General features: G+C 37.3%; 5 protein-coding genes across 5 annotated transcripts; 3 read left to right on the plus strand and 2 right to left on the minus strand.

Moving 5' to 3' along the window:
* The first annotated feature begins 20,698 nt into the window (after positions 1-20,698).
* On the plus strand, positions 20,699-22,201 carry LOC110918925 (putative oxidoreductase C1F5.03c). The gene is made up of 2 exons (XM_022163205.2): positions 20,699-21,559; positions 21,692-22,201. The coding sequence occupies exons 1-2, from the start codon at positions 20,797-20,799 to the stop codon at positions 22,054-22,056; spliced, it is 1,128 nt and encodes a 375-aa protein (XP_022018897.1). The 5' UTR covers positions 20,699-20,796; the 3' UTR covers positions 22,057-22,201.
* Positions 22,202-27,048: 4,847 nt separating this feature from the next.
* LOC110918907 (heat shock cognate 70 kDa protein) lies at positions 27,049-29,511 on the plus strand. Its single transcript, XM_022163188.2, has 2 exons — positions 27,049-27,348; positions 27,705-29,511. Exons 1-2 carry the CDS (start codon positions 27,132-27,134, stop codon positions 29,333-29,335), a joined length of 1,848 nt encoding a protein of 615 aa, XP_022018880.1. The 5' UTR covers positions 27,049-27,131; the 3' UTR covers positions 29,336-29,511.
* Positions 29,512-32,681: 3,170 nt separating this feature from the next.
* LOC110918898 (asparagine--tRNA ligase, cytoplasmic 1) lies at positions 32,682-37,410 on the minus strand. Its single transcript, XM_022163180.2, has 6 exons — positions 36,795-37,410; positions 35,604-36,194; positions 34,932-35,188; positions 34,206-34,335; positions 34,027-34,085; positions 32,682-33,075 (listed from the first exon to the last, which is right to left on the minus strand). The coding sequence occupies exons 1-6, from the start codon at positions 37,275-37,277 to the stop codon at positions 32,892-32,894; spliced, it is 1,704 nt and encodes a 567-aa protein (XP_022018872.1). The 5' UTR covers positions 37,278-37,410; the 3' UTR covers positions 32,682-32,891.
* A 2,697-nt stretch (positions 37,411-40,107) lies between these two features.
* Positions 40,108-42,050, plus strand: LOC110918889 (microtubule-associated protein RP/EB family member 1C). Its single transcript, XM_022163169.1, has 6 exons — positions 40,108-40,299; positions 40,395-40,550; positions 40,865-40,971; positions 41,062-41,260; positions 41,523-41,636; positions 41,710-42,050. The coding sequence occupies exons 1-6, from the start codon at positions 40,192-40,194 to the stop codon at positions 41,926-41,928; spliced, it is 903 nt and encodes a 300-aa protein (XP_022018861.1). The 5' UTR covers positions 40,108-40,191; the 3' UTR covers positions 41,929-42,050.
* A 3,670-nt stretch (positions 42,051-45,720) lies between these two features.
* LOC110918886 (UPF0481 protein At3g47200) lies at positions 45,721-47,679 on the minus strand. Its single transcript, XM_022163164.2, has one exon. The coding sequence runs from the start codon at positions 47,500-47,502 to the stop codon at positions 45,946-45,948; it is 1,557 nt and encodes a 518-aa protein (XP_022018856.1). The 5' UTR covers positions 47,503-47,679; the 3' UTR covers positions 45,721-45,945.
* Positions 47,680-72,089: the final 24,410 nt, after the last annotated feature.

Raw genomic sequence — 72,089 nt, forward strand, 5'->3', positions numbered from 1 at the left:
ACTCTTATGATACGTGGTGTCAAATATGTGGTGGCTCTCATAAAGAATTAGATTGCTATTTTCTAAATTATAAGCCCCACGATATAGACCCATTGTTTTCTTGTAGCCTTAAGAGGGGCGAAAGTAAAAATAATCCCTATCTCTCCCTCGAATGCTCTCAACCGGACCTTCTAGGAGAAATGCTTCTTGATGAATTATTTCAATTAGAAGATCTAATTCTTAATTGGTTAAAAGAACTTAAGATGGATATCATTGATTCATCTCAAGACGATACCCAAAAAGAATTGTTGGGACCACATTCGAATAAAAACAACTTCGTTGTTCCCGAAACTACCTTTAACTCTAGCGAAGACTTGGGCGATAGTTGTCCCTATGCCGATTGTGCCGTGAAGGACTGTCCATCGACTTCGTTCGGTGCATACATAGACCTGAGCAATTCAGCATACACCTTCTTTAACGAGAGCCCAGGAAAGGGTTGGACTTGTCCACCTACATTTAGCATATGAATCACCCTCACCGACAACCTCTTGCGTTCTCGTCTTAATCTAGAACAAATAAGGTATCTTAGGCACTTTGGGGTTGTTCCATCCAGTAAGGAGCCGCCCGATCCAGATAAGTTCCTTAGAAATAGACGAAACTTCATAAACAGCCTCTAGACACGGGGCCGTGCCCAGGTCAACACGCCCCCGTGTCCACCAAAAGATTCCTTTCTGACTTTTTGTCAGAATACGGGCAAAATGTGTTAGGATCTTGCCTGCACACGGGGCCGTGTCCAGCTGACACGGGGCCGTGTCCAGCGTGCTGTCGTTTTCTATAAATGCAGCCAAGAATCCTGCACATTTGGACCATCCAGGGACAGAGATTTGAGAGGATCTTCTCACCTACCATCCTAGGTATTTTCTAAAAGAAGGTTCTAACAACCATCTTGTCCTTTCCTCTTTTATCCATAGCCTTCTTCTTCATCTTTCTTGCCTCAACACCTCCATTGAAGCTTGAGATCACCATGATTCCAAGCTTTATTGTGATGTTTGTTAGGTTTTTGTTCAAGGAATCTTGTTAAAAAATAAGTTATACAACATTGTTTTGAGTTATTTCTGCTAAAAAATGCTTCATAAGTTGAAAAAATAATTTGAAACTCCAAGATTCCTTGCTCCAAAAATCTGCAGAAAGGTGAACACGGGGCCGTGCTCATTGAGCACGGAGCCGTGTCCGAGGGTACTGTTTCATTAAAATAAACTTTTTCCATTTATTTTCGTAGAATGTCGAGCCAAAACAGTGGAACCTCTTCTGCGCACTCCAGAAACAGTCAAAGGGAAAGAAGGTCTTCAATTGAAGCAACTCTCGTACGTTCCATGATGGCATTACGAGAGGCGTTTGATGAGATAACATCGGTAGAGGAGGTCCTTATAGACCGTATAAATTATCTTACGGTGGGGCTGGAAAATAGTTTTCAAGAAATTAACCTCTTGCACCAGAGGTTAAACATTCTTTTAACACCTCCCATGGAACCAATCCTCCCTCAAGAGGATTGGAACCTAGCACTTGGAATCAACAATCCTACCGGGTGGGATGACATTCCAGCGGAGCCTCCTCTAGAAGATCTACAAGAAGTCCCGGTGGAGGTTGCACCCCCTCAACCCGATGCCAATGAGCCCGCTTTTCTTCTCCCAAGGGAGATAGAGGAGTGGATCGCCGACGTGTGAGGGACCCATGCCCGGAGGAAGAAGTTCTTCAAGCCGCATCCAACCGAGAGAATTATCTTTTCAGAAATTTCGCAAATAAAATAAATTTTAGGCTAGAATTTCTTTGTTTGAACTTCTTGTGCTAATTTATCTAGAACTTTAACTTATTCGGAATATTATGTAATTCTCTATGACTTAATTGGAATGATGGTTTTAATTAATTTGGTGTTTGGATGATGCTGTGATGAATAAAACACAAACGGGATGGTGAAGGATAACAAGGGAAACTTGAACCAGCACCCCATGCACAAAAACAGAGCCATCCGACAAATTTTCTTCATTACAGCAAGTTCAGCACGGGCCATGCCCGCCCAACACGGCCCCGTGCTGCACAATCTGCAAGAAATGCCCAGTTCAGGTAACTGGACACAGGGCGTGCTCACTGAACACGCCCCCGTGCCCAGGCTTCTGTTTCTTTATACAAACTTTTGTTACTGGCGATTTGAACACGGGGCCGTGCCCGGACACCACGGGGCCGTGTCCAGACACCCAGTAACATAAAATTTTGCTTTTTCACACCTTTTTACACATTCAATCAACCTAAAAACTTATTTTTGGGACACATTGAGGACAATGTGTATTTTAAGTGTGGGGGGATGCTAAAACTTTTAATCTTGCAAGTCCTAATTACAAGCCTTGCACAAAACTCTATTGGAACCGCTAATCACCCCAAATTTTTTTCAAAAAAAAAATTCAATTTTTTTTCTTACTTGTCTAGGTTTAAATTGGGAATTTTTCAAGTTCTAAAAGAAAGGTTATATTTTTACAAATTTATAACCGATAGCGTCGTGATAAAAAGAACCAACATAAGAAAATTATGAAACGGCATGACAAGTTTAGTTAAAATTTAATTATATATATACTTGATCACATAAAAACTCATTCCCACAAAAAGTGAGTTTTGAGCCTTTATTGAGCATACAAATACATATCTTTAAACTAAATGCTCATTTTTCGTTTCTTGTGTGAATAGCCGCTTGGTTCTTACGACTCTAGAACTTACCACGACGATACATTCCCGGTCCTTACCAACTTAAACCCGAGTAAGTAAATGATGGAGGCATTAGGACTAACCCTTTTTATTTCTACACCATTATTTTTCTTTTTTTACCACCTACCCAAAATCCCCCTAGTTAACCCCTTTGAGCCTAAATCTTTTCATTTCTTAACCCAAAACAAAAAACCCTTTTACCCACCAAAACCCTTTTTCATTTTAACCCCTTTATTTTAGTAACAAGGATCGGTTCTTCCTATGACTTGCTTATATATAAAATATATATATATATATATATATATTGATGATGAAGCGAAAGAAATAAGCAGACAAGTTTATCGAAAAGAACTTTGTCTAGAAGAAATGTTTCATTAAAAATAAAAAGTTACAAAATAATAACAAGTCTTACGAAAACCGACGCTTTTTACGCCTTTCACCTTTTTTACTAACCACTAACCCAACCACCCACCTTTAGCCCAAGCTTAACCCTTCACCCCAAAAAAGTCCTCTTGATATTTACAAAGGTGTATAGTTAAAAAGGAGGAGGATTGATGGCTTGGCAAGCTTATGGTAGGAGAAAGTTCCATGCCGCTCTCGAGTGATTCACTAAAAATACATCTTTGGCTGAGTGTTGAGTGATCCCCCGTGAGGTATGTGAACTTGTATATAAATGGAATTTTAAAAAGGCATGTTATACCCTAATAAATAATTTATCTTATGTAATGTTTTAAATAAATCATGACGAATAGGATTGTAAATAAATAAAAATAAAACTTAATAAAGAATCTTGGAAATCCCAACACTCTATGACAAGCCCAAAAACCTTCTCTTCTACCTGTTCCATTTGGGAGTGAAAAGCCACATTATAAAGAGTTTTGCTTGAGGACAAGCAAAGATTCAAGTGTGGCGGTATTTGATGTGCACAAAATGCAACATATAAATTACATCAATTGTGGCATAAAACTAACCATTTTTTAGTACTAATGTTGGAAAAAGTATGTTTTTGTCTTCCTTTTGTATTTTCAGGATTAAATGAGCTCAAATGAACAAAAGAAGCAAAAAGGTAGCTAAATCTAACATAAATACAAGAAAAGGAACAAACGTGGCATGCCCGAACCCCCGACAGCATCTTCCCAAGCAAAAACAAGAGAACAGAAGGTTGAACACGCCTCGTGCTCAATGAGCACGGGGGCGTGCCCAAGTGTCAACAGAAAAGACAAAGTTGTAGAAGCTTCTATCGCCCACACGGGGTCGTGCTCAGCGGACACGGGGCCGTGGTCAACTATAAGATTCGCAGAATCCAGGGAAATCTTGATAGTACAGATACGCTTCTGCACACGGGGTCGTGCTCAGCGGACACGGGGGCGTGGTCAACTAATGCAGACAAACTGCAATTAATGAAGAAAGAGAAGGAGGATGGACACGGGGCCGTGCCCAATGGACACGGGGTCGTGCCCGAGCTGCTGTTCAGGCTATAAATAGGGGTGCTTGGCTCATTTGCAAACCATCACTTGGCACACCACCTCTCTCATACTTCACCCACCACCCACCACCATCACAACACCATCATCCACCACCATCATCCATTGTCCATCATAGACTGTGTGAGTCGTCTCGGGATCCAAGATTGATCGTAAGAGTTCTTGACAATCAAAGGCCATGTTTGCCTAAGTCTCTTACATCACTTGGTGAAGACAAGTGTTTAGTGTAATACATTTTAGAGTTAATTACATAGTTAGTCCCTATGGTTTGCACAAAATAACATACTTAGGTACTAATAATTTAAAATCGCCTTCTAGGGTATTAACTTTTCATTTTGTAATGTTTGGAGGTATTAACTTCTAGGGTATTAACATAGTTAGTCCCTATGGTTTGCACAAAATAACATACTTAGGTACTAATAGAATGTGATTTTAAAGCTACAAATAACGTTAATACCTTCAAACGTTATAAAATGAAAAGTTAATACCCTAGAATGTGATTTTAAACTATTAGTACCTGAGTATGTTATTTTGTGCAAACCACAAGGACTAACTATGTAATTAACTCTACTTTTTATTTTTAATCTTTTCGCACTTTTTATTTGGTTATGTATTAGTGACTTTAATAACTAGTTTCTTATGTTGAAGGTGATTCTTCCTTATCGTTTGTCTGTGGTGTCTTGGCATTATTTTGCTGTCTATATAAAATAAAAGATTTTCACCATTCATATCTCCACGGTCTATATGGAGATATGTTGGCTACCTGGTCGGGGGTTAAGGGAACGGTTTGGTAAGAGTCTTTCCATTGTTCAGTGTATAGATCCTGTAAAGGACCTGGGTCCAATTTAGTAGGACCTCCTTCAATACCCACCGGTATTGGATGGCGGGGGTCCAAACTCTTTGATCCCCTCATAAGTAAGCTACTATTAAAACTTTAACCCGGCTACTTAGGACTGTATCCCTGCTGACTCAGACTACTTAGCCGAGGGTAACGTCACCTTCAAAAGAGGGGCCTACCACATTATGCATTAATAACTTAATTAATTATCTTTCAATAATCCGACCCTTTAGGATTGTATCCTTGCTGACTCAAACTACTGGGTTGAGGGTAACGTCACCTTCAAAAGAGGGACCTACTACAATAACTAAGATAATCTCTTAAAAAGTGCAAAAGTGCGAAAATAATCAAAGGTTACACTACACACGAGTCGGATCCAAGTGATTCATCTTGTCTATCTGTTTTTATTTTTATTTTATTTTTCAGCATTTTAGTTAGTTTTACTTTTCTACTTTAAAAACCATTTTTCTAACTTTTGATTTGATTAGACGTTGAGGATAAACCGGTACTAAAAGCTCTTGTGTCCTTGGACAACCTCGGTATCTTACCAACACTATACTACGCTCACGATGGGTGCACTTGCCCATATATGTGTTTAGTGTTGGTAAATATCGTGTTTTATAAATTTAAAACTTGGCTAAAAGGTGTAAAAGAGCTTAAAATAAACATTAAAAATATATTACACTACACGCACATCAGCACCCTATACGTCACATGATCTATTGTATCATTCCTTAGTTTTTGAAATCAACATACCATAGTACATGTATTTTCCCCAAGTTTAGAAAACAAGTAAAAAGTTTAAAGTGGGGACATGAACTCACAATTTTGCGTTTCATGCGTCGTAAACTTCACCGGGTTTGCTTAGGGCGTCGTATCACTACCTACACACGTACTATGTTTTATTAGACGTTTAGGTCGTGTAACGACTATTAGTCTTAGTTGCTTATTAAGAATTATTTTGGAATCCTTGGTATATTTTGAGTTACATCCTTGATGTATTATATAATTTCAAGGTATAATTTTTAGTTAATATATTAATATTTTAACTTAAATTATATTTATCCAATTATTTGGAATATTGTTAAAGTAATATATTTTCAACTTGGGTTATTATATATAATCTACACATATATTTTCCCAAGCATAGGAATACTTGTATTTGCGTATATTCATACTTGTGTATTTTGCCAAGAATTGGTGGTGTATTCCGGTATGTATTTGTACGTATGAAGGTACGTATTTTCTTGTGTTTATGAAGTATTTTATACTTAAACTTGTGATTATTTTTCCAGAACATTACTTTTAGACCACTAAAAATCACCACTTTATATTCTCAAATTATACATATTTTGAGAGGATTTTTATAGAAAAATATCTATAAATTTATTTGGCAAAAATAAGTATATTTCCATACAAATCTCAAAAATAATATATATTTTTAAGATTAGTCTTTGAAAATATATTTTTCTAGTCTTCACCCTAAAATAATATATTTTTATCTTGTTAAGAAAATATATATATTTTTCTCCATCAAAATAATATATTTTCTGTTTGACAAAAATATAATATATTTTTGTAATACTTGTAAAAATTCATATCTTGCCGTTTCCTTGGTTTCAAAAAAATACCGTTCGTCACATTTGTTAAGTTACGGATTTATTTCCGGAATATATTACTTATAGTCCATAAGTCCGTTCGTCCGATTGTCCGATATTCGGGTATAATTCATATATGTGTTTTCTTAGAATTTTGGTAGTATTTTGTATTCCAAATTTTGGTATATTTGTGTGTTATGTTATTTTCAAATTCCTAAATAATATAACTACTACACTTAATATACAAGTAACACACATATTGTGACATCGAAATATATTTTCCTAAGTATATACTTAGTCACTTTTATTTATCCAAAATCAACCTCCAATGTTTGTAATTTTTGTAATAAAAATTATGGCAAACTTTTATATGAAAACCATGTTCAAAATTTACTTATAAACACTTGTTTAAAAATATTTTTCTAAGTGTTTAATTTCTACAAAAATTTTGCCATAGTTCCCCCTTAAAAATGGAGGTTTCCATGCTCTCAAAGCATAATCTTTTCTTTTAAAATCATCATCAATCATCAACAACTCAATCAAGACTTACCATAAGCCAAGATCATGTAAATTACACTACATCATGAACTTGAAATTTTGTAAAAACTTGTAGTAACTTACCATGTTATTTAGTAGGTTTAGTTACCCTTTAAAACATGGTTATTTGTTTGTAAATCACTTTCTTGAAAGATCTAATCATTTACAACTTGTAAGATGATTTTTCCAATAATAATTCTTTTGTATTTTTCTTGTTACAAACATGTTTCTTGTCTTGATTTAACACTAAAAATATGATTAGTTTACTTAGAAACCATGACTTTGTAAATCTTGTAAATAAACTTGGTTTCTTGAGAAAATTATTTTTGAAATCATCTATTTACAAGACTTTTAACATGTTTCAATCATCATCATACTCTTAAACAACTTCCTTTTCAAGTTCATGATTCACATAAAGGATGATCACTATGATTTCTTTAAGATCCATCCTTAGCAAGTTTATTCATCGTCTTTCATGATTCACATAAACAACTTTTAACATGTTTCAATCATTATCTTTAAGATCCATCCTTGCTAGATCATGTGTTTAATCATCATCTAGCAAGTTTATTATGCTGATCAACATCATAAACACAAGAATATCCACAAACAAGTTTCATACATACACTTAATCATCTTAGATTTCATGTTATTTAGCTTTATGTTAGTGATCATCTTCTTATTTCTTTGTGATTTTTGAGTTTAACCACTTACATAACACTTTAACCATTATGATTAGAAGTAAAAACAAGATCAAGAAGCTTACTACTAGCTCTAATGGCTAGGGAAGTGGCACAAGAATGATGAAGATGATCATGGAAGAAAATGAGTGGTTAAAGGCTCCATAAGATGGTCCTTCAACTTCTAGCACCTCACACCTTCTTTGACAAGCTTCTTACACCATGTAGTAACCTTGGATTACTAGGAAATGAAGTGAAAATGATGGATGTGTGGGTGTTGTATGTGAGCCGATAGTTAGAGGGAGGAGAGGAAGGAGATGGTGAAGGTTGGAAGATGGTGAATGAAGGTGTGATCTTAGTTTATGATTTTTATAAAATTCTCACAATCTTTTATGGCATATATGTTGGAATATTCTCCAACAAATCACATAAAATATAACAAAGAAATCCCATGTGGGACCCGTGTCCCCTAACCGTCCAAGATGGGGGGGGGGGGTAAAGTGTAACCTTTCAATTACAAATTACATGATTTAGTTAGGATTTAATGGTATTAGTTAGGTATTTTGTGTATTTAATGTTTTTGAGATGTAATATGATGTTCGGTGACCATAACTAGCTTCGTAACACTAAAACAATGCTTCTAGTGAAAATTTGGTATTTCGGGTAGTGTCCGGTTGTTCGTTTCGTTACGGTTCGTTAAAGTGCTAAATTGCGTAGTTTCACTAAGTATGAAGCACCTTTTGTGACAGTTTCGATTCCCGACACTTTGTAAGTTATTCTGGACACTAATTCATAAATTTTGCATGATATTTTGGTGTTAAAAGCTGAATTATAACTCAATTATGGCTGAATTATGCAGATTTCTGCATTTAAAGTGAGTTTCGGGTGCTTTTTAGTGCATAGTTTAGCTTCCGGGAAGTCTATGAGTCAACCCTTGTATCCATACTTGGGTTTTAATGTATTTTAAATGTTGGACCTACTCCTAGGCCCCAATTCTATTGTCTGACTACTTTCTGCGGAAGTGCTGACACAGAGTGTCTTACCGGTGAGTTTACTAGTCTTTCTGACGCAGCGCTTAAGGTAATACACAAAGCAGTATTTGAGGTACAAAACTTGCATGAATTCATATGTATATCAAGTAATCAGATAATGTTGACGCTTAAGCACATAATTGCAGATAATAAATAATAATTAAAACTGTACGGAAATTAACGGTTTTGTGCCAGTTGTCACAAAAGGATAACATTGCGGATCCGCTTACAAAAGGCTTAAGCAGAGAGGTTGTACATAAGTCGTTGATGGGAATGGGACTAAAGCCCTTGGAGTAAGTTTGTACAATGGAAAACCTATCCTAGAAGATTGGAGATCCCATGATCTAGGCTCAATAGGACCACCTAACTGTACGAACTGAGGTCACTGTGGGGGAGTATCTCAACATACAAAGGGAGTTACAAACTTCCTAGTCCATTCCTAGTTAAAATCAGTGATATTAAGAGACGTTAAGCATCTGGCTTTTAATTATTTGTAAATCACCTAGAGAGAAGTGGGGTCGCTTCGAATGGAATTGGGGGCACAATTCCTAGAGCTCTCGCAGAACCAGGATGGTGTTCTATGGCCATAACGGACACAACTATGAGGGGTTAGCCAGACCAGGAAGAGTAATGTCTTATGTGTAATAACGTCCACATAAAAAGGGGTTGGTTCAAGGACATCGCGTCTACTAACCACAAGTAGGCTAAGTATATGTCATAAAGGAGAGTTCAAAGGGAAACCTACCTATCCTGCATTACTTAAATGCTGAAATCTTATCGTGACACTTGAGTGTATGGGACGATCTCCATTCATGTGGGTAGGGGTGTTCATGAGCCGATCCGATCCGATCGAGGGTCTGCTCGTGCTCGGATTGAATTACAATCGATCCGATCCGATCGGATCAAATTTGTAAACCGAGCACAAAAGTGATGCTCATGCTCGGGTTGAATTTGAATCGAGCGGATCGTTTTCGCTCGGTTTTTCTCAAATCCTAACTATAATCGAGCGGATCGTTTTCGCTCGATTTTGCTCGATTGAATTATAAGGATGCGTTCAACAAAAACAAATCCTAACTTAACTAAAACATGTCCAACACCCTACTAACAAAAACAATACATAACTAAAATCATGATTCTAAAAATGTTCTTAATAATATCAAGAAGCGACAGTTTATGACTATGTGATTGTTTTAGGAATTAGGGATTTAGGGTTAGATTTTGATATTAACTATTAAGTTAGGCTAGTATATTTTTTGGGCTTTAAATTTTTTTGGGCTAGTATATTTTTTGGGCTTTTAATCTTTAAAATCTATAATATATATATATAATGTATAATTTCATTCATATTTGCCAAGTTACATCAAAACAAAAGGTAGACGGGCAACAAGCTGCGTCGCCGCCCCTTTCTGAATGGCAAACCCTAATCTGCCAAAGACAAAATCTCGTCCCCTTGGTGCCGAGCAATTATTATATTAATTATTAATAAAAATAATTCGAGCAATACCGAGTGATCGACGAGCGAGCGGACCTTTGCTCATGCTTGGATTGAATTTGAAACGAACCGATCCAAGCGGCTCATTTACAACTGAGCGGGAATCGAGCGAGCATTTTTCGAGCGATCCTCGATCGTCGAGCAATTTGGGCAGCCCTACATGTGGGGGATTGTTGGAAATATTTATAAATAATATTATATTATGAGTTAATATAATGATTATTTATTAATTAAGCTAAGATGAATGAGAGATCTTGAGCATTAAGTTTGTGTGTTGGAACCATAAATATATGGGAAATTGAGCTTTTCCCACATAGGTGGAGAGATAAATCTTTTGTGGATTTATAATTAGAATTCTCTACATGAATGTATTCTTGTGTGATAACTCCCACCCAGTGGTAGCTAGGAGGGTGCGAAGCACCCGACACGCGCACGTGCCCGTTCTCGGGCCCGGGCATGGGACCGGGCCCGTGACCGGGACCTGGAGGGGGGCGATGGGCGCAATGTGACGCTTTGATGACCGGGACCAGGACCGGGACCAGGGTAATGGGCGCAATGTGCCGCTTTCAGGTCTAATAACATATTAAGGATAAATTATATTCAAAACATTAGCCAAATCAACCTATAATAACCACATAATGCCAAATATTAGAGATTTAATCACGTAATAAATCATAAATTATCAAGTCCTTATTATTTGAATGTGTAATTACGTAATAAGCATAATTGTAATAACATTAGTTATAACAAATCATATTGAATATATAATCACGTAATGGATTTTTATTGAATGTGTAATCACGTAAAGATTTATGTTAAATGTGTAATTACGTAATGGCTATTCCAAATCACGTAGTCATGTGTTAGGTATTCAAAATCACTTAATGAGTTAATGGGTATTCAAATTCCTGTAAGTTTTTTTAAGAAAACTATAGCAATATGCTGCTGGAATTAAAGAGAATGAAATACTCGTTAATAGGGCTGTAAACGAACCGAACGAACACGAACAAGGCCATGTTCGTGTTCGTTCGTTAAGGAAATTAACATGTTAGCGAACTGTTTACGAACGCATACCGAACATAAGTTTATGTTCGTGTTCGTTCGTTAAGGAAATTCAATTGTTCACGAACAGTTCGTGAACACTAGTCTCGAACACAAACGAACGCAAGCAAATAAAAATGAACGCAAACGAACATTTAACTTGAAAATAAAAAAATGAAAACATTGTTATCCTTAAACATTGGATATAAGTAGTTAAATACAGCTATCAAATGATAAATCGAAACACAAGAAGTCTACCACATCACCAAACGATGAATAAAGTTTAACTAACTTAGACATAATTATCCCCAAAAATGTCTTAGAATGTCCAAATATTAGCTAACCTAGAAAAAATAGGGTTTCAAGTTTTCAATATGTTTAGATAAAAGGTTTATTATTTATTATTTTTTTAATATAATCAAACGAACATATTACCGAATGTTCACGGACGCAGTCGAACGAACGAGACTTGTGTTCATGTTCGTTCGCTAAGCTAACCGAACAAAATTTTTTGTTCGTGTTCGTTCGTTAAGCTAATCGAACGAACATAAACGAACTTCCCGCCGAACGGTTCACAAACTGTTCGCTGAACATTCGGTTCGTTTACAACCCTACTCGTTAATACAGTGTAATTTTTTTAAAAAAAAATATTAACGTATGAAAAAGTTATAGACGTTTGAAAATTAAGAGGGAAGGTGCTTAAATGCGAAAGGACTAAATTACCCGTTAAGCTAAGGACACTTGTCCTCCTCTCAAACTCTCCTATACTTAGTACGCAAATGTTGTCATGTTCATGTACAGGATCCATTCTCTTAACAATTAATTGTCAAAATATAAAGAGGAACGTGCATGATGCCCACCCATCTTTTGCATTAACAGCAAGAATCAAACTTGTGTTCTAGAGAAAGCGCCAATGAACCATGATGGGTGTTTGACATGGTTGTTTTATAGATTATATAATATAACATATGTATAATAAATTTAAAAAAAATTATGGGTCCTTTTACAATTTTGGCCCTGAGCCGGCGCACACTCAAGGGCCGGCCCTGCCTCAACCATCTATCCTCGGCCTTTTCTGCCATTTTGCCGGTTTTAGTTTCAGTTTATGCATCCTAAACTTGCTTTTATTGGCTTCTGTTTTCAGCTGTACTGAGTGGTTATTGCTTATCCTTAAGGTTCCAAATTTAGCATATTCTGAGGTAAGCAATATTTATTTCCACTGTTCACTTTTTACAAGCTGTATTACTTTTTAATTTTAATTGAGACGATTGTCATCATATGGGTCTTTTTTGTCAAATTAACCCAGGTTAAACTCTCAGATTTCTATTATTAAGTTATAACTTTTCGTGTCAATTATCTTGTTAGTCAAATTAATATATATATATATATATATATATATATATTTTAGGATAACTCATACTCGTACTCTTATGTTGGAAATTTTATAAATAATATTATATTATGAGTTAATATAATGATTATTTAATAATTAAGCCAAGATGAATGAGAGATCTTGAGCATTAAGTTTGTGTGTTGGAACCATAAATACGTGGGAAATTGAGCTTGTCCCACATAGGTGGGGAGATAAATTTTTGTGGATTTATAATTAGAATTCTCTACCCGAATGTATTCTTGTGTGACAACTCAAACCTAGTGGTAGCCAGGAGGGTGCAAAGCACCAGACACGCGCCCGCGCCCAGGACGAGGGCGATGGACGTAATGTGGCGCTTTGATGGCGCACTTCGCACGCTCGCATGGCCACAAGCCGCTTGCAGCCGCCTTTAGTATTTTTTAGATGCGTCTTGGCCTGGTGTTGTCAGCTAGAGACTGTTCAAATTCCACCAGTCAAATAATTAAGTTACAGAATTCATTGTGCCAATGAATTCTAAAATTTATTTTTATAAGTTTCAGAATTCATTGTGCTATTGAATTCTAGAATTTATTTTATTGAATGGTGCATTCAATATAGATTTATCATTTCAAACTCTAACCAGTATATTTTGTGCTTTGTTTTAGATACACAAGACTGAAGTCGTATGGTTCATACAACACACACACATCAAACGAATTCCCTGACTTTGCATCTATATGCACTCTTGTTTCAGGCATCCTTTCGGGTGCTAGGCTAATCCCGACAGTACAATCTGCTTAGGCTGTTGTACCCTGGGAAACAGACGAGTTCACCTGAGTGGCCCGCAATCTGTTTTAAGGGAAGCGTCTTGAACGTGACTCAGCCACTATCCCGTCTTTCAGCTTTTGTATATTTTCTTTCGTTGTAACCAGTTTAAGGTTATTTTTTTTCATTCTGTTTGTAATTTTATTCTATAGTTTTCATTCTACTACTTGTAATTCGCAAGGAAAATATTAATAAAAGTGTATTTCTTTATTTTTGTGAACGGTGCTCCTACAAGCTTAAAACATATTTAAAACCCGTTCACTGTTTTGGTTCTAATTTTTTTTACAAACAGTTTCTTTTATTTATTAGCAAACTTGTGTAGTTTGCATTGGTTTTCTGTAAACCAATTTGTTTCTACCATAAACTGATTGTATTTTTATTCTTGTTTCAGAAATGGTTACTGTTTCAGCAACCACATCAACCACTGTTGGATCCACATCCACTACCTTGGGACCATTGGTTGGTACCCAAGAGGCTCAAGCGGTTGCTAACCATGCTGAAAAACCAGAGAAGTTTACTAGTTTGAATTTTAAGAGATGGCAACAAAAGATGTTCTATCTGACCACTCTAAACCTTGCGAGGTTTTTGACCGAGTTCCCTCCTGTTCTCGCAGAAGGGACAACTGATGTCCAATCTGTGAGTGTTGTTGATGCTTGGAAACATTCTGAGTACCTATGTCGCAACTATGTGTTGAATGTCCTCTCCGATGCCTTGTATAATGTGTATCTCAAGGTTCCAATTGCCAAAGAATTATGGGAGTCATTGGAACGGAAATACAAGACTGAGGATGCGGGTACTAAAATGATTGATTCAAAAACTGTGATGAGTCAAGTCCAAGAATTCCAGATTATTCATAGTGACATTCTGTCAGAAGGAATGAATCTGAATGAAACATTCCAAGTGGTAGCAATTGTTGAAAAGTTGCCTCCTAGGTGGGTGGACTTCAAGAATTACCTTAAGCATAAGTGAAAAGAAATGACTATTGAAGACCTTGTGGTTCGTCTTCGTATTGAGGAGGACAACAGACTGTCACACAAAGGAAGTCAAGTTGAAGCTTCTGCAAAAGCGAACATTTTGGAACACGGTCAATCCTCAAGGGTAACAAAGGCCACAAGTTCAAAGGCAAAGGGAAAAACAAAGATGTTGACCTAGGGCCAAAGAAAGGTTGTGTGAAAAAGAAGGTTGGTCCTTTCAAAGGGAAATGCTACAACTGTGGACAAACTGGTCACATTGCTAACTAGTGCAAAGAGCCTAAACCTAACACGACTCTTATGGTTGATGATGATGATGATGGTATGCCCTTAGTGGCCATTATTTCAGACCTCACTGCCATGACAGAGGAGGTAAATTTGGTGGCTAACGAGCCAAAAGGGAGGTGGGTTGATACTGGGGCAACCCGCCATGTGTGCCCAGATAGGACCCTCTTTAATACGTTTAAAGAGGCGGTGGGAGAAGAAAAAGTTGTACATGGGTAATGTTGCTACAACTGATATCAAGGGAGAAAGTGATGTGATCTTGAAGTGGACTTCTGGGAGAGAGCTCATCTTGAAGAATGTGCTTTATGTTCCAGACCTACGCAAGAGTCTTGTGTCGGGCATATCGGCGGGTTTCGGGTAACCCCATTAATTTAAAAAGATTACTCGTTGGGTATACTTATCTCAAAACCCATTGGGTATCTATCGGGTAACTACTAACCGGTTACATTTTGTATTGTCATTATAAAAATATATATCAAATAACTACAATGTATATGGAATATAATACCTATATATGTAAAGAATGGATCTATCATATATATACATATTTAATAATATAAAAGAAACTATATCGGGTATACAATCGGATAAACGGGTACACTTTATTGGGTAATTGGGTCGGGTAAACAGGTATATCACTAAATCCCAAACCCGCGAAAAAAATAAAAACGATTTCCAAACCCGATTAACCGAACCCAAACCCGTCCCAAATGTGTCGGGTTTGGGGTTTACCCAACAGGTTCGGGTTTGATTGCCATCTCTAAGCATTAAGTTTGTGTGTTGGAACCATAAATATGTGGGAAATTGAGCTTATCCCACATAGGTGGAGAGATAACTCTTTTGTGGATTTATAATTAGAATTCTCTACACGAATGTATTCTTGTGTGACAACTCACACCCAGTGGTAGCCAGGAGGGTGCAAAGCACCCGACACGCGCCCGCGCCTGCGCCCGGGACGAGGGCGATGGGCGCAATTGTGGCACTTTGATGGCGTACTTCGCACGCTCGCATCGCCGCGAGCCGCTTGGAGCCGCCTTTAGTATTTTTTAGATGCGTCTTGGCCTGGTATTGTCAGCTAGAGACTGTTCAAATTCCACCAGTCAAATGATTAAGTTACAGAATTCATTGTGCCATTAAATTCTAAAATTTATTTTTATATGTTTCAGAATTCATTGGCGAGTGCTCTTTTTAGTAAAAATTTCCACGGCATCGAAGTACAGTTTGACTTGACCGTTAGACAAACAGCCGTTTTTCAGTGTCTACGAGCATCGCATTCACATGATTTTCTTCTTGCTATACCTATAGATGGGTTAGGCCAGCATATGTCTCCGGTGGAGTACCGTACTATCCTTAAGTATCGCCTCATGATTCCTTTATTCCCAGTTGATGAGGTATGCCCTGTTTGTCATAAGCCGTGTTTGGATTCTTTTGGGAAGCATGCTGTTAATTGTAGAGAGCTCCCGAGGTTCAAATACCGACATTATTTGGTTAGCGATGTCCTTTTTGACATATTCAGGCGCGTTGGTATTTTTACTAAGAAAGAGGCACCCGTTAATTTCTTAACTGACCCGTTGGAAGGGAGATCTACCCTTCGACCCGCCGACATTCTAGTCTATGGATGGGTATGAGGAAAACATGTCTGTGTGGATCTAACAGGGGTTTCCCCGCTTGTGGGCTTAGGGGGTAGTGCTTTCACGGTGGGTCAGGTTGCTTTAAAGGTTGTTTCAGGTAAAGTGACCAAACACGAGAAAGCGTGTCTTGACAACCAACATGTGTTTATCCCATTTGCTTTTGATACTTTTGGTTTTCTGGCGCCAGATGCTGTAGACCTACTTAGTCGAGTTCAAGGGTCATGCATAGTAATGTTATGACCTCGAGATCTATGGACGTAGTTTTTAAAAGACTTAGTTTTGCTATTTAAAAAGGGGTAGCGGTGCAACTTGTTGTCTGTTTACCAACTACCTTGATGTAAATTTATATATGAAAAATTATTAGATTTTGCCTATATAAAATTCTAAAAGTTATAATATCTATTTCAGTTTGTTTGTAGTTTCTTTAGATTTATTGTTCACTAAGTGATTGAAATTTATAACATGTTTGGAAAAATCAGGTTGATTGAATATTGTATTGAAGGTAAAGAGTGAGATAACCACTAACGTAAGCTCTTGTATATTTTTTTTTATGTAAAAATTACCGGTAAACTAAACGTGCTTGGTACAATATTTAAAAAAAAAAAAAAACCTTTTGCAATAATGCTTGCAACATGTTCGATAGTTTCAAATAGGTCAAATTGGCATCACAGAGGAAAGTTAAAATCTGATTCCAACCGAGTTTTCTCGCAATAGGTCTTAATTCGGACGATGAGTTTTCCTCGGAACTGAAGATGGTAGGTTTGGGCTACTCAACGCTGTCTGCGGTCGCGAACGTATGAGTTCGCCTTCTGGCAATTGGGTTACCCCAAGTAGCCATACTTTTATTTCCTTGTCCATTTAAAAAAACGAAAGAAAAGCGAATTGAGTCATTATATTACTCAACAAATATTGTATTCAACTCATTTGTGAAATCAATAATTACTGAAATTTATTTTGCATGTATAAAAATAATAAAGTTATGATTCTATTTCATTTATTTTGCCTGTATAAAAATTATAAACTTATGATATCTATTTCAAGTTAAGTTTGTACTTTGTAGATTCTTATATCTATTGTTTATAATGATTGAAATTTATGACATGTTCTCGAATTCTTTTTTTTTTTAACGACAAATTTGGATCATTGGCGGACGATTATAATATAATTATGACATCAGCGGAACCACCAAATCAGATTTATTATTGAATGTTATTGTATTGAAGGAAAAGAGTGTTAGATAACCACTAACGTGAGCTTATATATATTTTTGTGATGTAAACGTTACAAGTAAAATAAACGTGCTTGGTAGACGTAGTTAGTATCAGTGGCGGATCTAGAATTCCGACCAAGCGGGAACGTTTTATAAATAGGCGGTAACGAAATCGAAAAAACGTCAAATTTTCCAACCAAGCGATAGCGGAGGCTACCCCTTGTTTAGCTATATATCCGCCCCTGGTTAGTACAATATTGAAAGTGACCTTTTGCAATAATGCTTGTTAACATTTTCGACAACTATTAGAAAGTGAATTTACACTACAGAAAACCAGGGCTTCAACGAACTATAGAAAACCAGGGCTTCAACGACGGACAGACTCATTGGACATCCGTCGGTAAAGCTCTGTCGAGGTGATACCTCGATGGAACACCAACGGATATTTCATATTTGGTATTTTCATTTTCATTTTCAATATCTACAAATCTTATTGGCGGTAATAGTGTTTTTCATCTATTGGTTGACATGGGCGCTAAGGGAATAGTGTTAGGCACTTCTCTATTGGTTCAGCCAAATTATGATTTTGTTCCGCTTAAATTCACAGTTTTGCCATTAGTTTTGTTTTTTCCCTCTCAGTCAAATTACAATTTTGCACTCAATTCAAACTTACAGTTTTGCCATGTTTTTTTTTCCCGTCAAATTACGGTTTTGCCCTCAGTGTAAACTTATAGTCATGCCATCATTTTTTTACAAAACTATGGTAGTGTTTTGTTTTAATTGGTTAAGTCGGTGTAATTTTTATTCGTGTAAGGCGGCTACTTGACACACTCTCATCTGTCTTGAAAAATTACAATTTTGCTCCAGTTTAAAATTTTAGTCTTTCCATTGTTTTAGTTTTTGTTAACAAAAGTATGGTAGTGTTTTGCTTTAATTGGTTGACTCAATGCCATTTTTTTAAGATCATGTTATAAATAGTATATACATGTAACCGAAATACAGACGTACATCTTATGAACAAGAACTATTCAGCTTAGTGTCTCGCAACGCGGAAGTCACAAAAACTGGTTGCTCCACAAATATCACATTCAACTCATTTGTGAAATCAATATACATCATGTCAATAATTTGTCTTTGTGGACCGGACCTCAACACATAAACCAACCATGTGCTGATGGTGGCCCCTACTCATATCTCCCTCTCACTCAACATATAATTATAATTTTACGTGTATGTATATATGTATATTAATTCAATATTGAGAAAAATGCCCGGATAGTCCCTGTGGTTTCGCCTTTTTTCACCTATAGTCCCCAACTTTCTAAAACTACCTGAATAGTCCCCAAGTTTTCATTTTTTGTTCCCGGATAGTCCCTGGGTCTAACTTCAGTTACTTTTCTCTGTTAAAATGATGTGAAATGACAAAAATACCATTTCTTTAAAAGGCCAAACCATAGGGACTATCCGGGCATCTTCTTCATTTTTATTTATAAAACTCCACCACCACACTTCATCTTCAACCTCCACCCACCATCACTCTCCTCCACCCTCCACCATCACCGCCACAGTCACTCTGCAACTCCTTCTATCTTTATCACTCCCTTCTGTTGACCCGTGTTGACTGAATCGAATCTGAATCTGAAGTGAACTCAAAGTTGACCCGACCCAACCCGCAAACTGAATTCAATCCAAACAAAACCTTTTGACTGTTGTTTTGATTTGTTGAACCGATCTCATAACTGATCTGAACCGAGAGTGAATCGAACCTAGGTGAAACCTGAACCGACTGAACCAATCTTACCTGCACCTGTGTTGGAGCTCCGTCGAGCACCACCACGATGTTATGTCGAGGAAATGTCAAAATGGAACGGCTCCACCGTCGTCGGAGACGGCATCGGCTCCGCCGGTTCTCTCCTCTCTCCGGTTCCCTCTCTTTATTTCTGATTTCGTCACTGCTGAAAAGATCCCACTCCGTCGTGCACTGTCGTTCTCCGTCTCTGTTCACGTCGTCGCACCGCCGATGCCTCTCTCTTCTCTCGCTCTCTTTTTCTCCACTGTGCACCACCACTAGAGTGGTGGCTGGTCGCACAAATCGTGAAATATAGGGGTGTTGCGTGGTGGTTTAAGACGAGTAGGAGGTTGGGTCGTGGTATGTTTGACGGTGACCGGAGGGGTCGTCGGATTGCCGACCGTCGCCAGTAAGTGAGGGTGAGGGAGAGATGATGAGGGTGTTGGCTGAATTATGTCTGTACATATGAGAATTAGGGTTCTAAAAACAAAAGGGAGTGATAAAGATAGAAGAAGAGTAGATAGGGCACTGTGTATGTGTGCGTGTTTTAGTTCTAGGGTTTTCAAAATGAGATGCAGGACTTTGAGTAGAGTGACTGTGGCGGTGATGGTGGAGGGTGGAGGAGAGTGATGGTGGGTGGAGGTTGAAGATGAAGTGTGGTGGTGGAGTTTTATAAATAAAAATGAAGAAGATGCCCGGATAGTCCATATGGTTTGGCCTTTTAAGTAAAGGGTATTTTTGTCATTTCACATCATTTTAACATAGAAAAGTAACTGAAGTTAGACCCAGGGACTATCCGGGAACAAAAAATGAAAACTTGGGGACTATTCAGGTAGTTTTAGAAAGTTGGGGACTATAGGTGAAAAAAGGCAAAACCACAGGGACTATCCGGGCATTTTTCTCTTCAATATTTTTAATGAAGGTTTAAAATGTTATATAACGTTTAGAGAAAAATTAGAAGTTTTAAGAAAAGTTTGAAATCTGATATAGTATGACAAGATAAAAGATTTATAACCTAGCAGTGTGGGTCCTCTTAGGATTCATGAAATCAAAAGAAACAGCACAAATTTAATCATGTGAAACATGATTATAATATTAATACGATATAATAATATAATATAATATAATTGAAGATATGTATTATTATGATTGAATTATTGCCAAAGATGATTGCCAGGATATTATAAATCCAACTATATCTTCCTTTAGTTATTTGTTCACTACATCTGAAGCCACATTTCTAATAAGTACCAACACCAAGATTTTGAAAAAAGTTTTCATCTTTGATATCATAGTGTCAATGGGTGATGACCGGAGTCAAGATCAGCCACCCAAACGAGTGGTGGTTTGCGGTGGAGGAATAATCGGAGTTTGTACGGCTTACTTTTTGGCCAAGAAAGGCGCGACGGTGACACTCATTGAGCGGTCATCCATCGCGGGCGCTGCCTCAGGCAAGGCGCCCGCCTTCCTCGCACTTCATATGTGCGATGGCGGGCTTCTCTCGTCATTAGCCCGTGCCAGCTTTGATCTTCATAGTTCACTAGCCGAAGAACTTGATGCATCTCGTTCCTACAGTTTCCGTCCACTTACCACCCTCACCATATCCGTGGGAGAATCGGAACTCCCATCCAAAAGTCCGATTCTCCCCCATTGGGTGGACGGCCGGGTTAAACCCGGAGAAATCATTGGTACCGCGGAGACCACGGCCCAAACCCACCCGCAGTTGTTCACTAGGGCCTTGTTGGCCAAGGCGGTTACGGAGTATGGGGTGGAGGTTGTGACGGCGAAAGTGGAGGGTGTGGAGGAGGGGGAAAAGGGTGTGGTTGTGAAGGTGGCGGGTGGTGGGGTTATTGGTGGAGATGCGGTGGTTTTGGCTCTTGGGCCGTGGACAAGTAAGTTGTTGGGCCCATCATCTAAATTCAAGGTGCATGGTAAGAAAGTGCATAATGTAGTATTGGAGCCCAAAGATGCTGATGCAATCACTCCTCACGCGATATTTGGAACTTACTATCCGGCCCAAAACATGGGCCCATTAGAAACGAATTTTTATCCACGTCCAACAAGTAACTATCCAATCCACTATTAACTCAATAAAATTGTGATTATTATTATTATTTTCATTTTGACAAGTTAGATTTTATATATTTTTATGTCTATTTTACCCTTATGTTTAAGTTTTGTAAAAAAAAATATAGGAGAGGTGTTTGTATGTGGAGCATTGGTAGAAGCCGAGATCCCGGAAGGACCAGAATTGGTTTCTCCTGATCCGGAATCAATAGAAAAGCTTAAGAGAGTGGCGGGTATTGTCTCGAGTTATCTTGCAAAAGACAATGTGAGTGTAAAAAGCGAGGATGTGGGCTTAATGCCTTGCAGTGGCGATGAACTGCCGATCATGGGTGAAGTTCCAGGAATGAAACAGTGTTATGTGTCTAGCGGACATGGCTATTGGGGCATTTTGTTTGGTCCGGCTAGCGGTGTTGCCATGGCGGAGCTCGTGTTAGATGGTCATGCTAGCATTGTTGATCTTGATTGCTTTAGCCCTGCTAGATTTGTTAAATAAGTTATGATTTTATGGTACATGTCGTCACAAGAATTTAATAAAGGTTTAAGCATGAGTTATGATTCAGTTTAAAATTATTTCATATCATTTGTAGAATAAATTAATTCTTAATCTTAATTTCAATAATAAATAAAAAAATAGGCTGGTGTTGCCCTTTTTTTCCTTTTTTTCTTCTCATTCTCATTTTATTCCACAGAGCAGAAAAAGAAAAAAAATCATGTCATAAAGTAACATTTACTATTTTGTTAGCTAATATAGGCTAGTGGGGTTATCCGTGTTTCGCGACTGGCTTTTGGTCAGTACTGACTAAGTTCGTTACAGCATCGGAACAATTTCATTACTTTGTTTTTCGGTTATAACTTTTAAGATACGATATTTATAGACTTACGGGAATGCCGTTGCAATGTGCCTATTTTTATCTATGTCTTGATATAAATACATGTTATCAAAGTTGTTGCATGGTTTATTTTTATTTACATAAAGCGACATCATTAACCTTTTTCATTATTTATTAATATAATATAACGTTTTATCTTACGATTCAATAAAAAAAAAAAATTATTCAAACGTGTGAAATAGAATTAATTTTTTCTATACCATGACGAACTGAACTGATGTCGGTCGAACATTATCGCTACCACTATTAATTTTTATGGTTTTTGATCGATGTAAATCATGTATCGATATACTGGTTGCAATATTTCTTTTGATTGATATTTCTTTATTTTTGTGAACTTTTTTTAATTAACGAAAAAAATGGATTAAAGTAAATTTACATAAGTTGTTTTTCCTTTTTTTACAGTATATAATATACTCTAAATTCCTAAATTACTTCTCATCCCAAGAATTGAGGTTTCTTTACTAATTGAAAATCCTCTTAGGCTATACGGTATGGGGGTCGGCCCCGGGCCGTCGCGGGTCGGCGACGGTCCAAACACCGTGCCGCCCCCATCCCGTCCCGTCCCCAACGTCCATTTTCAGCCGGTCTCGACGAAGCAAAAGGTGGTGGGGCCCTCCATATGACCGTTTGAAATTATAATAAAAAAAAAAAAAAACTAACGGCTAGTTTTTAAATATATACCCATTTCAATACCATTTTTATAAATACTCACACACTTAACCCCTATTTTCACCACTTTTCACCCAATACCACCCCATCTCTCTCACATTTTATAAACCACTCATTTCTTTTTATAAAAAGTCTTCATATTTTGCATCATTTTTTACCCGCTTCCACACCATTTCTCGCTAAAAAAATATCATGGCTTCACCCGTTTCTTCAATTTCCTCAATTTCATCAATGTCTTCATCGTCTTCGTCCGAGTGGTATTCATCATCTTCGGAAGAGGATGTTATTATGCACAACATGATTATGAACGCGGCTCAAGTGTTCATGTCGGCCGCTGAAGGGTCGTCCCAACCGCTAACCAGACGAGCAAAATATAATCGAGACCAAGAAGGTATTTTAATTTTTTTTGTATGTTTTAAAATGTATGTTTTTTTGTATGTTTTAAAATGTATGTTTTAATTAGTTTCATTTATTTTTTGTTCTAAATTTATAGCCGGCCACGATAAACTAGTTGCCGATTATTTTGCCGACGAACCCGTGTACCCAGCCGAGATTTTTCGACGTCGTTTCCGCATGAGTCGTCAACTGTTCTTACGTATTGCAGGCGACATGGCACAGTCTGATCCGTTTTTTACATTGCGAAACGATGCTAGAGGGCAAAGGGGGTTCAGCAATTTACAAAAATGTACGTCGGCCATTCGCCAACTTGCGTACGGTTACGCACCAGATGCATTAGACGAGTACATTAGGATGTCTGACAGAACCGCACGGCGTTGTTTGTACAAGTTTTGCCAATGGGTTGTCAAATTGTATAGCAAGCGATACCTGCGGAAACCGAACGCAAACGACGTACAAAAATTATATCAGGCACACGAACAGAGACATGGTTTCCCAGGAATGCTCGGGAGCATTGATTGCATGCACTGGCAGTGGCAGAGTTGCCCGGTTGCATGGCAAGGTCAGTATACTAGGGGAGATCAGGGACATCCGACTATCATTCTAGAGGCTGTTGCGTCACAGGATCTCTGGATATGGCATGCTTTTTTCGGTCTACCCGGGTCACTCAACGACCTCAACATCATTTACCAGTCCCAGATTTTTGATGATGTAGTGGCGGGTACAGGTCCAGACACAAGCTTTACGGTTTCAGGGGTGGAGTACAGGCGAGGTTACTACCTAGCCGATGGGATATACCCAACGTACTCGACAATCGTTAAAACTGTCCCGCACCCGACCGACGACAAAAGGAAAAAGTTTGCAAAGTTTCAAGAGGGCGCAAGAAAAGATATTGAACGGGCTTTTGGTGTTCTACAAAAAAAATGGCACATCATTTCTATTCCAGCACGTTCGCAAACACCAAGGAGGTTACGACACATTATGTACGCTTGTATCATCCTTCATAACATGATCATTGAAGACGAAGGGAGAGCGATATGCGATTACGACGAAAACGCGTCTACTGGAAATTCTGTTCCAGTTAGTGACCAAGAACAAGATTTGAACGCCTTCGCTCTACGTAACGAGTTCACACATCACAACCTACAAGCGGACTTGGTGGAGCATATTTGGAACAACGCTGGAAACGAACCCGCCCACCACATGGAAGACGACGACTAGTAGCTTATTTTAGTATGTTAGGATATTTGTACGTTTTTTTTTTAACTTTAGGTTTTTAAGTTTATGTTTTTTTAGTTTATTTTTTTTTAAGTTTAATTTTTTTTTATGTTTATGTAATGTTTTATAATATTAATTAAAATATTTTATTACTTTATTTGTTAAATGTTTAAAAAAAGATGGAGATTTAAAAAAAAAAATATATATAAAAGTGGTGGAGGATGATGACTAGGACCATCCTCCCATGCCCCCTAGTTTTGGAGGATGATCCATCCTTGGAAGGACTATGATGTGGCGCCTACGTGGCGGATCATCCTCCAAGGATGGTCCATCACCATACCATGTAGTCTTACTAGGCCACATACCTAAATTATGCAAGATATTTTTACTTTTATTTTAATCAATGCATCAGTGTTTAGTTTCAAGGTTTCCCTCATTCCCTATCTCAGGCTTGATTTTCTAGAAGATCGGTGGTTATATGATAGGATTATTGTAAAAAGGGTGTGTTTTGTGAGAATTATAGGAAGGAATCTACAACATTTGATCTGTAATCTAATGATTGAGATTATAATGGCAAAATTATAAATAGTGTTTACAATTAAAATAATTATTTTTTTATATTAAGGGTGTAAAAGTAAATTTAACATTTTTAAATTCAAAAACCCATATGCAATGCACATGCAAGTTTCCCTCGTCTTCTTTAAACGTCAATAACTTTTTATACGTAATTTAAAAAAAATTACACCATATAACGAGTGTTTTTTTTATCTTTAATATGAGTACCATATTGCTATAATTATATAGAGAAAAAAAATTATGTTTCGATCAGATGTTTTAGTCCATGGTGTTTTGTATGGGTTTTTTAACTGTATAATGGCCTACGGTAGCTACAGTATGAGTTTGATGGCTATCGTAATCGTTCGAGAGGTTTAGTCAACAAATCGTTCAAAACTTTTACTTCTCTCTCAATTTCTCTATAGTCCAAATAATACCCGGGCATTATACCCACTAAAATAACGAAGTTCTGCCTCGTTGTAAGTATTTTAACCCCCGGTTACGTATTAGATACGTTGCCCGATTGATCTAGTTCTCCGTAACGGTTGTCGAGGTTCTGCCTGACGTAGTCATTGGAGTTCTGTCTCGGGGAGGGTATAACTAATATAAATATTGGGTTATTATACTAACGCGTGTGCATTATTTAAAATTTATAAATTATAGCCAGAAAGCCACATGAGAACCCTAAAATAGCAATGTGAGTAATCTCCCATTTTTTGCAAACTGTTTTTACAAAACCGCAAATGTTCTACATTATACTAAACAGTGATTGAGTATTTGTATTCTACAATTATCGTCGGTATGTTGGGGTTTTGTATACAAAATTTGTTACTACACTGTGAGTAGTAACATGACCACAAGTCGGGTTGACAGTACCGTGGGTGGTAATTAAAGTAGAAAATAAACAAAAGTAATTGCGCGACCGCCCTCAATGCTGTAAACGGTTTTACTTGTCTTGATTAAACTGGGATTCACTCACCAGTATTTCCCACTGACAAAATGTTTTTAAACGCGTTTCAGGTAACACAATGTGAAAGCCAAATACAAGCCAGCTGGACAGCACTGAAGGCTTGGAAAAGTGGCTATAAAAGTTACCTAAATAAAAAGATGTTTTTATTTAAATAAAATAGGGTTTATCCCTATAAAAATGTGTGTATTAGAAACTTAGGAATTTCCCATATGTTTAATATTATAAAAGTGTGGTATTTTACTCTGATAAAATATTTCCTAACTACGGTACTGAGGAAATTTTCGCTACCAAACTGATAAACACCGATACCACTGAAAACTGGCCGCAGCCGTCCGTTCCCGGGTAAATAGGGGACGGGGGTTGCGACACCGCATTTATCCATGTGTTTATCTTGAATTAGATAACTACGGTTGCTTATGTTTCAGGTATGTTCGTGGCATAAATGAAGTGGACTCGCAGCTTTGGAAGAAAGTGATTGATTTGAGGTTGCATGTTCAAAAATGAAGAAACAAAGGAGTTTGGCCCAGAAACTACCGTAAGCTACGATAGCCCGCATACCACAATTCAACCACCGTAAGGCAGTAAGAAATTACCGTATGAGTTTGATGGCTACCGTATGAGTTGAGTTTGATGACTACCGTAAGCTACGGTAGAGACAGAATGTAACTCTCCCCATCTTTACTGACATTTAGTGGAGACTTTTCACCATTCCAATCATTGTTACGGTTTTAATTATTTAAACTTTTTCTTAATTTATATATCAATGATACAATAAAGGGTCCTTGTATCGTCAAATAGAAGTGAAGGTAAAAAAGGGAAACACACATACATTTACAGTCCTACCCTAACTCTGAATTTTGAAATATAATGGACGGAAATGGAAACGACGCGCCGGCGATCGGCATCGATCTGGGAACAACGTACTCATGTGTGGCCGTTTGGAAGCATGATCGGATCGAGATCATCCCTAACGATCAAGGCAACCGAACCACACCGTCTTATGTTGCTTTCGTTGATGCAGAGCGTCTGATAGGTGATGGCGCCAAAAATCAAGCACCAATGAACCCTACTAACACCGTATTTGGTCAGTTTCTACTCAACGCATGCATGCTACTTATTTTGTTTAAGCATATATAAAATCGGTACAACAAATTGTAAGAAAATAAGAAATCATCAAAAATGGAGTCTGATCATTGGTTCTCAGTGAAATATCTGGAGTCTTTGACTCTTGTTATGAAACAATAGTTCAAGCAAGGCAATCGCAATTGCTCATTTTTAAAGTTAGGGTTAGGGTTAGGGTCTAAGTTTAGGTTTATTAGTGGCTAAACAATAGAAACCACATGTGGATACGAATGACTACATTAATTTAAGTATTTGAATTACAATGAAAACTTGGTGATGATATACTTTGTTTTTACTGGCTTAACTCTTGATTTCCAGATGCAAAGAGGTTGATTGGAAGGAGATTCGGTGATTCCAAAGTGCAGGAAGACATGAAGCTGTGGCCGTTCAAGGTCATTGAAGGGCCTGCCGACACTCCAAAGATTGTCATCACATATAGAGGTCAAGAGAAGGAGTTTTCGGCTGAAGAAATTTCTTCAATGGTTCTTGTCAAGATGAAAGAAACTGCTGAGGCGTACCTTGGAAAGATCGTGAAAGATGCTGTCATAACTGTCCCTGCTTATTTCAATGATTCACAGCGTCAAGCTACCAAGGATGCTGGTACTATTGCTGGATTAAACGTCATTCGTATCATCAATGAGCCTACAGCAGCTGCAATTGCGTATGGTCTTGACAATAAGTCTGATATTGTTGACAAGATAAATGTCCTTGTCTTTGATCTAGGTGGTGGCACTTTTGATGTTTCTGTATTGACTATAAAGGAAGGTGGAAGTTTTGAGGTGAAAGCTGTTGGTGGTGACACTCATTTGGGAGGTGAGGATTTTGATAATCGCATGGTGGATCACTGTGTTGCGGAATTCAAAAGGAGATGGAATAAGGACATGAGTGAAAACCAACGGGCAATGGGGAGGCTGAGATTTGCTTGTGAGAAAGCAAAAAGGATCCTCTCATGTACTACTCGGACATCAGTTGAATTGGATTGCTTGCATGAGGGCATTGACTTTTCTTTGAAATTTACTCAAGCTAAGTTTGAATATCTGAACATGGGTTCGTTTAACAAGTGCATTGAGACTTTGGAGACATGTTTAAATGATGCTAAGATGCAAAAATCATGTGTAGACCAAGTGATTCTTGTTGGTGGCTCAACTAGGATACCAAAGGTCCAGCATATGCTGCAGGATTATTTTGATGGCAGAGAGTTATGCAAGAGTGTGAATGCTGATGAGGCTGTTGCGTATGGTGCGGCTGTTATGGCTGCAAAGGTAAGCGGTAGCAATGACAAGAGCCTTCAAACTGTTTTGCTACATGATGTCACTCCTCTATCACTTGGTGTAGAAGTAGCAGGAGAAGTATTTGATGTTGTGATCCCGAGAAATACTCCAATACCCACACATAATGCCCAACAATATCATACAACTTATGATAACCAAACTATCATTGGAATCAAGGTGTATCAAGGTGAAAGATCAAAATCTACAGATAACCATTTTCTGGGAAAGTTCGATATTTCTGGAATACCACCAGCTCGCAAAGGAGTATCTACAGTTATGGAATGCTTTGAAATAGATGCCAACGGTATTCTCACAGTTACCGCTGCGATAATGTCCACCGGTAAGACAGAAAAACTCGTAATTTCCAAGGAAAATGGAAGACTCTCCAAAGAAGATATTGAGAAAATGGTAAGCGATGCTGACAAGTTCCGACTTGAGGACCAAGAATTCAAGAAGAAAGCGAAAGCTTACAATGCATTAGAGGATTGCTTATACAAGATGAAGAATAAGATCGAAGAGTACAATATCAAGAAGAGTCTGCGCCCCTCGATCTTGAAGGAAGTGAAGAAAGCCATTGAGGAAACGAGCATCTGGCTCGAGGACAACCAAGCTGCACCTTTTGTTGAGCTTCATCTTAAGAAGGCACACCTAGAATTTGTTTGCAAGCCTATGTTTTAAGTCCCAAATTATGGTAGTTGTTGAACATTGGAAGTGCAACTTGTGTTTATCTTTTTGTTCCACTTAATTAATCTGTTATTGAAATCAAAGACAATCTGCGTTATGCTTATCAGACTTCCACTTTTGTTATGCCTTGTATGCATGTATGGATATTAAATAGTTTGAAATTTATAGCATAATTCGTATTCTGTTGCGTCGTGTCAAGTATGATATGATAAGCATTTCCATGACCCATTAATTGGTTCGTTTACGTTACTGACGAGCTTTTATTATGTGAAAATGTATGTAACAATCTATGCAAAGAAGACATAAGCCTATGCTTTTAGAACTAGGCGTGATGAAATGTGATATTAAATTATTTTGCAAGAATTACTTTGAGCATGTTTTTTAATTTTTGTATTGGATTTTATGATTTTACTTAAACTATATCACATCCACTATTCGGGTAATTCTTTCAAACGTATTTTGAACATTCCACAAAAAGTTAAGTTTATGCAAGGCTTTTCTTATATCTTGAAAAACATTCCTAGCATACGCATCCTTTTATCGTCACTGTAAAAACTAAGTAGTGGCGGATCTAGTTCAAAAGTTTAGGGGTATCCCAAAAAATTATTTTGGGATCAGGAGTATCCTTTGTATAACGTAGACAAAATTGAGGGGTATTTTTACACTATGGGGACGGGGTTGAGGGGTAGCCCGTGCTACCTCTGCTACACACTAACTCCCCCCCCCCCCCCCCCTTGAAACTAACCATGTTTTAGTAGTGGCACCTCATTTTTAATTTAATGGTGGGAAGAGGAAATGTGCCAGCGATCGGCTTTGACATCGGACAAAATACTCATGGGTTGCCGTTTGTTAGCATGATCGCGTTGAGATCATGCCAGCAATTGACATTGATCTCGAAGGATACCTTTCACTTTGGGAAGTAGATTAGCTATGTTTCATAATTCTTTGTGAATTTTCAAAGCTTGTAACGTAGATTCCAAATTAAAAACAGGAGAGTTGATATATGCAGTGGACTTGCCTCTTGATCCATGTTGACTCAATAAGAGGATGATGTATTGTAAACAGAAACCGAAAGGTGCTATATATGTTCATTTATTTATGATTTTTTTTTACATCAATATAAATTATTATTAATCAAAACAAGAGAATTTACATCGAGATATATATGGTAAATGGGTAACAAGCTGCGTCGCTGCCCCTTTTTGAATAGCAAAACCAAGTCTTTAAAAAACTACGTTCATAGATCTCGGGGTCATAACATTACTATGCATGACCCTTTGAACTCGACTAAGTAGGTCCACAGCCTTTGGTGCCAGAAAACAAAAAGTATCAAAAGCAAATGGGATAAACGTGTGTTGATTGTCAAGGCACGCTTTCTCGTGTTTGGTCACTTTGCCCGAAACAGACTGACCCACCGTGAAAACACTATCCCCTAAGCCCACAAGCGGGGAAACCCCTATTAGATCCACACATGCATGTTTTCCTCCTACCCATCCAAAGACCAAAATATCGGCTGGTCCAAGGATAGATCTCCCATCCAAAGACCAAAATTCAACTTGTCTTTAAAACCATTTTCTTTTTAATTTTACCATCATCTTTTATGGACAAATAGAAGTGCAACATGCTTTTGTGGTTTCACCTCTTTTTGAATTTTGAATGTAATGGCGGATAGAGAAAACGAGGCGGTAGAGCTCGACAATGGTCTCGGGCCAAATTACTCGTGTTGCCGTTTGGAGTCATGATTGTATCGAGACCATACCATTCGATCAGCTTTGATCTCGGAACAACTTACTCATCTCCGATCCCTCATTGTGACACCCTTAATTTTCACATGGTCACCACCTTTTACATTTTTTTTCATTATAACAAAGTAAAATTACATTAATATTGCTCAATTAAAGATAAAAAAGTTTAGAAATATTTATAAGACAGAGTGTGAAATTCTAAATTTTAAATTCAAACTTTAAATATATAACATTGATTATAAGGTACAAAAGTATTTGAAAAGGTATTTGTTTTATCTTGTCATATGTTTTTCTTACTTTTTTGAGTAAACTCCCAAAATTGTCCCTGAGTTTTGTTTTGGGCATGTTTGTCGTTTTCATTCACAACAACTTTTTTGTACAATAGTCCTTCACTTTTAAGATTTTTTGTCATTTCCATCCAAATATCTAATTTGCTTTATTTTTTATATCAAACATTTGGATGAAAATGGCAAAAAAATCCCAAATCTCAATGACGTTTGGATGAAAATGGAAAAAAAAAATCCAAAAAATGAAAGACTATATCGTACAAAAAAAACATCTTTAAAGACAAAATAGCTACAACAAAAGCAAAAAAAATAGAAACAAATTCATATGCTACTGACCAAAGTGTTACCTCACTTACCCTAACTATCTTTCTTCACTTTCCTCATATCCCCAATAGCAGAACCCTGCAACAGCTACAAAAACCGCCAATCATCCGTATAAATTCTTGTAGGGTGTTCTTCAATGGGCTTCATACTAAAATATTGCAGTGGATGACCAAAGAATTAACAATTGCAGTAGAGCTCTGCAACTCATGCAAAAACCTCCCAACACCTGCTCTAGATACAAACCAGATTTTTAAACATGATCCGTATTACTAGACCAAATTTTAAAGCTGGTTTAACAAACATTAATCATAAACAAAAAGGAAAAACACAAAAGTTTCAAAGAGAGAATTACTTGAGCGAGTTGGTCAAGCATCTCAGGTTACACAACAGAGATAACCGTTTCCAGTGATAATAATTCTGAACCACAGAGACAATACAAAAGAGATGAACAAATTGAAGTCAAGGAAATAGAAAGATTTTGAGCAAAAACTTATTACCATTCGATGTTTGGGAGTATTGTAGAATGAGAAATTGCTCCAATTTCAGTTGAATCTTGTTCTCTAACCCATGTTCACATACCCACAAACCCTAAAACTAAAATTGAGGCTTGATAGCGACTAAATGGTGATTGAACGACAAAATCAAAAACGATTCCACAAATCTATACAAAATCAAAAATGATCTCAATCCGGTGTTCAATGCCATTCATGCCAATTTAGGGTTTCGTTTATGCTCGAAATCAGAAGGATGTAAAACACAAAATGAATATAAAACATAATATACATCAACAGAGAGATCAAGCGATGGAACAGACAAGATATATGAAATTGAGTTTAGGGTTTTAAGGATAGACACAATTTTCGGGTTCAGATTTGTCTAAAATTTCCGGGTTCAAGTCCAGTTAAACCCACCAACCCGCAAACACAACCCGTTTAGCACCCCTAACGTCAAGATGTGGCAGCTACGCCAGTCATAGTAATCCTGTTACAAACTAAATCAAGATCAAATCTTTACATGTCAACAAAGTATGCGTCTAACTTTTCACATCAAAAGGTTTTAACATCACCAATCAAAATATCACAAAACGTATAGTCAAATCAGTTTTAGCAATAAAAACACACAGCTTTGCTGATAAATACTAAAAATAAAGGAATATTTGGTGTGATGTGCCTATTTGTATCGTCACACGGACCTTTAAAGATCTGCTCTTCCTGGATACCTTGGAAAAGGGATTACATCCCTAATGTTGTCGATCCCGGTTGCAAAAAGAATCATCCTCTCGAACCCTAGACCGAACCCACTATGCTTCACGGTCCCGTAGCGACGTAGGTCAAGGTACCACTCATATGGCTCAAGTGGCAGTCCCATCTCAAGAATCCTGCATACCCATGTAAACGATCAATTATGTTTTACGTGAATGTTGGGCAAGTTGTGTAACGTAGGAGTGTTCAGATTCGATTCAGATTTAAAAAAATCGAAATTTGATTATCAAGGTTCGAATTCGATTTGATTCGTATTCGAGTCCAGTAATCAGAATCGAATCGAATACGAGTTTATGATTTTCATATGGAAACGAAATTCGAATTCAAGTTGTACATTATTTAATATATATTATGATTTGATTTCTGAATTCGATTTCAAGTTACCAAACCCAAATGATAAATAACCCATACTACTTATTTCTAAATTTTTACCTAATTCACATCGCTACCAGTAACCAGCCAAATTTCTAAATTTTGATAGTTTATTATTTTTGTAGACTAGTACTTTTGATGTTAATATTGATTAGTTTTAGTAGTTTTAAAAATAAAAGTAAATTAATTTATTGTTTGGGGTAAAATTGAATTAAATCAAATTTATTCGTATTCGAGTTTCAAATACGAATCGAATAAATCAAATCCAAATCGCATACAAATTGGATACGAACTCAGGTGAAAAGAATAAAAATTCATTTCGATTAATTCGAAAAATCATTACTCGATACGTTGAACACACCTAATGGGTCAAGATGAGTTTGGGTTGACAAACGTCGATTTGAGTTGCTAACATATTATAAGAAAAATAAAAAATTTATTGTGTTAACTATGATTAAGAAAAACATTATTACAATAAAAAAAACATATCTTTCAATAAACCAATTTAAGAGTTAGTCTGCATTAAATCAAATAATTTTAGAAACTTTAAACACATTTTTAGCTATTTTTTTACTCGTTTGAGATAATAAAACACAACCCAAATAAACCCGTTCACAAGTAATTATGTTGAAATTGCCACCAATAATTTTAACCGTTAAAAAGAAAACTCAATGGATAATTTATGCTTCTCGTACCTTTCTTTGATGACTTCGTAATTCTCTTCTCTTTGACTTCCACCAATTAGTTCACCCACCTATCGGAAACCACATAATAATAGCGTAAGAGACACAATATCGCATAACGTTCATAGTTTTCCAACGTAAATATCCAAAAACAAATAACTTTGTAAATCGTAAAACCAAAAACGCTTTACCTTTGGCACAAGAACATCCATAGCAGCTACTGTTTTCTTGTCGGGGTTGACTTTCATGTAAAACGCCTTGATCCCTTTAGGATAGTTGTATACAATTACGGGTGACTCGAATTTCACCTCCGTTAGAAACCTACACAATGCAAATTTGCAAATCATGAATAAGTGAGCATGCTTACAATTTACAAGGTACGACAAATATACGCACGTGGATGCAGCAGAACACGAACAAGGCCATGTTCATGTTCGTTCGTTAAGAAAATAAATGTGTTCACACGCTGTTCATGAAACATTTAGCGAACAAGACTTTTTGTATGTGTCCGTTCATCAAGGAAATGAACATCATCATGTCCATTCATTAATTTTAAAGGTACATAAATATGATTATATATTATGTGATATGCAATGTAATACACAATACACCAATTTTATAAGATATTTAATTTGTGGGAAATTTTAAGGTCTTCAAATAATATATTAGAATTAAAAACCCTAGTAAACCATCGAACATAAATGAACACGTTACTAAACGTTCACGAACATAAATAAATGTACGCGGCCTCTATTCATGTTCGTTCATTTAACTAAAGGAACAAAATTTTTTGTTCGTGCTCGTTCATTTATTAAACAAACGAACTTCGTGTCAAACGATTCACGAATTTTTCGTTGAACGTTCAGTTCGTTTGCAGACCTACATGTGGTGTTAAAAATGATTAAAAAAATCCATACTTCTCGTGTTCGGATGCCAAATCAATTCCCCATTCTACTTTATTCTCGAACTTATGGCCTTTAGAAACCGCTTCCTCAAGAATCGTTACGGCTTCCGTATACGAAAGACGTACAAAGTTGGTTGACGCAACCATTTGGAGCCGCTTAATCGCATTTTTATCAAATTTCTCAACCATAAATTCCATATCGTCAAGACAATTGTCGAGTAACCATTGGCAAAGAAACCTAACATAGGCTTCCGCACACTTCATATCATCCTGCACAAGCATATTACTTTAGAATTATTAAGAGTAAAGTACACGAATGGTCCCTGTGGTTTACCCAAATTTTGGGATTAGTCCCTAGCTTTCCGAAAGTACACAGATGGCCTCTATGGTTTGCACTTTATAACGCATTTAGTCCCTAGCTTTCTTTCTAAAAGTACATGAATGGTCCTTGTGGTTTGCACTTTGTTACACATTTAGTCCCTAACTCAGACATGCTAAAACCTTTAGATTTGTTGGGTGGGGACTAAATACGTTACAAAATGCAAATCACAGGAGCCGTCTGTGTACTTTTGGAAAGCTAAAGACCAAATCCAAAATTTTGGTAAACCACAGGGACCATCTATGTACTTTACTCGTTTATTAAAATTAGAAAAAAACAAAGTAGTACATTACACAATTACCGTACCTCGATATCCGCAAACGCAATCTCGGGCTCGACCATCCAGAACTCAGCAAGATGCCTCGACGTATGCGAATGTTCCGCTCGAAAAGTCGGGCCGAAAGTGTACACGCTACTAAGCGCACACGCAAACGTCTCAACTTGAAGTTGACCCGAAACTGTTAAAAACGCTTGGCGTGCGAAGAAATCTTGACCATAGTCAATCTTCCCGTCCTTCTTCGGAATACCGGGTTTCAGTTTAAATCTCTCTTCAATCTTTGAACAATTCTCTTTCGCTTTCGTAAGTTCGACAACAGCGGCCGTTACTTCAGGTTTACCGGCTTTATCGGCCTTCAATTTGGCTACTATCTCGCCTTTTGCCTTTACGTCGCTCTTGGCTGAATCGACGTCTTCTTGGGTTGGTGGCGGGTTTTTAATTAGTTCTTTTTCGATTTTTTCGGCCTCGTTTATTAGCGTTGTGACTTGAAACATCTCTCCGGCACCTTCGCAGTCACTGGTGGTGATGATTGGGGTGTGTACATATAGGAACCCGTGTTTTTGGAAGAATGTGTGAGTGGCGTAAGCCAATGCGTTACGTATACGAGCAATAGCAGCAATCTGAAACGGTAAGAAAAGAGATTATGAGTTATGATCAGTGGCGCCTTCAAAAAGGATTACCAACAAAACAAGATGATTCAAACTTCCAAATATACACATCATATAATTTGAAGGTAAGCTAATTGGATATGAACTGTATCCAGCAAAATCGGTCGATTTCAAATAAGTATGGTCCAGTTCAAGATTTGATTTTTAAGGTTCAACGGTTTAAGGTTAGAATTTGGAACCAGCCATCAACATTTATCAAATAATTTAAACGCAAGCAAATTGAATATGAGCTAAAGGTGTTCATAAGCTGCCTTAATCGACCAAACTACCCAAGCTAAAAAACAACAACATACATACGGTCCGATTCAGAGTTTAGTTTTAACAGTTTGGAACTTAGAACCAGCCGTGTAAACAAAACGACCATATAACATTTTAACCGCGAACCGGAACTTGGAACCTGCCATGTAAAACCAAACAAGTCTGACCGGTTTGAAATATATACGATCCGGTTGGAATTTGAAACTAGCATTGTAAATCAAACCAACCACATAACATTTATTTATACATTTTTAAATTGTAGAAACAATCAATTATTAAAACAAAAAGGCTTACAGTATTAGTCCTGGGTCGCAAATGAACATAATCCCTCAAAAACTCAAGCGTCAACCTCGTCTTCGGCAACGGATACTTTGCGGGGTCCACACTACCAACATCCAACACCTTCACCACCTTCATCTCAATCGCCTGCTTCCCCTGCTTATCTTCCGGTGGCATCTGAAGCACACCTTCCACGTGCAGGCACGTGCCGGTCGGAGTAAACTGCCCTAAGGGCCCCACATCGGAGTGTATTATAAGTTGCAGGTTCGCTGGACATGATCCGTCGTTCAGTTCGATGAATGCGAATGTTCCTTTCCCCTGTTCGCGCCCTTTTTTTACCCAGCCGCCTACTTTGAGGGTTTGGTTGGCGAGTCCGGCGCCGCCGTCGGGGCGGGTTAGGATGGTTCGGATTAGGACGCGTTGGGAGAACTCGTGTTGGGGGATTTTGTCGGAGAGGGTTAGGTTGTTGACCGCCGGTGTGATGGCGGCTTCTGCCATTGTTGGTGGATGCTTGCTTGTGGTGTGTGTAAAGTGTAAACCCTAATTCGTTAATATCAAGTTTGGTTGAAAGTTGAAAGTTATACAGTTGTAAGTGCGTGATGCCCACTCAAATTTTAGTCACCCCTTGAAAATTATACAAAAAATGACTTGACTTTTTGACTTTATATAAGGGGAAATTACTGAACAACTCACATTATGTCACCTTCAAACGTTTATGGAGTGGCACTTCAACCATAAGAGGCGTCCGTGTGTCATTTATTGCGTCTATTTAAGGGGATGCTGACACGTGTCCGACAACTTGATGCGTCAGGTTGACTCCTCCAAATGGCTTGGCTGGCTCTTCCTAATAGTTGATGCGTCGAATTGACTCCTCCAAATGGCTTGGCTGACTCCTCTTCTACAAAGATCCTCTCATCCTTTTCACCTCATCCATTCATGTATAATAATCAAAAGTCCATAACATCTTCAATCACTACAATAGTGTCAGATCATCTTTTTCGGTTGAACCATCAAACCACAAAATTCAACATAATAAAAACAGTGAATAATAATAAAGAATGAATTTTAAGGATTGTCCTTTATATTTATACCCATTTTCAGACGCTATCATTTATGTTCAAAATTGACAAGTTTTATCCTTTATGTTTTCAAATCATACATGTTTCGTCCTTTAGGCCTAACCCAGTTAGTTTTTTCAGTTAGATTTTGTCATGTGCTTTGCACATGAGGGCATTTTTGTCAATTCAAATGTGGTCTCTTCCACCTAGGGGTGCAAACAAGCCGAGCTCGAGCTCGTTTAACATATGAAAACTCGAGCTCGGCTCGATCCGAGCTTTATTTCTAAAGCTCGAGCTCGGCTCAAAGGTAAATTTTCAATCTCGGGCTCGACTCGTTTAGTAATTATTAATTAATTTTTATTAATTATAATTATTGTTATACATATAATTTAGTTTTTTTTATATTTATATAAATGGTAATATTATTATTTAAATATATGTTTAATATATTAATAAAAATATATAAAAAGAAAGCTCGTTAAGGCTCGCGAGACGGCTCGAGCTCGATAAGCGAAGCTCGGGCTCGTTTACTAAACGAGCTTGTTTTTAGGCTCGGCCTCAGCTCGTTCGAGCTTTTTTTCGAGCCAAGCTCGAGTAGCTCGCGAGTAGCTCGGCTCGTTTGCATCCCTACTTCCACCCATCACCACCTGGACTCATTTGACTTTTGAATTGACAAAAATGCCCTCATGTGCAAAGCACATGACCAAATTTAACTGAAAAAACTAATTGAGTTAGGCCTAAAGGACAAAACGTGTATGATTTGAAAACATAAAGGATAAAACTCATCAATTTTGAACATAAAGAACAGCGCCTGAAAATAGGTATAAAGATAAAGGACAATCCTTGAAATTCACTCTAATAATAAATTAGTTAAGCTTTTAACTCAAAACCCACATTAGGAACAGGAGTATGAGAAGGATCCGATAAATGAGTATGAACAGTTCTACGTTGCTTCTCTCTCCACTTCCTCCTTGTCTCCAGATTCTTTGGCGACATCTCATTCATCTCCCACGGCGTCGTCGTCATCTTCCTGGCGGAAACCACCCTGGACCCACTTCCTCCGCCGTCGTGATTCGGCAACTCCACCCCACCACCAACAACTAATGACGTCATCCTCCACGACCGCGCCGGAGTACTAGATTTGGACCCACCTCCAACCCGGGTCTTCCTCACCATAATCGCCCGCTTAAACCGGTAATTGTACATTTTAGTTGGTGCTGAAGAACACACGCGTTTACGGATCTGTTTCGACATGTTACAGATTGGTTACGGAGCTATGTTGGGTGATTTGATTTTGAATTCATAGGAATTCAGATTGGGGATTGGTTTAGGAATTCGAGAATGTGTGTAATGAGTGATGAGGAGCACAGTGAGAGATTGGCAGAATCACCGGCATATGAATGGAGGGGGAGTCAGCCAAGCCACTAGGAGGAGTCAGCCCGACACATCAACAACTAGAGGAGTCAGCCAAGCCACTTGGAGGAGTCAGCCCGACGCATCAGGTTGTCGGACACGTGTCTCCTTGTTATTTAAGCAAGGCAGTAACCGCTATTACAAGAGCTCATAAATGTTATTACTCGATTCAGTGCATATATATTATATCTTATACATCGTAAATGCTACACAAAATTAAAAAGATTTGGGCCCTCAGAGGGTTTGGGCCTTTTGCCATCGCCCATCCCGCACCCTCTACGGGCCGGCCCTGGCGGAGATGCATGGTGGTTATCAGTTGTTGGTGGGTGAACACCAATGGGTGTAACGACGAAGGTGGTGCCCGACAGAGATGAACAGTGTGGCGGTTAGGGTTCTCCGGGCAAACGTGGGAATTGAGATATGGAGTTAAGATGAACGACAGTTGTCGGAGTTGAGATGAATTGAGTTGAGGCCGATGGGTTTGATTGTCGCAAGGAAGATATGGAGTTAGGGTTCGGTAGGTCCCACAGGTATCTAAATGTTATGATCATTAAATATTTAATAAATAAGGGTAAAATAGACATTTAGAAAAATTAACACCATCCATCATCAAAGACCACTTTAGCTACAATTTTCTAACCAATGAAACCAATTGTATAATTATTAACGTTAAGGACCAAGAGTGTAAAATCTGCAAAGCAAATAGACCAACCATGCATTTAACTTTTGATTAAAAATAATTTCATATCCGCAAAAATCAATACAATAATTACACACTATTTCGTAGTATTGGGCTTTTTGTAGCCGTTAGGCCCATTAATTACCTTTTTTCTATACAAACCCCAACCTTCTCATTTCAAACCTGCAGACCGTTCTCTCTCTCTCTCTCTCTCTCTCTCTCTAACGGTCACAAAGAGAAACATTATCACTGATCAGCAGCGATGGCGACAAACATCGGAATGATGGACGGTGCATACTTCGTCGGCCGATCAGAAATCTTAGCCTGGATCAACTCCACTCTCCAACTCAATCTCTCCAAAGTCGAAGAGGTTCTTTCCCCAAATTCAAACCCTAGCTAGGTCATGTTTTCAAAATTTTCTTATCAAACACGAGTCTAACAATCTGTTTTAAATGGCTCATGTAGGCGTGTTCGGGTGCGGTTCATTGTCAGCTTATGGATGCTGCACATCCTGGAATGGTACCAATGCACAAGGTCAATTTCGACGCCAAGTCGGAGTATGATATGATCCAGAACTATAAGGTTCTTCAGGATGTTTTCAATAAACTCAAAATCACCAAGGTTTGTTCCTGTTCTTGATTTTCAAATTTAAGCTAGGATTGTGTTTACTTGAAACCGATAATCCAACCAGACTGAACTGAAAAAAGTCCAACCGAATTTTATTTCGGTTCGGTTTGAAACCAAAACAGTATAACTAATTTGGTTTTCAGTTTCTTTTTTTTTGGTTGAATCAGTTTCTTCAGTTTTTAACCAAAAGCGAACCGAATTTTCGAAGTTATGCAACTTCAAACACCCCCTTGGAAACTGAATGTACAATAGTGTGGTAAAAATGCATTTGAGCTTATGAGAGTAATAAGTAATTTATTATGTCACAGCACATTGAGGTGAGCAAGCTAGTGAAAGGAAGACCACTAGACAATCTTGAATTCATGCAATGGATGAAGAGATACTGTGATTCAGTTAGTGGAGGTGGTCATCACAAGTAAGTTGTACTAATCTCTATACATGAATTTATTTGGTATTTAATTATCTATATAAATTGTTAATTGAGTTCTTCCATTTCATACTGTAGTTACAATCCAATGGAAAGAAGAGAGGCTTGCAAAGGCGGGAAAGACGCGAGCAAGAAATCCGCACCACCACAATCCGCCAGGAGCTCTGCCACAACTGCACCTAAATCTCACCCGTCACGAAGAAGCGAGGCTCCACCACCTGCCAAGACAGCTAAGCCGCCCTCTTCGACTGTAAACGTCTCTGCGTACGATCAACAGGTATACATTTACACAAATTATGATCCTAGTGGGCGCAGTATAGCGGGGGCGGGAGGGGGTGGCCAACCCCCCGAACTTTTCGCTCAGTAGTGGAGAGTATGTAGTTTTCATATAGAAATTTTTGGGTATATACGTTTTTTTATAGAAATTTTTGGGTATATACATTTTTCGATCCCGGTCGGAAATCTCAAGCTTCGCCGTAGTTATACAATAACAACAATCTTAAATCTTGAATTAAAAAATAAATTATGTCGTTTCGCAGATCACGGAGTTGAAGCTAACTATGGACAGTTTGGAAAAAGAGAGAGACTTTTACTTTGCAAAGTTGAGGGATATCGAAATCTTGTGCCAAATTCCGAATATCTCAAACTTGCCGGTAATAATGTGTTTGAAATTTTGAAGTTTTGAAACTTTTATCGGTTCCTTACTGTGTGATATGTGATTTGCAGGTGGTTGATGCGATACAAAGAATCTTGTATGCTGCTGAAGAGGATGCATCAATATTGGAAGAAGCTCAAGCAACACTGATGAAATCGGATTCTCAGAAGAGGAAAAGTATCGTAAATGTTGATGTTGATGTGGCGGCAAGTGCTACTTTGTCACCAAGGCAAAGGGTGTCGGTTGATTCGGATGTACACTGCAGTGTGTCACCTCTTATGACATACTGATGGTGATATGCTGCTAGTCAATGAATTGGATGAACTGAGGAAAAAGAACAATTTCCTTTGTACTTGAGTTAGATTGTGTTTTGGTTCTTGATAATAAGAGAAGAGTGCAATTTCATATTGAATTGTTTGGGGTTATTTGATGTGGTTGCATTCTTGATGTTTGATTTCAGGTAAGTATCAACACAACACAACACAACTCAATTCATTTTAACTAACATCTAAACTCAAAGAAAACAATTAATATTTAATAAATAATGTAACAAAGTTGGATGCAAATGCAATGTTGTTCAAATACATGATGTAACTAAGGATATTCTGCAAGCTTGTTCATAAGCATATTGATATTTAAATATTAAGTGACACAACATTAACAAAATTTTGTGTATAACAATTTTACAGAAGATGCGCTAAGTGTACAAATATGACAAATCCTTGCATTATTTTTATTAATTTGTAAAATAATAGCATTGTATAAGAGAATGTTGCAGTAAGTGATGTTTGACAACTTCCTGAGCCAAGATCATGTCTGTCACATTTAGAAAACTCGTTGGGTTACTCAAAGTTTTAGCCCCATGAAACATTCTTAACAGTATGGGTATTCTTGCACCTTTGATGTGTTGTCAACAATACAGTTTGGTTCTTAATTGTTTATATAAAGTGTCGTCCAAAATTATGTTAAGTCATTGTAAACCTATCCTTGAGACATTCTCTCATTCATCCCCCGGCTTCTATATTATGTCTACAAGACTTTGCCTTTGAATATCCACTATCCAAGGAGAATAGTTGAATTTCTCACTCTGGAGCTTTAGAATTCGCAAAGAAGTTTTGGAACACTCGTAAAGAACTCTCCAATGAAGCCTCCTACTATGAAATTGAATCACAACTCACAATGCTTTGAAACCTTTATCAAGTAACTTTTGAAGTTGGCTCGATAGCTCTTGCATCTTTGAAGGTGTGAGACGATAAGGAGATAAGTGGCACGAGGGGGGGGGGGGGGGGGAAGCCCATTTTAAGTGGCACGAAGGCCATATTTTTATGTGGCATGAAGGCCACGAAGGTGGCTTTCTGGGCTGCCTCTGTGTGCCTTCGGCCCGAATGTGGTGGGTTGGGTTAGTTCGTGTCAGTTTCTCGCGTTTTAGTCCATTTCAAGCAATTTAAAAGAAAATATATAATCGGTTGTGCGTATGAGTGCATTCAAGATTGTAACATATATTGCAAGTATTGTAACACCTATAAGGGGACTAGGGGTGGAATCACTAGTGATGGATTCTATCACTCCCACTCTCCAATCAAATCATGACATGTCATCAACCATATTTCTATCACTAGTGATAGAAATGGACTAGGGGTGGAATCACTAGTGATGGATTCTATCACTCCCATTTTTTTTAATTTTCATTTTAAAATTAGAAAATAAAAATAAAACACTAAATTATAAATTTCATTAAACTTAAAAAAAATTACATAACCAAATAAAAAAAAAAACAACTAAACCGATGGCATCTCCCAACCCCACTTTGCGCAAATCGCGCGCTTTTGTTCGATGACAATTGACTTGAACGGTTCGTCGAGATGGGCGTGTTTTTCACACAAGATTTTTAAATCATTTTGTCTTTCGATCGTTTTCAAGTGTTCCTTGTACGCCTGCTCCCGTTCAACTTTTAGGGTCATCATTGTTTCTTTTCTTTGTTCGGCCATCTTGTATTGGGTCATTTTCTCCTCTTCGATTCTAAAGATCGACTCCGCCACCGCCTCCTTCCCTTTGCTTGACGAATCACCACCTCGTCTGCGTCGTGGCCTTGTGGGTGTATCTTCCTCAACGGGCTCGTCAAGGGGTTCGTCTAGAGGCTCGTCGTTTAAGTTCATTTGGGGCAAGTTATCCGACGCGGAAGTCGTGTAGTTCCCCGAATCGGATGTCTTTGATCTTTTCGAACCGCCTCGCTTTTTTGGAGCCGTAGGTCCACGCGTGTCAACCAACTCAACGGGGACCCACTTCGGGTGATGTCTCGCAACTTCCCATGCCGCCACGTGTGGAAAAGTTCTCTTATGGTACGTTGTGCAATACATTTCGGTGGCTTGTTGCATGATCGTCGCCTCGCTCGCTCGCTCCACTTTGTGGAAAAGTTCTCTTATGGTACGTTGTGCAATCATAATGAAAATAGGATTTCATTATGATCCAAGCCTTGGATTATAACATTGGAAAAGAAATGCGAGTACGGTACAATTACAAGTTTTCAAAAAAAGAAATACGAATTACACTTTCTAAATAAGGAAAATACAAAAATGCGAAACATTACAAGATAGACTAGGAATTCCCAACATAGATACACTTGGTTAAGTTAGCTCATGGGTGTTTATCGGATCAAATATCGATTTGTTTGGATTTGGATTTTTTTTTGTCACCTACCGATCCAATCGGACCAAACTCAATGGAATAAACCAATTGAACCGGTTATTCGGTTTATTCACCAGTTATTATTTACTTTATTTGATTGAATTCGGTTCGGTTCGGTTAGACACTTGTGAATTTGGATTTGGATCGGTTTGGTTATCGGTTAGTGACAATTTTTTTTTCCAAATACGAATAAATCGGTTCGGTTTATGTGACTAAACTAGTTATTATCGGTTCATTTGGTTTGGTACGGTTATCTGATTAAACTGGTTATTATTTGATTGAGTTCGGTTATCTACATGTGAATTCACAATTCGGATATGGTTAAGGACCGAACCGAAAACTGAGTTCACAATTCAGATCACTTTTTTTTAACAGATACGGTTTTATTTTTTGGTTAATTATTTTTAACACTATAAACATTATGAATGTCACTATTTTGATCGATGAGAACAGATTTAAGTGTCTGAATTGATAGGAACATATGTGAACATGAACAATTGGTTTGTTGTTTGGGTTTCTGAGGGGTGACACTTTAGTCCTTGGTTTAAAAAAGCACGAGGCGTGAATAATAATGTTTACAAAAAAAAAAAAGTTCAATCCAGAAAGTTGGATTAATTTCTAAATAATATAGTTATCTAATCATACCTAAGGATAAGGATCATGTGAGAAGTGATAGTCTAGTTGAGAAACTTGAGAAGCATTCTGGACCACACATTTTTCTAAGCCTTTCGTAATATACACATATGTATAGTTTAAAATTGACTATATACATATGTGTATAACTCAATATACATATATGTATATAGTCAATTTTAAACTATACATATGTGTATATTACGAAAGGCTTAGAAAAATGTGTGGTCCAGAATGCTTCTCAAGTTTCTCATATAGGGTGGACTTCTCTTAGGATCCCTACCCTCATACCTAATACATTAGTTCTTATTAAATTCAAGTAAACTATATAAAAGGAACAAAATAATGTTGGTGGGTCAATCCCACATGATATTAAAAAAATCCTCATTCTCATTCTGACCTGTTACCAACCCGCTGGACCCGTTCATTTTGCAATAATCAATTGTGGGCTTCCTTGTCTATCTTGTCACTATTGTAAGTTGGCATTTACTATGGTTCGATAAGGATGAGGAACGCATTCAATCCTTGCTTGTATCGGCATGGGTAGAGCCATTGGCGCAGGTTAGAGGGAGCCGGGGGGATCCCCTGAGCTTGTCGCTCAGTAGTGTAATTTTCGACCTCCCGTCAGAAATCTCAAGCTTCGCCACTGGATAGAGCAGGTTGATAGCTCGCAAGGCGCTTAAGATTTTTAGCTTTATATAATATCTATCTCTATTACAATTCAGTTTAGTTTTTAGGAAGATTGAAATTTTGGAGGCAAGACATTTTCCAGTTTCCAACACTTACCAAAACATTTTTACAAATATTTTTTATGCAAGAATTGCATCTTAAGCACATAACTCTATAAATATTTCCAACATTTATATTTTCATCCCCAAAAAAACAATATTAAAAAAAAAAAACCATCAAACTATTAGCAAACCCATGAAGATCATACCCAATTATGTGACAAACAAAAACCATCAAACTATATATGCAATCCAACAACATCAAGAAGGTGGCTTGTAATACCCATAAACACCATAAAACGTCTGCGCAGTTGTTAGTATCAACAGAATCCCGGCCGCAATAAACGATATAATCGCCCACGGGTTACTAAAATAGTTATGCATCAAACTCGCTCTCCACGCGTTCCACCGATGGTTATAAAATCGGTTAACCTTTTCGGACAACTCCGAAAGATAACTATCGTTGATGTCGAACACAACTTCTTGACACAACCGATTAAACAGATCCGCCACATCAGCATCGCTCCCTAGCCAGTGCTCAAAAATCCCGCAATAATGTAGGTACCCGACATCCTCCTGCGAGTTTATCAAATTGTCCATGAAGATCACGTACGAGGTTATTTCATTCCCGCAATCTAAATGTGACTGCTCGAAGGCAATAAGGTTAAGAAAAAGCGATTTGGTCCCGTCGTGGATTAATAGCCGCGGGATCTTTAAAACCCCGTTTTTGAACTTAATGTCCCAAAAACGGTCAGTTTTTCGCTTCTTAAACTTGATCCCGGCTTCTTTAAGCTCGGTTACACAATGAATAAGTTGCGTCCTACGTTTGTCGGCCACACGGCTACTATGCGACCATCTTTTGATCCATCTTCGCGGTTCCATTTGCGGCCCTCTCCGCAACAAACTCTGTCTAAACACATGGAGACAATGAAGATAAGTTTGGTCGGACAACGGGTCAAACGGGCTCGCATACCCGAGTGACGATTCCATTTTGTTCCGATCGCTTTTACTCAACGGTTCATCCGTTGGCATCAACGGATCGAAAAACTGTAACGCCAGCTTCGCCACCAACCCTTTCTGGTCGGGTTGACCGAATTGCAACCCGAGTAACCGATCAAGAATAAACATAGGTATCTGATTCTCTAGCATTATCATATCCCGTTGAATCGAATGCATAGACCCCCGCATAGCGAAAACCGGATCACTTCGAGAATAACCGAGCTTCATAAACCCCTCAGCCGCCCCACGAAAAAGCTCGAGAACAAAACACCCGTCGAGAACCATCATTTCGACAAACTCGTTGCTGCTTATAGTAACCTGTCCTTCGTAGCATTCGCGTGCACGTTCTTCAACTTCTCGTATCGAATCCAGAAACAGTTTCGGACCCTGATCGCATCGTTTAAGAATCTGGTAAAACGCGCGCCATTTATGTCGGTCCATGTTGCGTAAACGTTTTTTGCCGTGATGGTATGGGCCTAATGAGACGATGTTTGGGATGTATGCTTTGTCTTCACCATCTTTTAGATACTGAGGGACTTTGTATATGCATAGTTTTCCCCATGTTCCAGCCACATCATCCTTTTTGGCTAGCTCTAGCTTTTCTCGGACCGTGATCATCCAATCGGATTCTGGTGATTTGGGCCCGTGTTTCTGGCTCTCGGGCTCACCGTTGATCTCGATATGCAGTGCATCAGATGGCTGTTGGGTCGGGGACTGGATGGAACGGCTAGAGGTTGGGATTCCGGCATCTACTGTTTCTTTGAGTTTGAGGGTGATTAGGTACCAGCTTAAGAGTTCTTTGTTGAATACAGCAACCATGTTTTGGTTGCTTAGAAGCAAAAAATGGAACTTTTGTATGGTTTGATTGTTATTTGTTGAAATAGTGAATAGTGGAGCTGATTTGATCCAATAGAAGGTTAGAAGCAACCTTGATTGACTTTTGGTGGTCAAACTACATCTTCTCCACTAAAGCCCCATTGGCCATTATCTATATGAATTTGAATTATTTTATCATCTATATGAATTTGAATTGACATAAGTGATATGATTTTTAAAATATTCTTTTTATTTGATTTTTTAAAGTATTTTTTTAATCATTTATTTATATGAAAGTATTTGATGTTAAAGTATATTTTTAGTTATTTATCTATATAAATTTGAATTGACATAAACAATTTAAATATTCACTTATTAATAATATATTACTCATTAATTAACTTGATTCTTTTAATAATTTGCATACTTTAATTTTTAATAATAATATATATTACTCATTAATTAATTTGATTCTTTGAATAATTTGCGCACGTTAATTTTATAATAATATATCTAACTCTATAATTATGTTAATTTTTTTCCAGCACAGTGATATTTTTTTTTGTTGAACATGGATACCGTGCCGCTATCTTACGAAATTGAACAGAAACCAACAATGAATAATAATTAATTTTTATATCTTAAAACTATACGTGTGCTGATAACAATATTAAAAAAATGTAATTTTTGTATTGTTAACTACATGAATATTGATACGTGACGAACCAAACCGATTTTAACCCAACAATCGGTACCAATATTGCCAGTATCGAACCGGAATTCTTTTTTATGGTTTTCGATGGATATAAAACACGTGTCAATGTCCGTTTGGACATATCAGGGCTTTATTTAAACTATTATAGCGAATGCTATTATTGAAACAAACAAAACTGAAATCAACTGAATTCCCGCCAAATAGCGCGGTGGAAAACCGCTAGTTCTCACACGAAAATGATGTGAGAAAATGTATATCAAATGATTAAGCCATGTGAATTGTGCCATAAGTAAAGGTCATTGTTATACTGTTTCTTGACCAAAGTATTGTGACTTTTTATAGATTAATGAGATATAAAAGCTTACTTTTTTGTATTGTGTTTTATAATGTTTTACTTGGTCTCTTTTTTTTTTTTTCTGGGTCAGCTTTAAGACACATAGCCCATAGGTATTTATTTTTAGAGGATCTTTTTTTTTTAGTGGCCAACAGAATCAATACTGAGTACTATCGGGGTATCCACTGAAACACACGGAGTACTCCGAGAGTAACCCGAGTCCACCATCAATTTTGGGGAAACCCGGTAACCCACACACCCGTAGGCACAACGGTGAAATTACCGGTAAAACTCGTTTGGCTCAAGGATCGAACTCAATTTTCCCTAAGTTTTCTATCATTGCCCACCAGTGCCTCATTCTGCACCATGTAAGAATTGAACCTGCATCTTTCAAGGGAAATGCAAGCCTCTACCACTTGATCTATACATCATTGGCTGGAAGAGTCTTTATTTTAGTTTAGTAATTTGGATCTTTTTTAGATCATGTAGATTCATGTCATATGCATTACAAATTGTTTAGTGATTGTTAGTATTAATTATTTTATGTCTTTTTGATATTAAAAGGACTCTAGGTTAACCCTTAACGAGGTATAAAAGGTGTGTAGTGTACACCGTAGGATGATTGAACCATGCTTTTGTTCGTGGTTTGTAGTGAAAAAGATAGAAATAGAGATGGTGATTGGTTGACTAGTGTGTTAACCAATCCAATTTTTTTTTTCAATTCCAAATTCACTAATTTCATAGACTAACTATTACACAATTTTACCTAATTTTTAGGCCTTGATGACATGAACGACACAGGACAAAAAAGACCAAACCACATGCCTCAACACTACACAGTACACACAGTCTTAATAGTCCCCTTCAATGAATTTACAATCCCTCTTATCAGATAAATTTAATATTTTTGTTGACAGGGTTGTTATGTTATGAATTGAAACATGTAAAAACCAGGCTTCATGACTTTATGTTATTGACAATGTATATTTAAGCAAGTAGTAAATATAAAAGCTAAATCATAAAATTTGATCTACTCGAGTGGTGCATATCCATATTTTAGAAAGAAAAATAGAACAGGATTCGCTTTATTGGATATTGTTAACCTGATCCATCCAAATAAACACACATATTAAGAAAACAATATCAACATATTTTCAATGGTTGTTAAGATATGATCATAACGTATCGTGTTGGTTATTGGAAACATGTCATCCAACGTAGGACCCCTTCACACATATAATCTTGCATATGTAACTGATATTGTTAATATGTCATAAGATCTGGATAATGTGGGCTTGGACTCACGAATAGAATATAGGCCTAATTGATTAAAAGAAAAAAAAATGTAAAGATGGAATAATCAATAAACCATTGAATGGTCCATAAAACTTTTGTCTAACAATTCAACACCTTAAAAGTTAAAACCAATAATAATCTAATTTAGTCCTTGCGTAGTCTAACGTTACCAGGCGCCACTCTCATCAATCGCGCCCCATAGCGCCGGAAAAAACACCGCCCTCGGTTGCTATGGGCGCGGGTGACTTTGACGCTTTCAAAAAATTCGACCGTTGGCAACGCTCAATTAAGTAAAAAAAATATTTTCTAACTTTATATATATATATATATATATATAGAGAGAGAGAGAGAGAGAGAAAGAGAGAAAGAGAGAGGGGTTGGTTATTGTACAATAAGGCTTAACATATGAACTGTACGCGACTGGTATTTCAACGTGCGACTTTGTTTTTTAACATGCTATTTGTGCTGAAAAAACAACATGCGAAAATGCTTTATATACCAACATGCGATTTCATCATATTTACCAACACGCGAAATTGCTACAAAAAACCAACATGCGATTTCATCAAAAATACCAACATGCGATTTCCAACATGTTTTTTTACAACATGCGATTTCACAATCGCGTACCAGCGTACGATAAGCCCTATTGTACGTTGCACTTTTTCTATATATATATATATATATATATATATAGGGAGCCGCTAGAATGAGAACCACCTCGAGTTGTAAGAACCGCGAGAACTACACCCCACGGAGCGCCGTTCGCCGCGATTTTTTTTTTACAAGTAGATGTGTGCATTATAAACACGGCCGTAAAAAATCACGGCGAACGGCGCTCCGTGGGGTGTACTTTTTTACACCTCAAGTTTGGTGAAAAAAAAAAGAAAAAAGAAAAAAAATTAAAAAACACCAAACTTGAGGTGTAAAAAAGTACACCCCACGGAGCGCCGTTCGCCGTGATTTTTTACGGCCGTGTTTATAATGCACACATCTACTTGTAAAAAAAAATCGCGGCGAACGGCGCTCCGTGGGGTGTAGTTCTCGCGGTTCTTACAACTCGGGGTGGTTCTCATTCTAGCAGCCCCCTATATATATATATATATATATATATATATATATATATATATATATATATATATATATATATATATATATATGGTAGGGTTCATTTGAGAACCACTTTTTTTTTCTTATTGCGAGAACCAATGTGAACACAAAAATACCTAAAAACATAACTTTTTTAATATTTTTTTTTAAATCGCTATATTTCGCCACTAAAAAAAATTCGAGTAACAATTATCGATGCACATGTGCATATGTATCATTTCTTTTACAAATTCCGTAATACATTACCAGTATTTTACAATTGCATTTTCATTCACACTACCATCTGTAATACACTACTTTTTACATTAGCAATATTAAAAATGCACATGTGCATCATTATATATGACCATGATATAACATGTTTTGGTACAAAAAGTTTGTGATTTTGAATGATGAAGTAAGCCCATATATATGTTTTCGGTTAGTTATATCTAGTTATATCTAGTGGTTGATGGTTTGGTTATATTAGTCACTTTATGATATAATATGTTGTTTGGTATGGTATGAAGGCTGTTGCTCTATATGGGCATAAAGTGAAAATATTATACATATTGGTAATGGTAGTATATTATGGATAGTGGAAGGTAATGTTAGTGTATTATGGATGGTATGATAGATGAAAAGGAAAGCGTATTCAAAGTAGTGTTCAAAGTACTTTTTTACACCTCAAGTTTGGTGAAAAAAAAAAGAAAAAAGAAAAAAAATTAAAAAACACCAAACTTGAGGTGTAAAAAAGTACACCCCACGGAGCGCCGTTCGCCGTGATTTTTTACGGCCGTGTTTATAATGCACACATCTACTTGTAAAAAAAAATCGCGGCGAACGGCGCTCCGTGGGGTGTAGTTCTCGCGGTTCTTACAACTCGGGGTGGTTCTCATTCTAGCAGCCCCCTATATATATATATATATATATATATATATATAGGATAAGGATCATGTGAGAAGTGATAGGTTAGTTGAGAAACTTGAGAAGCATTCTGGACCACACATTTTTTTAAGCCTTTCGTAATATACACATATGTATAGTTTAAAATTGACTATATACATATATGTATATTGAGTTATACACATATGTATATAGTCAATTTTAAACTATACATATGTGTATATTACGAAAGGCTTAGAAAAATGTGTGGTCAAGAATGCTTCTCAAGTTTCTCATATAGGGTGGACTTCTCTTAGGATCCCTACCCTATATATATATATATATATATATATATATATATATATATATATATATATATATATATATATATATATATATATATATATATATATATATATATATGGTAGGGTTCATTTGAGAACCACTTTTTTTTTCTTATTGCGAGAACCAATGTGAACACAAAAATACCTAAAAACATAACTTTTTTAATATTTTTTTTTAAATCGCTATATTTCGCCACTAAAAAAAATTCGAGTAACAATTATCGATGCACATGTGCATATGTATCATTTCTTTTACAAATTCCGTAATACATTACCAGTATTTTACAATTGCATTTTCATTCACACTACCATCTGTAATACACTACTTTTTACATTAGCAATATTAAAAATGCACATGTGCATCATTATATATGACCATGATATAACATGTTTTGGTACAAAAAGTTTGTGATTTTGAATGATGAAGTAAGCCCATATATATGTTTTCGGTTAGTTATATCTAGTTATATCTAGTGGTTGATGGTTTGGTTATATTAGTCACTTTATGATATAATATGTTGTTTGGTATGGTATGAAGGCTGTTGCTCTATATGGGCATAAAGTGAAAATATTATACATATTGGTAATGGTAGTATATTATGGATAGTGGAAGGTAATGTTAGTGTATTATGGATGGTATGATAGATGAAAAGGAAAGCGTATTCAAAGTAGTGTTCATACATATAGATGAACATGTGCATTTCTAATATTGGTAATGTAAAAGGTAGCGTATTACAGATGGTAGTGTAAATTGAAACGCAATTGTCTAATACTAGTAATGTATTATGGAATTTGTCAAAGAAATGATACATATGTACATGTGCATCGATAATTGTTACTTGAATTTATTTTTTTTAGTGACGAAATATAGCTATTTAAAAAAAATTAAAAATTGTGTGTTTTGTTGATTTTTTAGGTATTTTTGGTTGTATTCACATTGATTCTCGTGGTTCTCGCAATAAAGTGTGGTTTCTAGCGGATCCTTATCCCGTTTCTATACATATATATATAACCCACAAACCCAAATAAAAATCACACACATTCCATATCCAAATCCAAACAACTCAATAATTTTTTACAAAAACTCCCCTATTACAATGTCTTCGTCTCTCTCGGAAGATTCGTTCATCAATCTATACCAAACTTTTTTAAACCATTTCACAATATCTCTCGAAAAAAACACTCTAAAAAATTCAATATTAAAAACCACATGCGGAAGCGTAATCAAATACAAGCCACATTTGTAATTCACATTCACTTCATTAAATATACAAAATCAAAAGTGAACTAAGAGTACAATTTTATGTTAACATGAAAAATTACCCGATAAATGTATTGCACAAAGTGGTTAGCGGGTTTATTTAAGCCTGAATTTACCACAAATACATTAACAGGGAACAGTGTCAGACAGCTTGCCTGACACTTCCTTATTGGACCAACCCATTTTTAATTTAATTTACTTACAGTTTAAAGTTACGCTTTCGTCCTTCATTTAAAATTATGTTTTTGCCTCCAGCTCAAAATAAAACTATAATTATGCCCCTAGCTCAAAATTACGCTTTTGCCCTCGGGTTAAAAACTCATTTTTAATTTTCTTACCAGTTTAAAATTACGGTTTTGCCCTACGTTTAAAATTACGTTTTTGCCCCCAGTTCAAAATAAAATGTTGTGTTTTCATCTAGCTCTTATGATTCTACCCTCAGCTCAAAATTACGTTTTTGCCCACAGCACAAGTATTTTCAAGTTAAGGGAATAGTGCCAGGCAACCAACCCATTTTTTTTTTTAATTTTATTCACAGTTTAAAATTATGCTTTCGTCCTTCGTTTAAAATTACGTTTTTGCCCCCAGCTCAAAAGAAAATTATAATTTTGCCTCTAGCTCAAAATTACGCTTTTGCCCTCCGTTCAAAAACTCATTTTTAATTTTGTTCCCTGTTTAAAATTACGGTTTCGCCCTCCATTTAAAATTACGTTTTTGCCCCCAAATCAAAATAAAATATTGTTTTTTCCTCTAGCTCAAAATTACGACTCTGTCCTCAGCTCAAAATTACGTTTTTGCCCACAGTTCAAAATAAAATTATGTTTCCCCCCTAACTCAAAATTATGATTTTGCTCTCAGTTTAAAATTATAATTTCGCCTCCAGTTCAAAATATAATTATGATTTTACCCTCTGTACAGACATACATGTTATGAGAGAGAAATATTCGGCGTATTACCCCGCAACGCGGGCGAGGCAAAAACTAGTTTGGTATAAAACGTATATTTAAGCCTGAATCAAGACTTTTTCCAAGCGTTGACATGTAAAGGCACATAATCAATTCATAATTCATAATCTTGTTGCGTGAAAGGCACATAATCTTGTTTTAATTTCCTACAGTTGATCGTTTGTGTTAGGGGAGAATTTCCCAAGGATCATGGATCCTCAAGTGCTGCAAGGATCATGGATCCTCAACTATGTTTGAATTAAGGATCATCAGAATATGTTGCAGGACCAGGATTCAGGATCCTCATTGTTATCTTTATGCTAACGATTGTCTACCTTGTTTATGAGCTTGTTTTGCAGGAGTGTGGGCATGGACTGACTTCTACCGATATTCTTGGGGAATATGCTCATAATATTCCGCACGTGCATGGACTAGTGAACGTTGTGGGAGATCGTGGGGAGCTTGCACAACATTCGGATAGTTAGTTAGCTTTGTTATTTCTAAATTTAAAAGGGGATAGCAAGCTTGAGTAGAAACACTTAGCAATTTTGGCAAACACACACACACTCGTAACAGCTCTCAATCAGCTCTCGAACATTACTCGGCGATTTCATACATTATTGCACATTGCACATTAGTGATCCTTGTAACAAGCTTGTTATCATCCCGAGTTGTAATACACTCTTTGTTTAATTTTACTTGGTGATCGGTAGTTTCCATCACCCGAAGTTTTTTATGCCGGAGATCAACTCTTGATCAAGGGCTTTTTCCTCGTATAAATCCTTGTGTCACTTGTTCATTAGATTTCTGAGTTATCCTTAACATTGTTCATTGATTTAAGCATCATTCCTCACAACAAAGATTTGGTTATATTTTCTTGGCCTGATTTTTGACCAAAACAGTTTGACGCCCACCGTGGGGCAATTGGTGCTTCATTCTTAAGGAATTCTTGTGTTTGTGATCATTTCGGTTCCTTATTTCCAAGCAGATGGCTACTTCATCAAAGAACACTTCAAGTTCAATGCCGGTAATCAGTTCTTCACAGGGCGTTCCACCTTTGCCTCCACCACCTTCTGGATCACTGAAGAATGCTGAAAATCCCGCAAAGAGACCAAGCCCTATTTTCTCAAAGCCTCCAACTTCTTCTATTTCTTCTAGTCCTACTACTAGTGACCTTTTTACTTTGATTTTGCAGATGAAGGATCACATACAACAGTAGGATAAAACCACGAAAAGATTCTTAAGGAAATTGGAGATATCAAAAAACAGAAGAGATCAGTGGAGGATCATTCTCCAGTGGTCCCTAGGTCTTTGAATTTCGACACCCCGGTCATAACCTCCCAGCATTCTGTAGCTCCGGATGTCCAATACTTGGGTGGATTTACAGGAATGCGTTACGGATCGTTAGCAATGACTCAGGCCCTAGGATTCTATTTTCAACCAGCAGGATCCTCTGCTCAACATCAAGGATCCTTCTTCCAGTATCAAGGATCCTTCACCAGTTCAGGAGGGTACATGGGGACGCAGTCAGTTCAAGGATCCTCTCAGGTTCAAGGTGTTAGTGCATTAATGTCTATCGCCTTCGTCAATCCGAGCCGTAGCGAGAAACCGAAGAAATCAAGTCTTTATAGTGTTATATCTAGTCAAAAGGCAAGGTGTCAATCTTGTAATTAATGAAAAGTTTCATTAAAAGCCTTGGCCTATAAATAGGGAGTGATAGTGTTAGTTTAAAGACTTTTTGCTCATTTGGTGATTTAGGAGATTCAAGTCTAGAGGGAGAAAGTCTAGAGAGAGAAAGTACTCTCTACGTGATTCTTGTATCGTACACGTCATATCTTTCAATAGATTCACGGTTCTAGAACGTTATTGTGTGTTCGGTCACGTACGTTCACGGATTCCGCACGTCGAACGTTCGTTACGCAATCGAACGGTGTCGAAACCGATCCTACAATTGGTATCAGAGCTAGGAGCTCGATTGCTTTGATCAAACACATTGATTCGTACCAGATTTCAGCGATTTCAGATCTGATTTTCATCTATTTCTTCATTTTTTTCACTTTTATCACGTTTTTCGCTGAAATTCGTCAAATTGAACGGGATTTTACGGTCCGAATCGGCTGATTTTTTGATATGTTGTGCGAAAACACCTGATCTATAACCCTACCAAGTTTCAGATCCAAATTCCTAGCCGTTTAGGAGAACTTTCAGTTTTTTGTTCCGATTTTACGTTATCAGAGATGAGGTTTCGCTCATAGTGCAATCACCTAGTTTCGCTCTTGTGAACCTTGAGGTTTCGCTCATTTGAACAATATTAGTTCCGCTCATAGTGACATTAAAGGGTTTCGCTCTTGTGGTTTTCAATAGGTTTCGCTTTTGTGATTTCCAAAAGGTTTCGCTCATATGGTCCAATAGGGTTTCGCTTATTAGTCATCAAGGTGGTTTCGCTCTTAAGACATCAAGTCTGATTCCGCTTTAAACGTGACGTGACTGTGCTGATTTCACCTGAAATATTATGTGCTTTGGATAATTCATTCAAACGGTCTAATGAAATAAAGAAGTCATCTGAAGTTGTCAGATCTTTAATTGATGTTATCGGCCACTTGTGGTTGCATGTGATTAAAAAATTTCGGCCCAATCACATTTTTCAGTCATTCACGTGAACAACTGACTCAACATTGACTCAACAACTTAATAGTATCAGATTGATTTTGTCGGCCCACTAGTTGAAGGTCAAATTGATGCATGTGAAAAATTAAAGGCCCAATCATACTTGTTTGATATATCGGCTTTTAAACCTTATGCATGTGATCTGATTTTATCGGCCCACTTACAATCATCACTCATTAAAGTCATTGTCGGCCACATCGTAAAGGGTTACGGAAAATTTTATTAAATTAATTGTCGGATTAGTGATATGTACGGCCCAATCATATATAGGCACCGACCCACTAAGAGTTGAAGGTCCAATGATAAATGTGTGTTCATAAAGTTGTCGGCTAAATAGTCAATTTGCTAAAATCAGTCAACGGTAAACTACAATTGGATTTAATAAAAATGTCGGCCCTTGATTTATTCTGTTTGAACACTGTGCACCGACCCACTATACGATTTATTGAACCTATAAAGTCTTTGTTTGTATCAAGATTTTGAGGCCCAATCAAAGTGTTCGGTTAATGTTGTTTTACATGTTAAACGACCCATGTGCTTTTAATTGAACTGTGAACTTTAATTGTCGGATATTATAATTGATTGTTTGGTTTAAGGATTACATGTGAACAAGTGTCCATTCATTTAATCAGCCTAATCAGAAATTGTTGTCGGCCCATGTGTTGTTAAAGTTCAAAAGAGGTGGTCCAGTTCGTTTGAACCTTGTCAGGTCATTGGAAAAGGTCGTTTGATTTTGATCCGGGTCATAGCAGTTTGCACGGTTTGACAACTTAAAACTCAATTTGCATCAAATCCAGTCCATACAAAATATTCACTAGTCCGAGTGATTCAAAGTGATTCAAAGTCAAAGCATCGGATACCCGCACAAGAGAATCCTCACCCGATCAGTTATCGCTTGATTTTTGTCTCTAAATAGGATATTCATCTGATTCAGTGATTTGACAAAGTGATTGAATTGATTTTAAATTGTGTGAATTTCAGAATTGTTTGAAAATCCGTCTTTGTAAATCTTTTAAATCCAAAACATGGGTTCTGAGATTTATATTGCAATGAACAAATTTGATAATTTTACAGGTATCAAGGGAGAGTCTACAAAAGAATTGATTGACAGATATTGCTTTCTAGTTGTGGAGATGGGGAGATTGAAGATAACCAAGACCAATGAGGAACTGAAAGACAAATTGGCAAACGCATTGCCATATGATGAGTGGAGTACTTACTTGATGATGTTGAAGAACAATTCAAACTATGAATTTCTCAACCTTAGTGACTTCATCGAGAAGATTCAAGCTCAAGAACTTGAGTTACAAAAGATTAGAAAATTGAAGACTGATTCAAGAGAGAAGAATCATGAAGCAGCAACTGATGAAGTAAAAGTCAAATCTGAGGAAATTGTTCAAGAGGTAGAGGAGCAGGTTAAAGAAATTTCAGCTATCAAGGTGGAGAAGAAAGCTGAAGCTGGAATGATGTCCGAGAAGTGCTTAAATTGTGAAAAACTGAAATCTGAAAATGCCAAACTCTTGAGGGATTTAGAGAGTTTGACATTGGAAAACAAATTTTTAAAAGAAAAAGAAAAAGATTTTCAAAATCAAATAAAGATTTTAGAAGATGAGAAAGATATTTTTGGTAAAAATAATCTTGAAAAACAAATTGCAATAAATTCTCATCTTGCTAAAATCATTCAGCTTGAAAAAGAAGCTGAAAGTGATCGGAATAAAATTGTTGAGTTAGAAAATAAGTTGAAAGGTTTTGTGACTTCTGCATCATATGTTTGTCCAGAACTGATCAATTCTGTTCCAATAAGTGACGATGTCACAAACTATGACAAAGTCGTAGTTGAAGATTGTGATGAGAAATCTGATGATGAAAATGAAAAAATTGAAAAACAAAAATTGTTTTTGAAATTAAAAGAAAAATTTCAGAAAACTGTTCTACAATCGACTGAAAAGGGAGAATGCTCTAAGCAAGAACCTTTGAAGAAGAAAGTGGAACAAAAACAAAAAGGTAAAAGTTTGAAAAATGTACAAAAAGAAAATAAAAGCTCATCAGATCGATCATCCAATCGAAATCAAAAACCACAAAAATTGAAAAATGAAAACTCACAAAAAGTTGGTAATGAGTGGTGCAGGTTTGACCACAGTGCTCAAGCGTCAAATCAAGCTTATAGGAGAAGTCATGAGTACTACAAATCAAAACAGTGTTATGATTTGAGTGTTTGGTATGATAGTGGTGAACGGTACGATAACAGAGTGTGCTACAAATGTGGTTTTCAAGGACACATTGCTGTTAACTGCCAGAGTAAGAGTTTTGAAACGAGGAGATGCTATGAATGTCGAATCATAGGTCACATTGCCAGAGATTGCCCAATGAGATCAAATGAAAGATCGAGAGCTATATCTCAGAAAAGGGTGATAAAGTCAGTCAAAGTCAAAGAAAAGCCCAAGGAACTGAAAGTTTCAGAACAGAAAGTCAAAGAACAGAAAGCTCAAAAACAGAAAGTGAAGCTTTCACAAGGGCATAAAGACAGACTGAGGAAGAAGAGGAAGAAAGCAAGAGAGTATCTCGAAAGGATTTTGTCCTCGGGTACATCAGGAAAACCAAACAGCAATTCTGATAAATCGTCTTGCTTTTCAAAGAATGATAAATCTTGCAAAACGAATTCATCAGATACAAATCTGAGGACAGAAGAGAAAGGAATTTTGAAGAAAGACAAAGTTGTTAATCAGAAGATTAACAAAACAAAGAAAGTGAAATTTTCACTTCTTGGCGATGAATCTGTTTCTGTGAAAACAAAGGAGCCACATGTCGGCGATGAATCTGACTCATCAAAGTCAGATAAGCCACATTCAGGCAATGAATCTGGTGTGGTAAAGCCAGAAGAGCCATGCGTTGAGGTAAAAGTCGACAATTCTGGTTTAACAATGGATGATGCAAACTTTCCACCATTGTTGAACAAGAATTCGAAATCACCCAAGGACCGCCAGGCTTGGGTGAAACTGTTTAAATGAAAAACCTGACTTGCCGGAACTCCCAGGTTGGTAATTGGGGAGTAGGAATCGGCATCTTTATTGAGAAATTCACTTCGGTGATATTTCGACTTTCAAAAGATTAATTAAGGACATTAAGTTGTACTTGATTCATCTTTCCTACAAGTGGTAATTTAAAGAACAAGGTGATGAAACCCCGAGTTTATGAAATGACACACAAAATTAATTTTCCGGAAAAACCATTTTGATTAAAACAAACTTAAGTGTTTTGAAATCATAATGGGAAAATAGTTTGTTGTCAGGGGGAGTTCTGATTGTTTATGCCAAGTGGATGGCGAATTGAAGCGATTCGACATCAAGTTGTCAAGTTTGTACAGTTTGTTTCAAATTTTCCCGGAAAATCAAAATTGAAACATATTTTGATTTTAGGGGGAGAAAAATTTTAAAAAAATTAGAAAATTTGAAAATGTCAAAAACATTGAAAAAAATCAAAAATGAGTTTTGTTGAGATAAGAGGAAATGATAGTAAATCAGTGGACTATCACAGCATGCTAAAGAAATGAAATGTCAAATGTAATAAACGGTCTCACTAAAGATGTGACGATAGGCTCAGCTAGACTAGTAGATTTGCGATAACGATACAAACTTAAATGAAAAAGCCTAGTTCTATTGGGAAACATGGTTGAAAGCAAAGTACTTAGTTTTGTCCTTCGTGATTGTGTACCTACTCAGTAATCGCTGAATGCCAAAAAGCATAAAAACTGGCTAAGTTTGTGAACTTTCACAACTTTGCTGAAAAGTCACTGTGATTGTGCATTTCATTTTGCAAAGATTTAAACTTGTTTTATTTCTTTATTTTGTTTAAGTATTGGACATCCTCTGCGTATACGTGAGTATCGACCTGGATGTTATTGCCTAAACATTCTGCTTTATTTTCTTTGATGTTTCGTTTAAGCTTTGGACCTCCTCTGCGTATACGGGAGTATCGACCTGGTGGTTAAAGCCTAAACAACTTTAACTTATTTTTATTTTCTTATTTTGTTTAAACATTGGACTATCTCTGCGTATACGGAAGTATCGACCTGATTGTTAATGTTTAAACATTCTGCTTTGTTTTCGCACATATCACAGTTGATGAAAGTTTAAAGGCATTACTTGAGTTAGTATATTGCATGATGAGGGGATATGCTGAGATCGTGGGGTCCATAAGAAATTAGTGCAAAATTAATATACCTTAAACATATCGGTAAGCATTTCGAAAGTTTTTAGATTGAGTTTAAGAGGACAAATATATCGTCAATCAACGTGAATCGTTTAGAACTTAATATGTCTAAAGCTTAACGGTGCTAGTGATTTGTCTCAAAAACTGATATGATACTCTTTCACAAACTCACAAAAATAGTGTTTGTATATATTTTATTTCTACATTTAAATTTTGTTTTTGCACTTATGTTTCATATTATTGAAAAAATCCAAAAAGATTTTCGACCACTGATGTTGAAAAGCTGATATTCAAAATCTCAAAGGCTAAACAAGATGAACAATTGGTTTGGTTAAGATGATGAGAAGTTGGAAGATAATCCTCAAATGTTTAGATGATTCATTAATTTAAATCACAATATCGTGTGTTATATGTTTGAGAATTTTGAGTGAATTCTTTTAGAGTCAAAATTATTTTGTCTTACGATAGGTTGAGAGGTGTAGGTTTCTGATTCTGTTGCTACGGAAAGCCAGGCGTCGATCCCAAAAGCATGGAAGCTTGACGAAAGGGGGAGCCTGAAGAAAGAGACTACCAAGGAGGGGAGCAACTGAAGCTTGAAAACAGATCCACGGGGATTCTGTTCGAAAAAGAGAAAGACAAGACGCTACGAGATTGACTGCGGCAATATCCAAGGGGGAGATTGTTAGTGCATTAATGTCTATCGCCTTCGTCAATCCGAGCCATAGAGAGAAACTGTGACAACTCGAGTTTCCGACTTTCACTTTCGCATTTAATGCACGTTGACTTTGACTGTGTATTTGTTTGACTTGTTTGACTTGTAACTGTGCACGTTATGTTATAATGAAACGTATTGTGAGTATTGCATGTTATGTGTTAATGATTTAATGTGAACCTGTTAGTACACACTCGAACTAGCTAAGTCTCGTATAACCTTCACGAATCAACTCAACGAAACAGAAGCTTGATTCGTGATCCCAATCTCGACGAAACAGATGTGTTTCGCCGAGCCCAGTTTCGCCGAAGCCCATTAAGGGCCCAACACGTAATGACGGGTATGTAGCGAATCAACCAGTTCATTCGTCACACTTTTGGCAAAACAGAAACCCTAGAACTCTCCCAAGTGTGACGGCAGCTGTGTGTATTCCCCAAGCCTCCTTAGAGATCAAACAATCATTCCATCTATTTCGGTTAGTCGGTTGTATATTAGTTCGGTTTCATGATTCTTTAACCACTCGATTCATGTCTGTGTTATGCTTGATTTCTGGAACGAATATGAGTATGATGATGTTGATTTGGTTATGCATGATTAAATCGATTACATAACTTTATGCGAAACTTGATATTGAATAGGGTTTCATGAATCTTGCAATGGTTGTACATGTTAGTGATTGTTAGTATGGATTTTGATTATTCTTCTAGATCACAATCATCAGATTTATCCTTGTACGTATGTCTCGATGATATAGGCTGATTGACAGGGTGATTTGTGTTCTTGTTGTGTTCGGATATGAATAAACTGTTAAGATAAACGTTTGGTTCCATTATGATTGATTAAATATACATGAATTGTTGATGATGATGATCGATGATGATTAATGACGGCTGTTAGCATGATTAGGGTTTTCCTGTAATAATTCTGTAACTGAATGTATGTGACGTAACTGGTGTTTCGACGAAACACCGGGCGACGAAACACTTTTGGCGAATCACAAGTGTTTCGCCGGCACCAACCTTGACGAATCAGACACAACGAAACACAAAGTGTTTCGCCGAAGCCTTTAGCGACAAAACAGTGGTGACGAAACGGAAGTGTTTCGTCGGGAGGGACTCACGGCGAAACAGGGGTGTTTCGCCGAAAGGGTAAACTGCACAGTAACTTAACTTAACTCTGTTGTTGGACCGTTGTTTGACCCTAAAAAGTCAGTCAAGGTAGTTCATCTTCACGTACGAAGGCGGAATCAACGTAAATGAAGTTACAACAGCTATTCCTTTCTAATTTCTTCTCTTTTATTGCTTTCTGATTACAATTTGACAGAGTTCCGTTCCACAAGCAATCATTTAGGTCCACTCTAATGAACAACATCATCAGGTATATATATTGCTAGAGGTTCGCTTATAAGGACTGACATAAAAGCGAACCTACCAGGTTGACACAAAAGCGAACCCACCTGATGACATAAAAGCGAACCAGACTTAATGACCTAAAAGCGGACCTGCTTCTAATGTACATAAAAGTGAACCTAATCAACATAAAACATGATTTCGACATTCTAAACCCTATGTTGACCCATATTGACCTAAAACTTGATGTAGACGAAGTCAACAGACATTTCGTGCATCAACAGACTCCCCCTTGGATGTTGACGTAGTCTTCAGCAGTCTTCAGCTCCTGAGTCTTCGGTCTTGGTCTTTTCTCCAACTCTCTGTCTTCTCCTCGTAAGCATTCTTCACAGGTTTTCAGATCACAACCTAGCTCTGACTTCTTTCTTCCCTTTTGATTGTTGATCCAGACTCCCCCTTTCATTGACTTCCCCTCTCAATATGCTAGAATCTGAGATATCTGGTTCAAGCTTTGACAGTTAGCTTCCGTTGGAAATAATGAAGTCCAAACCTGTTTAACCTGCACAATCTCTACCGTAACATAAGTTTTACAAATTTATGACAAATGAATTTAGTAAACTTACTGGTAGACATCATTTTCAACAAACACATTAGTTACATCAAGTTCAAATGAATGACCTTGATTAACTAAACACACACAATCTTTCAAACAAAATTTATATATGACATTCAAAGAATGTTCAACAAAAATTTCCCAATCCTGTTCATCATGTTTAGCACTCGAATCTTGAATATCAGTACTTCAACATCAGCTGTCGAAAATCTTTTGGGATTTTTCAAAAATATGAAACACAAATGCAATAACAACAATTAAAATGCAGAAATGAACTTTAAACAAACATGTTTTTGTGAGTTTGTGTAAGAGGATCATATCAGTTCATGAGACAAATCACTAGCACCGTTAAGCTTTAATCATTTTAAGTTCTAAACGATTCACGTCGATTGTCGATATAGTTGTCCTCTTTAAATTTTCACACAATTTTCAATCTATCCAGGATACGATTTAGATGTTTTATGAACTTAGCTCAATTCATGTGTCCCACCTCTTGAATAAACTCCCGTATCCAGAATCTCAATATTCAGTCTTACAGGTGAGTATACTACAATGATATCTGTACATAATTTAGGGGTTAAATGCGAGAACTGAGGGATCTCAGGTCAGAACTTCCGTTCAGCAGAGAGATATCAGTTTCGACTTTGCAGTGTGTCCCCTTTAGAGGATCTTTTAGCTACAACAGATGATTATCAATTTTATTGTCTAATCAATCTGAGGGCTATAATGCTATGTTTCAAGCATTTCAGGCAAAGCATTATCCAAGGACTAGGTCAGAACTTCCGTTCAGCAGAAGTCCCGGAATAATACCCCAGAGATCATTGAGTATAAAAACCTAGTATATCAGAATACGAGACCTTTTAAACGAGATTTCAGGGGTTACCTATATATCCAAGTAGTGTTCCCCACGAATTTCGCAAGTTTGAAATTTTAGGTTTATATCCTGAATAAATTTACTAAATGTGCGAAAACCTATCGACACATCATCAGTGAGACCGTTTATCACATTTGACAATTCATTTCCATAGCATGCTGTGATAGTCCACTGATTTTCTATCATTTCCTCTTTTCTCTACAAAACTCATTTTTGCTTTTTCAATGTTTTTGAAATTTTCAAATTTTCAAATTTTTTTTTTAAAATTTTTCTCCCCCTAAAATCAAAATATATTTCAATTTTGATTTTCAAGGAAAATTTGAAAACTGTACAAATAAAATGACAAACTGATATCGAATCACCTCAATTCGCCATTCATTTGGCATAAACAATCAGAACTCCCCCTGACAACAAACTATTTTCCCATTTAGATTTCAAAACACTTAAGTTTGTTTTAATCAAAATGGTTTTTCCGGAAAATTAGTTTTGTATGTCATTTCACAAATTCGGGGTTATTTCATCACATTGTTTTCCTTTAATCACTTGACAAATTTAACAATTTCAATTTTAAATCTCAAACATTACTTGTAGAAAACCAAGTACAAATTAATGTCCCTGATTTACCACATGTAAGACAAAAAATCACTAGAGTGAAATTTCTCAAGAAATATGCCGATTCATGTTCCACGCTTACCAACCTGGGAACTCCGGCAAGTCAGGGTTTTTCATTTGAAAAGATCCACCCAAGCCTGACCAGCCTTGGGTGTTTTTGACAATTTTACCTCAACAAAAGGCTCTTCTGGTTTCGACACACCAGAATCATTGCCTGAGTGTGGCTTGTCTGACTTTGATCTGTCAGATTCATCGCCGACACCCTTCTTTTTCTCCTTTTTCTCTTTTGTCCTCAGATTTGTATCTGATGGATTCGACTTGCTTGACTTTGTAGTTGATGGAGTCGATTCATCAGAACTCTTATTCTTACCAACTGAAGAACCCGAAGACAAAATCTTCTCCAGATATTCTCTGGCATTCTTCTTCTTCTTTCGCAGTCTGTCTTTTTACCCCTGAGAAAGTTTTACTTTTGCTTCCTGAACTTTAGGTTCTTGAACCTTCTGTTCTTTGGGCTTGACATTGACTGTCTTCTTTGCCGTTCTTGGAGATTCAACCCTCGATCTTCCCATCGATCTCCTTGGGCAATCTCTAGCAATGTGGCCTCTGATTTGACAGTTAAAGCATCTTCTTGTCTCATAATTCCATCTTTGGCAGTTAATAGTGATGTGTCCTTGATAACCACAGTTGTAACACACCCTGTTATCATACCTTGTACCACCTTTACCCCAAACGCTCAGATCATAACACTGTCTGGCTTTGTGGTAATCTGCACTCCTCCTCAATGTTGGATTTGGCTTTGAAGCACTGTGGTCAAACCTGCACCACTTATTACCAACATTTTGTAAGTTTTCATTTTTAAATTTTTGTGATTTTTTATAATGATTGGATGATTGATCTGATAAGCTTTTATTTTCTTTTTGAAAATTTTTCGATTTTTTATCTCTTTGTTTCTGTTCCACACTCTTCTTTACAGGTTTTTGCATTGAGCATTCACCTTTCTCAGTAGAATGTAAAACAATATTTTTAAACATTTCATTTAATTTCAAAAATGTTTTTCTTTTTTCTTCTTTTTCTTTTTCATCATCAGATTTGTCCTCACAATCTTCAATTTTGACCTTGTCAAAATTTGTGACCTTGTCACTTATTGGAACAGAGTTGATTGGTTTTGGACAAGGAAAATTCAACCTGTCTGATGAAGTCACAAAACCTTTCAACTTCTCTTCAAGTTCATCAATCTTGACTCTTGAATTCTCAGCTTCATTTTCAAGCTGAAATATTCTTTCAAGATGAGACTTGATAGAATTTTCATTTTCAATTTTAAGTTTTTCAAGAACAAATTTTTCATTTTCCACGACTTTTAACTGTTCTTGAAATCTTGTTTCATTCTCTTTTAGATTCTTGTTTTCCAGTTTTATCCAGAAATCTTCATTTTCTGAAGATTTTCTTTTGCTTTCAAAATCTTTTTCAAACTCAACAATTTTCTTTTGAGCATCTTCAGCTTCAAGCTCAAGTCGAATAATTTTAGCAAGATGAGAATTTATTTCGCTTTGTTTTTCCATATTATTCTTGCCAAAAGTATCTCTCTCATCTTGTAAAATTTTTATTTGACTTTTGAAATCATTTTCCAATTTTTTAAAATTGTTGTTTTCTAATGACAAACTCTCAACAATCTTTAAAAGTTTGTCATTATCAGATTTCAATTTTTCACAGTTTGAACGAAAACCCAGAATCTGTTCTTCATCAGCTTTCTTCTCGATCTTCAAATTTTTGTTTTCCAATGTCAAACTCTCTACATCCTTCAGAAGTTTGACATTGTCTGATTCTGATTTTTCGCATTTCAAGCAATCTCCAATCATCTTTTCATATGTACCTGCACAAAAAAGTTTAACAAAATCAAGAGGATTCGAATTTTTATCAATATAACAACCCCTCTTAATATCGTATCTCATAATCTTTTTTGCAGCAAGACACACATCAATTCGTTTTCTTATTTCAATGATTACATTCAAATCAATACTTTTTGATTCTTCTTTTATTTCATCCAATAATTCCCTTTTTCTTCGATAATCATAACTACTCTGATTTGTAACTTTGTTGAACAGACTTCTTAAATCAGTACGTGATAACCAAGAATCCCGTTTCAGTTCATTATTCACAAACTTATTCCATTCCAAAGGTAACGCATCAACAAATTTTAGCTTTCTTTCATCATTCGAGTACCAAACCTTATGTTTTTCTAATTTGAGGATTAATTCCCAAAATCTTTCGTTCAACATCTCCATCGATTCATCCTTCATACACAAGAAATTTTCGTATCTTTTTATATAAACCTCTTTATCATATCTCATTTCATTCCAAGCTTCCTTTTTCCTGTTATTCAGATTTTCAAGATTCTTGTTTTCTTGTTCATCAAACATTTTCACCAAATTTTGTACAATCAAACAAGATTTTTCAAAAGAAACTATCAGTGTCCGAATAAGCTAAGTCCAAATAAGCGAAAGTCCAACTAAATAGACTACTCGAGCGGACCAGATTGAAGTCGTTCGAGCGGACCAGTTATTGTCTTAAAAGCGGACCAGATTTATTCGTTCGAGCGGACCAGTTTATGTCTTAAAAGCGGACCAGAAAGTGTCACTAAAAGCGGACCAGTTGATGTCTGTTCGAGCGGACCAGACTTGTCACTAAAGGCGGATCTCAACTGTCACTAAAAGCGGATCTCAAATGTTTGTAAAAGCGGACCTTTAATTTTACCCTGTTTTCACCATTTTTAAGCCGTGTTTTAACCTAAAACTTTCTAGGGTTTGTTAACTATATGTTCCGCATGTAATACTCAAAAATCAGACAATTTTAACCGTAGGAACCACTTCAAATCGGAAAAGTATGCAAGAAAGAGAGTAGAAATCAGAGATTTTTGTAGATCTAAGCTGTAGTAGTATGAACTCCTCGTCCTGAGCTCTGATACCACTTGTTGGACCGTTGTTTGACCCTGAAAAGTCAGTCAAGGTAGTTCATCTTCACGTACGAAGGCGGAATCAACGTAAATGAAGTTACAACAGCTATTCCTTTCTAATTTCTTCTCTTTTATTGCTTTCTGATTACAATTTGACAGAGTTCCGTTCCACAAGCAATCATTCAGGTCCACTCTAATGAACAACATCACCAGGTATATATATTGCTAGAGGTTTGCTTATCAGGACTGACATAAAAGCGAACCTACCAGGTTGACACAAAAGCGAACCCACCTAATGACATAAAAGCGAACCAGACTTAATGACCTAAAAGCGGACCTGCTTCTAATGTACATAAAAGCGAACCAAATCAACATAAAACATGATTTCGACATTCTAAACCCTATGTTGACCCATATTGACCTAAAACTTGATGTAGACGAAGTCAACAGACATTCCGTGCATCAACATCTGTTAAGAATTAACCCAATTAACTAACCGCCGTTAAATGTTGAACACAACTTGAATGAACATGAATGCGTGTTGTGTGCTACTTGGTGATCTTTGATGTGATGTCTTCTACGAATATGCTTATACGTGAACCCCGTGAATACGAACTGATTATGTATATGTGCGTACTTTAGGACGTGATTGATTAACTGTGAGCACATACTTAGCATACCGAGCAAACCAAGGTGAGTTCACACAGCCAAGGCATGGGGTTCCCAGGGTGGGAATGGGTTTGGATTATTTACTGTACTTACCTAGCTTATGGAACTTAGATATATGGTCCTCGGGTGAGGAAGGGTTATTGTTATGATACGACTAGACTAGTGATACTAATAGAACTGATCTTCGCATACACGCCGGGGTTGCCCGCGATAATATGACTAATCTTCGCACACATGCCTAGGAAGGCCGCGGACTATACACTAAACTTCGCACACATGCCGGGTGGCCGCGATACAAATATACCTAGTCTAGAATACTTGGGAACTTTCCCTAATCTTCGCATACATGCCTAGAGGGCCGCGATACGAACTATTACGATACATGACTTAATGAACGAACGCAATGCTTACTATACCATTACTATTACTGAACTATCAACTGTGAACTCGCTCAACTAGTTGTTGACTCTCTGCTGCATGCCTTGCAGGACCGTAGGTACATATGGAGCTTGCACAGGGAGGAGCAGGTCGTTGTGGGACATGGATCGTGGATACCATGTTAAACGTTTAAACATTTGAACTTATGATTTACATTGGGTCTACATACTTATGCTTCCGCTACACTTTGAAACTATAATTATGTTTTGAACACCTATCGTATTGAATGATTGGTTTGCATTTACTTTTACTTGATATTAATTACATGTTCGATATGATTGGTGGCTTGATCCTGGTCATGTCACGCCTCCAAGCGGTGGTACTCCGTGTGCGGAATTTGGGGGTGTGACGGATTGGTATCAGAGCCATTGGTTATAGAGAACTTGGTTTTAATATGGGAAAAACGTTTTTATTAAAACCAGACTATAACCAGAACAGTGCTCTCAACGATCCACAACGACGCTTCGCTCCACGTGCAAGACTCAACATCCTAGGTAATAAGGTTTATGTTTATTACCTGCTTGCTAGAAATACATAGAACTTTGCTCGTAGTATGCTTAGATTACATTACTTACTATCCGTTACTACTTGGGAATACCTATGTGCTTACACTCTTCTGTCATCGCACTACTCGCGAACCATTCTCACTTATTCTACTTTTACTATGAAGATCATGTCTGGACGTGTTAACATGACTCAAGCCCAGTTGACGGCTCTCATTGCTGAACAAGTAGCTGTGGCACTTGCAGCTGCACAAGCAGGTAGTATACCCTCTGGATGGGATACACATTAGGATCTTTGAATCCTACGTTCCTAAATCAACCTTTGTATTTAATATTGTCCTATTCTATGCACAATAGGTCAAAACGCTCCACAACCTGTCTGCACATTCAAGAACTTCATGGACTGTCGTCCAAGCACATTCAGTGGCACAGAGGGAGCAGTGGGACTACTCCATTGGTTTGAGAAGCTCGAGTCAGTATTCGAGATGTGTGAATGCCTTGAGGCTCGCAGGGTCAAGTACGCCACTGGTACTTTGGAAGGAATCGCGCTAACCTGGTGGAACGCGCAAGTTCAGATTCTAGGGCTGGCAGCTGCTAACGCCACCCCTTGGAACGAATTCAAAGAACTGATCAAAAGGGAATACTGCACACGCGATGACATCCACAAGTTGGAGGTGGAGCTGTATCATTTGAAAATGACGGGGTCAGAAATCGAAGCTTACACGAAACGGTCGAACGAATTGGCCATCTTGTGTCCAACCATGGTGGACCCCCCAATCAAGCGCATCGAGTTGTACCTCAAGGGTTTAGCATCCGAGATTCAGAGCCATGTGACATCGGCTAACCTCGACAATATCCAAGACATCCAACGTCTTGCTCATCGACTCACCGATCAAGCAGTGGAACAGAACAAGCTGCCAAAACGCATCAGTGCTACCACTCCAGCTGCTACTTCTGCTACACCCAGCGATAACAAAAGAAAGTGGGATGGGGATTCCAGCAAGGGATCAGTTTCTGTTCAGTCTCAAGCACAGCAGCGCAAGACAAATGACTACCAGAATCCGAGTCAGCAATCATCAGGCAGTCAGGGGCAGGGTGGATATCGAGGATTTCACCCACTATGTAATAGGTGCAACAGACACCACAGTGGACGGTTTCGCAAGGAACGTTGTCAGAGATGTCTCAAGTTAGGGCATGAAGCTAAAGACTGCAGGAGTTCGCGACCTGCGAACCAGAATCAGCAACTCCCACCACCAGCTCCACAAAACCAGTAGCAGTAGCCACAGCGAGGAAACCGGGGATGTTTCCAGTGTGGGGCTGAAGGTCATTTCAAATGTGATTGCCCTCAATTGAACCAGAACCAAAATCGCAACAACAACAATCACCAGGGCAATGGGAACAACAACAACGGGGGAAACAACAACAATAATGGCAATGAAGCTAGGGGTCGTGCTTTCGTGCTGGGTCAGGGCGACGCAAGGAATGATCCCAATGTGGTTATGGGTAAGTTTCTTCTCGACGATATTTATGTTACTGTCTTGTTTGATTCGGGTGCTGATACGAGTTATATATCTTTGAAAGTGAGTAAACTGTTAAAACGTGCACCAACACTCTTAACCACCAAACATGTAGTAGAGTTAGCTAATGGTAAGAGTCTAGAAGCCATGCATATAGTCAGGGGTTGTAGTATTGTCTTAGTCGGTCAAGCGTTCTCCATCGATCTTATTCCCATAGTCTTGGGAAGCTTCGATATCGTCATTGGTATGGATTGGTTATCCCAACATCATGCAGAGATCTTATGCAAGGAAAAGATAGTTTGCATTCATCGTTCGGGCAAGGAACCTCTCGAAATTCAACGTGACAAGAGTGGTGCTGTGGTTGGCATCATCTCTTTCTTGAAGGCTCAGAAATGTTTACGAAAGGGGCACACTGCCATCTTGGCACTTGTTACTGATGCATCAGCAAAGGAAAAGAATTTGGAAGATATTCCAGTGGTATGTGACTACCCTCAGGTGTTCCCTGAAGATTTACCTGGTTTACCTCCTCATCGCCAGGTCGAGTTTCAAATCGAGCTAGCACCAGGAGCAGCACCAATAGCTCGAGCACCGTATCGTTTAGCTCCAACT

Source organism: Helianthus annuus, chromosome 7 (genome assembly GCF_002127325.2).
Source record: "Helianthus annuus cultivar XRQ/B chromosome 7, HanXRQr2.0-SUNRISE, whole genome shotgun sequence".
Classification (NCBI taxonomy): Eukaryota; Viridiplantae; Streptophyta; class Magnoliopsida; order Asterales; family Asteraceae; genus Helianthus; species Helianthus annuus.

Coding starts and splice junctions, on each gene's coding strand:
- LOC110918907 (XM_022163188.2), top strand. CDS start 27,132: ATGGACGGAAATGGAAACGACGCGCCGGCGATCGGCATCGATCTGGGA. Junction 27,349..27,704: donor CCCTACTAACACCGTATTTG/GTCAGTTTCTAC, acceptor CTTGATTTCCAG/ATGCAAAGAGGTTGATTGGA.
- LOC110918889 (XM_022163169.1), top strand. CDS start 40,192: ATGGCGACAAACATCGGAATGATGGACGGTGCATACTTCGTCGGCCGA. Junction 40,300..40,394: donor ATCTCTCCAAAGTCGAAGAG/GTTCTTTCCCCA, acceptor TGGCTCATGTAG/GCGTGTTCGGGTGCGGTTCA. Junction 41,261..41,522: donor TCTCTGCGTACGATCAACAG/GTATACATTTAC, acceptor GTCGTTTCGCAG/ATCACGGAGTTGAAGCTAAC.
- LOC110918898 (XM_022163180.2), bottom strand. CDS start 37,277: ATGGCAGAAGCCGCCATCACACCGGCGGTCAACAACCTAACCCTCTCC. Junction 34,086..34,205: donor TGGATGTTCTTGTGCCAAAG/GTAAAGCGTTTT, acceptor GGTTTCCGATAG/GTGGGTGAACTAATTGGTGG. Junction 33,076..34,026: donor TACGAAGTCATCAAAGAAAG/GTACGAGAAGCA, acceptor ATGGGTATGCAG/GATTCTTGAGATGGGACTGC.
- LOC110918886 (XM_022163164.2), bottom strand. CDS start 47,502: ATGGTTGCTGTATTCAACAAAGAACTCTTAAGCTGGTACCTAATCACC.
- LOC110918925 (XM_022163205.2), top strand. CDS start 20,797: ATGGGTGATGACCGGAGTCAAGATCAGCCACCCAAACGAGTGGTGGTT. Junction 21,560..21,691: donor TTTTTATCCACGTCCAACAA/GTAACTATCCAA, acceptor AAAAAAATATAG/GAGAGGTGTTTGTATGTGGA.